Source organism: Xyrauchen texanus, chromosome 11 (assembly GCF_025860055.1).
Source record: "Xyrauchen texanus isolate HMW12.3.18 chromosome 11, RBS_HiC_50CHRs, whole genome shotgun sequence".
NCBI lineage: Eukaryota > Metazoa > Chordata > Actinopteri > Cypriniformes > Catostomidae > Xyrauchen > Xyrauchen texanus.
In genome coordinates, this window is record NC_068286.1 from 1,661,213 (window position 1) to 1,733,301 (window position 72,089).

Consider the following 72,089-nt stretch of genomic DNA (forward strand, 5'->3'; position numbering starts at 1 on the left):
CTTATTACAGAACCAGCTAACTGCCAGTTTGTTTCAGTTCTGGATTTTCTGTAGAAAGAACTGTCAGCGGGCACTTGCCTCGCCACTGCCAGGTTCTATGTGGCCACTGCGGTTTGCCACGGCTTGGTGGGCGGGGTGCCCTCAAAGAGGCATCCTCATTATTGCCCGGGCCTACGAGGCGCGCGGTCAAGCTTCGCCAGTAGGTTTCAGGGCGCACTCTACCAGAGGGCTCTCCTCCTCCAAAACCTTGGCTAGAGGTCTCCCTCTGCAGCAAGTTTGTGATGCGTCAGGTTGTCCTCTCCGCACACATTCATTGGATTTTTATAGTTTGGATGTTTTGCTACTCTGGACTCTTATGTCCTTGAGTCGACATCTCAGCCCATGCCTAAACAAGTTTGTGATGCGGCAGGTTGTCCCCTTCGCACACATTCATCAGTTTTTATGACAAGTTTGTGTTGCGACAGGGTTCTCTTCGCGCACATTCATCGAACTTTATGGGCTAGATGCTTTGCTACTCCGGGCTCTTATGCCCTTGAGTCGGCATCTCAGCCCATGCCTAAACAAGTGTGTGATGCGGCAGGTTGTCCTCTCCGCACACATTCATTGGACTTTTTTAGTTTGGATGTTCTGCACTCCGGGCTCTTATGCCCTTGAGTCGACATCTCAGCTCATACCTGAACAAGTTTGTGATGCGGCAGGCTGGTCCTCTCCGCTCACATTCATCAGTTTTTATGACAAGTTTGTGGTGCGACAGGGTTCTCTTCGCACACATTCATCAAGCTTTATGGGTTAGATGCTTTGCTACTCCGGGCTCCTATGCCCTTGAGTCGACATCTCAGCTCATGCCTGAACAGGTTTGTGATGCGGCAGGCTGGTCCTCTCCGCTCACATTCATCAGTTTTTATGACAAGTTTGTGTTGCGACAGGGTTCTCTTCGCACACATTCATCGAACTTTATGGGTTAGATGCTTTGCTACTCCGGGCTCTTATGCCCTTGAGTCGGCATCTCAGCTCATGCCTGAACAAGTTTGTGATGCGGCAGGCTGGTCCTCTCTGCACACATTAATTAAAATTGAATGGTTTAGATGTTTATGCTACTCCGGGCTCTTATGCCCTTGAGTCGACATCTCAAGCTCATGTCTGAGACCTCTCGCGTTTTTGTGAGTACACTGCACAGCCGTAGGGGTCCGGACAGCCCCAAGTGTGGCGGCGTGGGTATTGCCTTCCCCTAGCGCTTAGCAGCGCAACATCGTAGTGAAGCCTTTTGTAAAGGGAACGTCTCGGGTTACATGTGTAACCCTTGTTCCCTGAAAAAGGCGGAACGAGATGTTGCGCTGCTTTGCCGCACTGGGACGTCCCAGGACTGCTCTTCAAAAAGAAGTATCTGACGACACCTGGTGACGTATCCATTTATAGCCTGGCCTCAGGTGCATCTAATGATTACATCAGCCGAGGCTATAAATTCCGGTCAATGTTCATTGACGTGTTTCACACATTATTTCAGCTTGGCTCACAGCAAGAGCTGTTCCCCTAGCGCTTAGCAGCGCAACATCTCGTTCCGCCTTTTTCAGGGAACAAGGGTTACACATGTAACCCGAGACGTTTCTTGGATTCGTCCGAACTGATCTGAACCATAGGAGATGAAAGATGAGTATTGCCGTTCATTTTGTTCATATTTACAGGGTCGGTCTGTCAGCATTTAATTTAACCCTTTCCTCTCTGGTGTATTGATTGCAAAAACACGTTCAGAACGTGATTTTTGAGTGTTTTAGCTATCAAATGATGCATAGTTTATGATAGTTGATTGAATATTTGTTATAAAACAAAGGTAATAAAATTATAAACACGCCCCCACGGCCCGCCCACGCCCCCCTGCGGGTATAAGGTGTCAAAGATCTAAATCCATTCTGTTCCCAAACCACACATATGCCTTCTCCAACTCATGCAAACATACAAAAGTATAAAATATCACGTATATATAAAAACATTCATCTGTGGTCATATAAACTTTAGTATTAAGTCATGTTAGTGCATTATTGTACTCTTATGCATCAGCATGTATCGTGTGCACCATTTTCAAAACTTCTTGTGAAATGTTTCTTTTTAAACTATTTATATTACAAACATTTTTCTTTAACTGCTTCATTACAGTCTGTTTTTCTCCATTACTGTATTTGACAAGTGATGTTTGTCTGTGCTGTGAGTTTGATTATTAATCTAATTAATAAATCAATAATAGACCTTTTTAAACATGATATGTACCTTATGTGGTAGTTGTGTGAGTCTGACAGGTTTTACTTCCTTTTTTATGGTGTTTTGACACAGACATCATCTTTCAGAGAGGTAAAGTGATGTTTAATGTTCACATGAAAGTTTATTTTCACTTAAACTTGACAACTCTGTGTAAAAGACATCGAGAATGCTTTAGACCCTTCAACCTTCAGTCACAAATATAACTGGATTAAATGCATTTGTATGTGGCATTTATGATTTAAGATGCAAATGTGAAGAACTAACAAAGACACAGATGAAAGAATCACTTTATTATAAATAGATCAAGTGTATTAATGTCGACATGCTGCAACAATTTTACAAACGTGTCAGTTTATGGATACATTGAAAAGCAAAACTTAATATAATTGAATCCCTGTATTCCCAGAAAAGGTTAATGATTATAATGTAGACACATTACTCCATATAACTGTAAATCAATCTCTAATGGACTTTTCACCAAATATATACTGAATATATGATGTTAGGGTCAATCAAAAACAAACCCTTTATAGCATAACACAACCTTCATCATCGAGTACTGATAATCAACCTTTATAGAAACATTTAACTGTAAACATTTAAGAGTTTGCCCAAAAGTGAACTAGGAGAATTGAAGGATGGATTTATTATTGGTCAGAATTTTGTGCTAGTTTGAGAGACCGGACAGTGGGGCAGTCGGCACCCCACTCCTGATGGTTTGGATACTCCCCCTCCTCCAGTTGGTAGTGTTCACCCTCATAGTCTGTTTCCTTATACAGCTTCCAAACACCTCTGAGCACCTTACAGGAGCGGACCTCACTTGTACTGAAACGGTCAGGCAAAGAACGACAGTCCACTGAGGTCACATGCGGCTCACCTGCAAAATTCTCTTGTTTGTAGAGCTCGATCTTATACTTGAAGGAGAGAGAAAGGGGATGATAAAGGAAAGATTGTTTTGAAATATGCAGAATATATGCAGACTGGGGGGGCTGTTCACGGTGAACATGTTATGGTGTTAAAAAAAAGCTAGATGCAGCACAACAGAATGCAGGTGTTTTGATGAGTTTTTAAAAGTTGAAGCCGTTTTAACTTGAAACAGCATCTTAAAAACACAGTGCTCATGGCACAAGATGCAGAAAAACAGATGCTTCACAATGGTCAAAGATGTCTGTCTAACAAATGTTTAAAAAAAAACATGCATCCTGTGTACACACTGGTAAAGGATAGTTCATCCAGAATTTTTAATTCGGTCATCATTTCCTCACCCTCATGCCATCCCAGATGTGTGTGACTTTCTTTCTTCAGAACACAAATGAAGATTTTTAGAAGAATATTTCAGATCTGTAGGTCCATACAATGCAAGTGAATGGTGACCCAAACTTTGAAGCTCCAAAAAGCACATTTAAAAGTTACGTTGGATAAAAGCATCTGCTAAATAAATAAATGTAAATGTAAAGCTCCTAGTCGGAAAAAATACTAATCCATAGGACTCCAGTGGTTTAATCAATGTCTCCTGAAGTGATCCAGTTTTGGGTGAGAACAGAACAAAATATAACTCCTATTTCACTGTACATCATGACAAGCTCAATTACACTTCCTATAGCGTGTTCTGTGCAACTGTGTAATTGAGCTTGAAATCATGATTGTCAAGATGTACAGTGAAATAGGAGTTATATTTTGTTCTGTTCTCACCCAAAACTGGATCACTTCAGAAGACATTGATTAAACCACTGGAGTCTGATAGATTCCTTGTATGCAGTTTTGATCTCCTTTTTGTAGTTCTAGTCACCATTCACTTGCATTGTATGTACCTACAGAGCTGAAATATTCCTCTAAAAAGGAATATTTCCTTTGTATTCTGTTGAAGAAATAAATTCATAAACATCTGGGATGGCATGAGGGTGAAGAAATGATAAGTTTTGGCTGAACTGTCCGTTTAAAGTCATTATACAAAGTTATTTGTGCTTATGTAATGGAGAAAATCAATAAATTGTTACTTCAAAATAGTTCTTATAAGCTATTTGTTTAGTCAATAATTAAATTAGAATTATTATTATTATGAGTAAATCTACATATACATATGGGGATGTGGGGACATTTGCAGGTGAAATTCAGTGCATTAAGCCATTTTCTCGTTAAGGAATATTCTGGGTTCAATACAAGTCATGGTCATTTTTAAGTTGCCTAATTCTGTCAATAGTTTCAGGTTGCTGGTTTTGAATGTGAAGCTTTTTTCCAGCTCTGTCCAAACACATCTAACGCCTGTATCTGAGAATCCCACAATAACAAACTCAAGATTCCCAAGATGCCAGTTTTATATTCCAGAGATGTTTTACAACGAACAGTTGCGTATTCACATGACACCGTATAACGTCATCCTTCAGCAGTCAATTCAGACCAACTTCATTTCAGACCAACCAGAAACAATGACATGCGAGCGACCGCTGTGGCCTAGTATCCATGACACAGATTAATGTTAATATGTTGTTTTCAAACCTTTACTTGAACTCGATGTTCTGATCGTCTCCTCTCATTCTTCACTGAATCAGTCCAGCGATGACAGACATCACAATCTTTTCTTTCTGAGCACGAAAGTACTTTAAAGTGTGTTTTTGGCGGCATTTGAGTCTCTTTCCTCTGAAATTAAATCGTTTATTTCCCCGGAGATTGTGAACGCTAAGAATAAAGTTAAGAAAAAATCAGCCAATCAACACGTAGAGTGACGGAGCACAAGAGTCTCTGATTGGATGATTCATTGCGCTCGTTTTACCAGCGGGTCTGAGTGACGTACAGCGTGAAAAACACTGAGTCAGAACAAGTCAAGAATTACGTGTTTCTACCTGAATGTGTTGCCAAAGCAAGTGAATGAACTTCCTGCTGCACGACATTAAAGATGACGAGTTTGAAGAGAAACGATCGGTTAGGCAGGATACAACGGGCTAAAGACACACCTTTACAAAAATCACTTTTTCTGCTCATAAAGTTTGCATCAAGCAAGTGTCAAGATTGAACAATAGGTGTTTTTTTTTGTGTGACAAGAAATAATAATGGAAAGTTTTTTTGATTTAAAATTAATAATAAAAAAGTTGGCAAGGAAGCCTTTTACAGTCCATTACAGTAATAATGTAGATGCTCAACACACTGTCTGTGTATTCTGTAGGAGATTGGTTGAGGAATAAACAGAGGGGTTATAGACTGTGAAACTTACAAAGAAGATCTTGCAGGAACCAAAGTTCTTGGGGCCCTTCCACGTTGGATACTTTCCTTGAGTCAGAACAAACTTACAGCCCGAGAAGTTTGGATTTTCATACAGCACCCAGGTCCCACCACCCTCCACACGAATGGAATTGCAGCATTGCAGGGAGGTACGCAAATCTGAACAGTCTTTGCCACTCCTGTAAAACTCACCCTGAAAGCTCTCATCCTCATAGAAAATGATCTGAATAAAACAAATATAAAAGATTGTATCTTTTACACACACACACACAATTCAGCCATAAAGCATTGATATCACATCTAAAATGACACTACACACCAGGGGAGGGAGTCCAAATTTGACTTTGCTCCACTGACGAAAGCACTTCTTGGCTTCCTTCAATATCTCCTTTTCCTGTGCCGCATCCACCGCCTGTGCTTCATCCTGTGCCTGTGCTTCAGCCACCGCCTGTGCCGCATCCTGTGCCTGTGCTTCAGCCACCGCCTGTGCCGCATCCTGTGCCTGTGCTTCACCCTGGTTATTAGATTTTTCATAGTAAATTCTGACAAGCACTTGAGAAAACTTGTCTGGAAGTATACTGGATACCTGCGAGAACAACAGAAATCAGACAGACACTTGAGCAAGAGAGCAGCACAGATGCTCATTTCACATGTGAAGGGAGCGTTTCTTTAAAGAATGAGGGGAAAAATAAAAAACATCCTGTTAACTTCTAAGGATCAAAGAGAGGGTGCAAAATAGCCAACTAAGCAAAACAGTTGATTAACATAAGTGGACTTCAAAATAACCCCAAAATATGCATGATGGGACCTCTTTAAGCAGTTTATTTGCCTATTATTTGTAATTCTAAAATATTTGTACAATTCTGAAGTGCTGAATGACAAGAGGTAGGAGAGTACCTGATACGGCTGAATCTTGGTGGCCCTCATGGGGTTCCTCTTGGTGTAAAAATAGACGTTGTCTTTGAAGTTTTTACCCTTCATGCCATAATCCAGGTCAACCACCTGGTGAGAGGAAATGACCAAAACTACATTAACTTTAATTGTAGAGATTAAAAGATGCATATATTTAGTTTTTGATAACGTACATGAACCAAAAAATCCCCGGCATTCAGAGACGAGTCTGAGTTCACTTCTTTCCAGTTGTGTATTGCTGTCATCCAGTTATCCTGAAGTGTTTTCTGGAGGATTTGAGAAAGTTATGAATTCAGCAACAAATAAAGTCCAACAAAACAGGAATGATATTTCTCATTTATGCTTTAAATGATTAAACTATTTTATGTATTGATCTATTTTAAGGCTGCTTAGAGCTGAAGTGTGTAACAAAGTTAAATAAAGTTAAAATACTTTCTCCTATCCCAGCTTCACTTGCAGAGAGAAATATAAAACTGTGTCTGTGGCACTAAAGCAAACAGAGCAATTGGAGTGACCCGTCCAACCTGGCACAACATTGACCAATGACATGAGTTTGGGGTGGGACAATTTGTTTGATTACTTGCAGACGGGGAGTGTTCGAAGAATGAAGCGTTTGAAGAAAGTTATTTTAGCAATATTGTTTGGTGATGCTCGTGATGCAAAATAATAAAAAAGAAACTACAGTTTTTAGCCTGGAGAGAAATATCTCAGTGCAGTGGGGTTTTCACAAGACAGCCTTGTGTCGTCTCCGTGTCTGTGCAGCTTAAAAATGATGGCGAATAGAGGATGAGCACAAGATGCTTTTTGGTAATTCGCTGTCATCAAATTGTGCACTACTGGATTAGCTTAATGTCACAAATTCTTCAATATACAATATGGATTGCCTTGTAATTTGCTTTGGCAAGAAATAAAAGTATGAATTTCATGAATGCCTTTTCATTATTTGTCTGGCCCAAAGTGAGTCTGAATCTATTAATTCATTGTACAGTATTTCTTAAAGCCTATGTCTTTCTCAGTTACCTTCAATGCCTTTTTGTCTTGATTTTCAGTTTCTGGCAGTCTAGCTTCTGCCACAAACTTTGGCAGGCGTCTCTCGACAATGTCCAGAAGTTTCGTTCGGGCCATTTTCAGGTTTTCATCTTTTGAGTACAAGATCTTCTCAAAGATGTGATCTGATGGAAGGAGAACATTTTTATTTGGACTTTATTCTTTAAATGAAACTGGTTTAAATTCTTCTCTGGTCAAGGATTGAGTTAAAATCATGACATTAAACACCATATTTAAGTGCGATGCCTTGAACTACTGTACACGAACAACCAGCATTTCTTAACAATCCTACCCATGTCTTCAACTGACCTGTGAGTTTGGTGTAGTCTTCCATCCTGATTACAGCAGTAGAGATTCTCAGTGCTTCATCAGCTGCTTCTAGGACTTCTGTGATCCTAATGTACAAAGAGAAATAAAAATGAAAACGCAAGTATTGTAAGCATTGCTTAATTCTCATAATAACTGCTGCTTTAGTAAAAATGCTTAAACAGGGGTGTTCAAACAATGACTCAAGGTTTTGGAAATAAATAAAGACAAAAGATAAATGATGTGAAAGTCATCGTTTGAACTGTTTGTCTGTTACTTCACATCTCAAAGGGAATCACCTCTCAACCAGTACATTCACTTTGCTGTCACCACCAGCTTCATCTACAAATATTTATCAGGAGTTCAGAAAGTTTCCACCAATGAAGAGCCACGCACAAATAATGACGTGCTTGTTCTGGTACTGGTATTTGCATCCACACTTGAAGTCTCACAGCACATTTAAATTTGTAGAGTAGATGCAAGCTGGATAAATCATGTTCTCCTTAAATGTCCTCCAGCGAGTATTTATGGGAAGTGTGATTAGTTGTAGTGAATGTACAATACCTGTATTGTATTACTGTAGAAGTTATCTTGGTGAGTGAAATATCCTTTATTATCATCTTTTCGACCGTATCTCTGGTAGTGTTTACCTTTTATTTGAATTATTTCATTCATGTGACTCCTTATTTTTATATTTTATTTTAATAACAAAAACACCATGTTTGGACACCCCCGCTAGTATAAATCTCTCTGGCAGACTGAACACACTTCTCTTCAATGATGTAGCAGATCTTGTGTTTGTAGGCCTGGCGATACAGAGTGTATCGGGTGAGAAACATGTTGTGAATATCATCTGCCACCTGTGAGAGATCGACAGAGGGATTGAAATCATTATTTACATCACCCTTCACATTTACATAATTCATCATGGGTAGATCTAACGATCAGAAACGATCTTCAATCATAAATTGGGGGATATTTATTGTTTGAAAGAGAATTTCTGCATCATTTGAAAATGTTCACCGTTATTGAACACATTTGGACCTTTTGTGCCAACACCTGGGCATGGTGCCACACTATTATAGTCAATCTAACCATTATAGTCCATCTAACCATTTTAAATTGGTGTGCTTTTTGCGATTTCTGTTCTCAAACTATCGTTCCTGTAAATATTTTTATACAAATGATGTTATTTATAAGGCATAATCCACAGTCTGGTGTATGTTAAATCATTTTAAGGCAAAGAACCACTGACATGAAGCAGAAGGTGATTGTCTAATGCCTTAAAATCATTGAACACACTCCTAGCCTTGAATTATCCCGATTGTAGTGGTCACTTGCCAGTATTTAAAATTTAAAGCAATCATTGATTTTTCCAGCACATTGGAAGAATGCACTTAATGGCTAACTTTATTTCCATCTGTTATTTTATCTGCTAGTCATGAGATCAAGAGTTCTGCCTTACTGAAACCCAGAGATAAAGGAGTGAGATATGATTACATTTGTTTGAATGAATGAATTAAAAAGTTGTAGAAATAACTGAATAAATGGATGCAAGTTTTTCGAAGACCAAAGACTTTGTAAAATCTCTAAGACATAATTCAGAAATAATAATAGCCACAAAATGTTGAAGAGACACAGAAATTATAGTTTGAGAAAACTATAAATGAAAAAAGTATTCCAGCTTGAAATGGTTTTGAAACAAAATAGAAAATCCACATTGAACTTGTGGCTCAAAATGTTTCAACAACCAGCTCCAGTCTCTATAATTCACATTATTCACGTATTTAAACATGGAAATTCAGAATTGGGTGAGAATTTATTGTAAATGTAAAATATGAATATTTAACCTTCATTTTCCCTTTCGTCTGCAACATTAATGCAACATTACAGGATGAGCATTAGTTTAGAAAACATTTCAAATATTGCACAGGTGTCAGATTCACACGTGTGTTTTCTTGGTTTATAAAGTGATTTCGTGTATGAGGTACCTTGTCCCTGAAGCAGATGTGCATTTTGCCATCATCACACTCACACAGTCGTGCAGACGTTAGCAGACGTTGATGGTCAAAGCTGTTTGAAATGCCGAGGTAATGACAGTCTCTGTAAAATAACACAAATGAAACCAAATTAATAGTTGATAGACAAAACAAATCCATTTCAGAGATAGACTGATTTTCCTATCTTCAGTTAGTGTTTAAAAGAATATTCCAGGTTCAATACAAGTATATATCAGCACAATGTCAATATTATATGTGTAAACATGATTTTAACATGATAAAATATTGCTTATAGTCTTTACATCATGGCAGTTGTAATGTTGGATATAACTTTATCCTGTAATTATTGATATAATCAACATAATTCAACACATGCTGATGATTGTGCTGAACTTGTACTGAACCAGGAATATTCCATGTTAATAGCAGTATTAGAAACCTTTTGAAATATACATTCACCGTGCAAAATAGTCCCATCTGCGCACATCAATGCCATTCTTTTTATTTACCACAATTTCGGACAGGAAAGGCTTGTCTTGAAGTCTCTGTGAACGCTGAAATAATCTCAACATAATCACTGCATGACCTGATGGACATCTTACACTTTACAGCAGTTTTTATTTATTTATTATTTTACCTCCTCCACTGAAGCATCATTCCCCTTAATTAAGTTTTTAATAAAGGAAAAGTGTTCATCTGGATTCAATCTGTATTTTGCCATCTCTGCTTTAAGATTATTGCTCTCATCATCGATCATGTGCTGAAGCATCTTAACTGCGAGCTCTTCATGCTACAAGAATAACAAACACACATTACACATATTATAAATCATAAAAATAAACAAATCAGCTAAATGTACACCATGCAAACAGCCGTTATTAAATTATAAACTATAATACATTTTATGTTTCCTCATTAAAGGGACATCTTAAAGACAAAGTGCTTTATGTTTAGATCATTAATAAGCATATAAAGATCTCAAACCCAAAACTAATGGGGATTTACACGTCTACAATTCTCACGATTGATAAAGTCAGTATTACAAATGTTACTGTTGTATGAAAAGAACAATTCAAATCACCTGTCAGTAAATATAGTGTCCGTGTGAAACAGTGAATGTGTTTATGTGCACAATCCTACACTGATTATGGTTAAACAGCATGTACAGGTATGGACATGTAAACCTCTTAACGCTTTTCTTCAGTTGTGGACCGCTCAAATAACACTCATGGCAATAAATGAATCTAATCCAACAATCATTTTGGGGTCAAAAATGACAGCATACAATCAGTATCTGAAGCCAGATATGTTCATCTACCCACTATCTCACCCAGAAATTAAAATACATTTGTATTAGAAACATGTTTATTAAATCAGGAAAGTTTTGATGCTTACCTTAAACATTTCATCATCGTTTTCTAACAAAGAGAAAAGATTTGAGAGATTATGCAACACATTTATAAATGATTATTAAAGAACTGACTGATATCTGAATTCTAAACTTAAAGATGGTCTGTCTTTCTCAGACATTATTGTCAATTAAATTGGACCCACAGCAAATAAACATCATGGGATTAAATATCTAATCAAAAATAAATCTGGACCCAAATTTTGATTGAGTGTGCCACAAATGGTCTTAAACTTTAAAGTACACCTGTTAAATACAACAGTGGACTTATTTTAATGTTATTATCATTCCACAGAATAATAGTCAAGATGTATATGATGTTTTTCAGGCTTTATTTGTTGCTCAAGTAAGAAGTAAATGGAGCTTCATAAAGTATCTTTGTTTATTACACTCTTGATTCTGATTGTCTGTTGTGCAATCCTTGCTTCCATAAAATATTCTTCCACACTAAAATCTTTCTATATCTTGGGTTACCACATACACAAAAAAGTTTACTGATGTATCACATTGTCTTTTTGCATTGCAACTCTTTTCATGTTATTGCCAACTTTGAATGAAGGATTATTTCATATGTAACAAGTATCAGTAAATACAGTGATTGGATTGATCAGTGAAGTGAGAAACTACTTACTGACTTTACCGATGAATCTCTCAAACAAATAAGAGAATGGACCATGACCTTAAAGACAAAAACATAATAATAAAATACACTGTCAGATCACATTTCATACTTTAATAATGTATTCATCAGATTACAAACATCTTTAATACCGGACAGATAATGAATGAAAAGGCTTGTTCACTAAACCTCACCCTAACTGCAATAATCAATCACAGTATTGTTCAGTATTAAACTGTAGCTTTGCTTTATTATAACGGACATATTTAGGTTATATAATGTAGACATTTACATATAGAAAGCTATTACATTAAATTTCAAAGAATTTGTTTCTAATAATTATTTTATTAAAAATCTTTAAAGAAAACAACTGAAACAAATCTGTGGAGGATTTTATTGCGGAGTAAAGGAAAGAGTTTAAATGTGCGAGTGAAGATGGATTTTCTCCACTCACCTAAATTATAGCACAGAGCAGCAATTTGGACACACAGGCTCTCTTCAGGTGTAATGAGTTCCTCTTGCTCTGTACTGAGTTCTTCTTGTTCTGTACTGAGTTCTTCTTGTTCTGTACTGAGTTCTTCTTGTTCTGTACTGAGTTCCTCTCGTTCTGTACTGAGTTCTTCTTGTTCTGTACTGAGTTCTTCTTGTTCTGTACTGAGTTCTTCTTGTTCTGTACTGAGTTCTTCTTGTTCTGTACTGAGTTCTTCTTGTTCTGTACTGAGTTCCTTTTGTTCTGTACTGAGTTCATTTCGGTTCTCTTGTAGAACCTCGACGAGACAGCGTGCCAAGTGTGCCATCCTTTCACACACAAACAATATTTCAGGTTACTTAAAGAAGAAATGGGATAAATCTAATACGGTTATAGGTAAGGTACAACTTTCAACATGAATAAAAAAGGACAAAAAGAATATTTAAATAAATTATTAAGTGTAATAAATGTATATATACATAAACACTTTTGATATAGTAGCACAATTTTAATTATTAAGTTCAACCTGGAGAATATTTTGTTAAAATATCTTGTGTCATTATTGTGAACACAATTTGATGATATTATATAAATTGATAGAATTAAAAATGTTTGACTGATTTATAAAATGATGAAAAGTGAACTGTACACTCTCGCATACTATATCGTGTGATGTGATACACTATATGAACACTATACTGTAGATATGTGAAGATCATTTGCTTAATTTCTTTTTCAGTTGCATTATTACGTGTTGTAAAAACAAGTTTACTCGCCAATCCTATATCATCTCCTTTTGTGTTTGTAGAACTGAGCACTGAAACACTTGTATTGATTTAAGCAGATCTTAAAAATGATCCTTGCATGTTTAAAACATCAAGATGTTACTTAAGTATCACAAAACAAACTTACCCAAGTGAGTGTTCAAAGCGAGTGTGAGTGGCACCAGGGTACACCAAATAGTTCCCTCCCAGTTGTTTAATATGACGGAGTCTCTGAAACTGACGAGTATCGATGATCTTCACCAGAAGAGGATGCAGCTTAATATGACCATGAATGGGGTCATTGAAAATCTACAGGACACAAAAGACAATCATTTGTCAAGAAAATTTGTATTGAGTTTATTGTTCTACATTTGAACTTTGGAAAACTGAAACATATGACCGTGTGTTCCAGCCTGTAGGTAGTAATCATGGTTATTTTTCAGAAGGTTCAAATACTCATGAAAAACATGTTCTGCTGATGTTTATTGACAGTGGAGGATGATTTATTTATTTCCACTTTTTCAGCCATCTTGTTTTCTCTCATTCATTTCTTCCATAGTGATTTACGAAAAGTAGTTTCCAAAAACTAGTTCTGAGGTGAATCACAACATTACGAAAATAAATTTGATTTGAAGCTAAAAAGTATTTGAAAATCAGACAACAAGACAAATATGTAGAAGACTGTGTACTTCAATGAGGGAATGAACTACAATCCCATGATGCATTGTGAATGATGTAATTGAATTAAATATTATGGAAATATATCATTTAAAGTCAAGAAAATGTATTTATATTTTATTGCTATATATTCAGATATGTGGCGGTGGTGCAGCGGTTAGCACTGTCGCCTCACAGCAAGAAGGTCGTGGGTTCAAACCCTGGTTGCCCCGGCCTTTCTGTGTGGAGTTTGCATGTTCTCCCCTTGTCTGCGTGGGTTCTCTCCGGGTACTCCGGCTTCCTCCCACCATCCAAAAGACATGCAGGCTAGGTTAATTGGTGTCTCCAAAAAAAATTGCCCTAGGTGTGGATGTGGAGGTGAGTGTGAGTGTGAGTGTATGTCTGTCTATATGTGGCCCTGCGATGGACTGGCGACCTGTCCAGGGTGTCCCCCGCCTTTCGCCCAATGTTAGCTGGGATAGGCTCCAGCCCCCCGCGACCCTGTACACAGGATAAGCGGTTGACGATGGATGGATGGATGGATGGATGGATGGATTCAGATATGTGTAAATATACACTCACGGGCACTTTATTAGGTACAACTGTTCACCAATTTATAATGCAATTATCTAATCAGCCAATCATGAGGCTGCAGTGCATAAAATCATGCAGATACAGGTCAGGAGCTTCAGTTAATGTTGAAGAATATCATCTTTGAATGCACAACACATCGTTCCTTGAGTCGAATGGGCTACAACAGCTGAAGACCACGTCAGGTTCCACTTCTGTTAGCCAAGAACGGAAAGCTGAGGCTGCATTGAGCACAGGATTACAAAAACTAGACAGTTGAAGACTGGAAAAACATAACCTGATCTGATGAGTCTCTGTTTCTGCTGAGGCACACGGATGGTAGCTGATAGATTTGAAGCTGCTGTTAAACCCACATAAAACTAAAGTTATGGTTTTTAATACGGGGCGATTAAAGTTGCCACCTCTCTCCATCGCTTCACAGGATGGAGTCTGTATCCAGTCTGTAGATAATTATAAATATCTGGGAATCTGGTTGGACAAAAAACTTAATTTTAAATACCATGTTGATTATCTTGCAAAGAAATTAAAATTCACATTGGGTTTTCTGTATAGGCTAAAGTCCTGTTTCTCCTTGGCTACACGAAAACGCCTAGTTGCTGGCCTATTTCTGTCACAGATAGATTATGGGGATACAATCTATAGGTTTGCCTCTCTGTCCACTTTGTCCAAACTGGACCACCTTTATCATTCAGCTCTTAGATATGTCACTAACTCTAGTTTTAGGACACATCATTGTATATTGTATAGTTTGGTAGGATGGTCATCTCTTCATCTGCGAAGGCTTGAACACTGGTATATTTTAATTTATAAGGTCATTTTAGGAAAACTTCCAAATTATTTAAATAGGAAATTTTTATTATATTGAAGTTGTCATAATCTCAGGTCACAGAACTGGCTACAGTACAAAGTGCCTGCTATCAGAACAGAGGCTGGAAAGCTAAGCTTGTTCCATTACGGCCCTTGGTCTTGGAATGATGTACAGACTAAACTCAAACTACAATCCCTCATTTCTCTAAATGATTTTAAACATAGAATAAAGGAGGTGGTTACTGCTAATTGCAGCTGCTTTGCTAATTCTATCACCACTTAACTCCTTACTAAACCTATGATCAAATGTAGTTATTTATGCGAACAGTACCATGTAGGGTATTATGAAATACCTTTATGTTTGTGTTGTTATGCTGTGTTTCGTTGTTGTATAACATCGTGTCGTGGTTACTTGTTTTTTCTGTGTTTGCTGTTGTCTAATGATGATGTTGCGTTTGGTTCCTTGTTGCTTGTTATCTGTTTAATCCTGCTATCTGACCCTGTCTTGACTAGGTCCCACTTGTAAAAGAGGTTTTAACCTCAATGTGATTTTCCTAGTTAAATAAAGGTTATTAAGACGAAGAAGATGGTAGGGTCAGAATATGACACAAACAGTATTGATCCATGGACTGAATCTGCCTTGTGTCAACAGTCCAGGCTGGTGGCGGTGATATAATGATGTGGGGAATGTTTTCTTGGCACACTTTTGGCCCGTTAATACCAATCCATCATCGCTTGAATGCCACCTCCTATTTGAGTATTGTTGCTGACCATGTGCATCCCTTCATGGCCCCAATTTACAAATCTTCCTTTTGCTACTTCCAGCACGTTAATGCACCATGTCACAAAACTAAAGTCATCTCAAACTGATTTCATGAATATGACAATAAGTTCACTGTTCTTCAGTGGCTTTCCCAGTCACTGGAACCAGTAGAACACCTTTGGGATGCGGCAGAACTGGAAATTTGCAGCATGAATGTGCAGCTGACAAATGTGAAAAATTGTGTGATACAATCATGTCAACATGGACCAGATTCTCAAAGGAATGGTTCTTCTACATCTTGTGGTTTCCACACCACAATGAATTAAGGCTGTTTTGAGAGAAAGGGAGGCTGTAGTCTGTGTTACTATAGTAACTCAGTGACTGAATGAAGTTTAAGAGTGTAGGGAGAGCAACTTCATTGCAACTTTGACAGTGCATCATGGGAATGGGCGGGCACACACCCCTACAATAAATACTGTAGTATAACGTAAGTGATTGACATGGTATGGGTTGTGTGCTTGCTATGATCTTTGACAGTATGTAGAAATCATCTTTTAACTTGATTTTAATAGTTTGCATACTATCATTTAAACGTTTACCTTGATTTTTCCTTGTAGAGTTTCCGATGGCTCAGGGTCTGTGGAAAAGGCATGCCTTTTTAGATTATTATAGAAATATTTGTATTTATTTTGTTTTAGGTTTAGCTTAGAGAACATCACAAAAATATGCTGTAAAAAATGACCATATTTATGTCAGTAAGATTTCTCACTGATTCTTATTGTGTTGCTGAGCCCTTCATTAGTGCTGAAGCTGATGCTTTAGATTTTTTGTAAAGGCAATTCGATGCGATTTTGTAGTTTAAGTAGTGCGAGTAGTATGTGTACACTGAAAATGCAGCAATGAGAAGTGTATTACGAGTACCCGGATGATGCATTTCTTCAACCATCAAAACGGAGCATGGAAACTTCTCATTGCATTGAAACAGTCTCAAGCATCAGTGCATGTGCACACACACAACGTGTCTGTGTAAGTGAGAGCCAAAGTAATGTCGAACTGTGAGGATTATTTCAACATCACAGCACCTCTTTACTAGTGATGGGAAGATTGGATCATTTTACTGACTTCATTCAGCAAAATTACCCAACACAACGCCTAAACCCAACACAACCCCTAAAACCCAACACAACCCCTTAACACAACATCCCCTTAACACAACACAACCCCTTAACACAACATCCCCTTAACACAACATCCCCTAAACCCAACACATCCCCTAAACCCAACACAACCCCTTAACCCAACACAACCCCTAAACCCAACACATCCCCTAAACCCAACACATCCCCTAAACCCAACACATCCCCCTAAACCCAACCCATCCACTAAACCCAACACAACCCCTAAACCCAACACATCCCCTAAACCCAACACAACCCCTTAACCCAACAAAACCCCTAAACCCAACACATCCCCTAAACCCAACCCATCCCCCTAAACCCAACCCATCCCCTAAACCCAACCCATCCACTAAACCCAACACAACCACTTAACACAACACATCCCTAAACCCAACCCATCCCCCTAAACCCAACCCATCCACTAAACCCAACCCATCCCCTAAACCAACCCCTTAACACAACACAACCCCTAAACCCAACACAACCCCTACACAACCCCTTAACACAACATCCTCTAAACCCAACACATCCCCTAAACCCAACACAACCCCTAAACCCAACACAACCCCTACACAACCCCTTAACACAACATCCCCTAAACCCAACACAACTCCTTAACACAACATCCCCTTAACCCAACACAACCCCTAAACCCAACACAACCCCTACACAACCCCTTAACACAACACATCCCCTAAACCCAACACAACCCCTTAACACAACACAAACCCTTAACACAACACATCCCTAAACCCAACACATCCCTAAACCCAACACATCCCCTAAACCCAACACAACCCCTTAACACAATACAACACATCCCCTAAACCCAAAACATCCCCTAAACCCAACACATCACCTTAACACAACATCAACTTAACACAACTCAACCCCTAAACCCAACACAACCCCTAAACCCAACACATCCCGTAAACCCAACACATCCCCTAAACCCAACACAACCCCTTAACACAACTCAACCCCTAAACCCAACACAATCCCTAAACCCAACACAATCCCTAAAGCCAACACAACCCCTTAACACAACACAACCCCTTAACCCAACACATCCCCTAAACCCAACACAACCCCTAAACCCAACTCAACCCCTTAACCCAACACAACCCCTAAACCCAACACATCCGCTAAACCCAACACAACCCCTAAACACTACACATCTGCTAAACCCAACACAACCCCTAAACACTACACACCCGCTAAACCCAACACATCCGCTAAACCCAACACAACCCCTAAACCTAACACAACCCCTAAACCCAACACAACCCCTACACAACCCCTTAACACAACATCCCCTAAACCCAACACAACCCCTACTCAACGCCTTAACACAACATCCCCTAAACCCAACACATCCCCTAAACCCAACTCAACCCCTACACAACCCCTTAACACAACATCCCCTTAACCCAACACAACCCCTAAACCCAACACAACCCCTACACAACCCCTTAACACAACACATCCCCTAAACCCAACACAACCCCTTAACACAACACAAACTCTTAACACAACACATCCCTAAACCCAACACATCCCTAAACCCAACACAACCCCTTAACACAATACAAAACATCCCCTAAACCCAACACATCACCTTAACACAACATCCCCTTAACACAACTCAACCCCTAAACCCAACACAACCCCTAAACCCAACACATCCCGTAAACCCAACACAACCCCTAAACCCAACACATACCCTAAACCCAACACATCCCCTAAACACAACCCATCCCCTAAACCCAACCCAACCCATCCCCTAAACCCAACACAACCCCTAAACCCAACACATCCCCTAAACCCAACACAACCCCTTAACACAACTCAACCCCTAAACACAACACAACCCCTTAACACAACTCAACCCCTAAACCCAACACAATCCCTAAACCCAACTCAATCCCTAAACCCAACACAACCCCTTAACCCAACACAACACCTAAACCCAACACAACCCCTAAACCCAACTCAACCCCTTAACCCAACACAACCCCTAAACACAACACATCCGCTAAACCCAACACAACCCCTAAACACTACACATCTGCTAAACCCAACACAACCCCTAAACACTACACATCCGCTAAACCCAACACAACCCCTAAACCCAACACAACCCCTAAACCCAACACAACCCCTAAACCCAACTCAACCCCTTAACCCAACACAACCCCTAAACACAACACATCCGCTAAACCCAACACAACCCCTAAACACTACACATCTGCTAAACCCAACACAACCCCTAAACACTACACATCCGCTAAACCCAACACATCCGCTAAACCCAACACAACCCCTAAACCCAACCAAACCCCTAAACCCAACACAACCCCTTAACACAACACAACCCCTAAACCCAACACATCCCCTAAACCCAACACAACCCCTAAACCCAACACATCCCCTAAACCCAACACAACCCCTAAACCCAACCCCTAAACCCAACACATCCCCTAAACCCAACACAACCTCTAAACCCAACACAACCCCTAAACCCAACCCCTAAACCCAACACATCCCCTAAACCCAACACATCCCCTAAACCCAACACAACCCCTAAACCCAACCCCTAAACCCAACACATCCCCTAAACCCAACACAACCCCTAAACCCAACACAACCCCTAAACCCAACTCAACCCCTTAACCCAACACAACCCCTAAACACAACACATCCGCTAAACCCAACACAACCCCTAAACACTACACATCTGCTAAACCCAACACAACCCCTAAACACTACACATCTGCTAAACCCAACACAACCCCTAAACACTACACATCTGCTAAACCCAACACAACCCCTAAACACTACACATCCGCTAAACCCAACACATCCGCTAAACCCAACACAACCCCTAAACCCAACCCAACCCCTAAACCCAACACAACCCCTTAACACAACACAACCCCTAAACCCAACACATCCCCTAAACCCAACACAACCCCTAAACCCAACACAACCCCTAAACCCAACCCCTAAACCCAACACATCCCCTAAACCCAACACAACCTCTAAACCCAACACAACCCCTAAACCCAACACATCCCCTAAACCCAACACAACCTCTAAACCCAACACAACCCCTAAACCCAACACATCCCCTAAACCCAACACAACCTCTAAACCCAACACATGCCCTAAACCCAACACAACCCCTAAACCCAACCCAACCCCTAAACCCAACACATCCCCTAAACCCAACACAACCCCTTAACCCAACACATCCTCTAAACCCAACACATCCTCTAAACCCAACACATCCTCTAAACCCAACACAACCCCTAAACCTAACACATCCCCTAAACCCAACACAACCCCTAAACCCAACACATCCCCTAAACCCAACACAACCCCTAAACCCAACCCAACCCCTAAACCCAACACATCCTCTAAACCCAACACAACCCCTAAACCCAACACATCCTCTAAACCCAACACATCCTCTAAACCCAACACATCCTCTAAACCCAACACAACCCCTAAACCTAACACATCCCCTAAACCCAACACAACCCCTAAACCCAACACATCCCCTAAACCCAACACAACCCCTAAACCCAACACAACCCCTAAACCCAACCCAACCCCTAAACCCAACACATCCTCTAAACCCAACACAACCCCTAAACCCAACACATCCTCTAAACCCAACACATCCTCTAAACCCAACACATCCTCTAAACCCAACACAACCCCTAAACCTAACACATCCCCTAAACCCAACACAACCCCTAAACCCAACACATCCCCTAAACCAAACACATCCCCTAAACCCAACACAACCTCTAAACCCAACACAACCCCTAAACCTAACACATCCCCTAAACCCAACACAACCCCTAAACCCAACACATCCCCTAAACCAAACACATCCCCTAAACCAAACACATCCCCTAAACCCAACACAACCTCTAAACCCAACACAACCCCTAAACCTAACACATCCCCTAAACCCAACACAACCCCTAAACCCAACACATCCCCTAAACCCAACACATCCCCTAAACCCAACACAACCTCTAAACCCAACACATCCCCTAAACCCAACACAACCCCTAAACCCAACACATCCCCTAAACCCAACCCTCACAGAAAACTTTCTGCATTTTTACATTTTCAATAAAACATTGTTTAGTATGATTTGTTTTTAACACTAGAAATAAATCATAAATCAAATTTATAGCATAATAACCTTGTAATTACCAGTTTATAACCTAAAAAATTGTCCTCATAAAACACACACACACACACACAAAACTAGTAAGTGAATCCTTTTGACCAAAATTTGTTAATTCTTTACACATTCTTAGTGGCCACTCTTTGAGGATTTTCCACATTCATTTACATTCAATTCTGTTTTAGAGATTACAGATTTACAGATGATTTCTGGGTGTATTTTTGTGAAAATCTAAAATAATAAATATAAGTTGCGCAGTGCTGTTGATTGTCACGGCTCAGATTAACATTACAGATTGAAGGTTTCTCACGTTATTGTGCTATTCTTTGTTAGGACACATTGTAAGTCTCTTTAGATAAACGCATCTGCTGAGTGAATAACGGTTTATGATCATATGTTTCATGTAGCCTCGTTGGAAAGTATATTATCATTTCTAATTCAAATATTTAAGTTGGCAAGTGTAATTGTTTCTTTTACCACAGTTGTGTCTCACTACTGTATGTGGTACATTATGTGCAACATGAGGCTCTTTATTATATGGTGTTTTATATCAGTGTTGGCTGGCACTGTGTGAGTTGCCGTTTCCAGCACATTCTTTCTCAAAGATCAAACACAGATACAGAAACAAATCTGCACATTTATGGGACAGTAAGTGTTACCTGAGTGTTCACTTTTGGAACAGTCAATGTATCGATTGTTTTTGCACCAGTCATGAAAACATTTCTCTGCTTCCTGCTGGACTGTCTGGTCAGTATTTTTGCAGTAAACTCTGACAAGCCATTCATGAATCTTCTCTGGTATGAGAGTGGACATCTGAAGAAAAACAGGACAAACCCCAAAACAATGACCCCGATTTACTAAAGATTGTGTGTATAAAAACGTGCAAACTTGACAGCAAGTAAAAAAAAAAAAGGTCTGAGTTAATCTAATAACGTAATCTTCTAAAGATTGTCTTCCAGATGCACTAAATAGCACGTCTTCACCATTTCTGTGTGTTTCCCCGAGATGAATCTGCAATTTAGAGGTGTTGTTCACTCAACATATCGATTCACATCAGAAGACATCATTTTACTTTGATGCTCTCTAAATATACTGTCAAAAAATTGGTGTCCTTTCACTTGCATTGGATGAAGCTGAAAACCTGAGATACATTCCTAAAAATCTTAAATCCTGTTCTGATGAAGAACGTCAGATACATTTTGGACGGCCTGAGCGTGAGCACATTATCAGCAAATGTTCATTTTTGGGTGAACTATTCCTTTAAGTTAATACTCATAAAAACTACTAATTCTGTAATTTATGCCCAAATCAAGTTGTAATGTAATGCTTTAAACATTGTTTTTAACTACCGAAATATCACCAAATATAAATTCTCGTGTCTGTCTCGTGCTCAGATAACTTTGCCATGGTCAATACATCAATGTTACGATGGCTTAACGTCCACATAATGATGTATTTTCAAGTGAAATGTGCATTCTCAACAACTACTCAATAAATAACAGCGATACTATGATGATATCATTATATTTTCACAATTATATTAAAATGTATATATTTTCAAAAGGTAATTGCATTTTGTGTAAGTACCACCAATGTGTTTCTTCTTTGTAGAGTTTCAATTGAACTGTACAGAACAGAAATGAATGGATTCAGATTGATAAACATATAAAATAAGTGAGAGTACCTTCTCAATTTTGAAGGATTTGTTGAGGTCACTCTTGTTATAGAAATACACATGATCAATGGGGCTTTTGCCCACTGCAGCGAATCCCATTTCAACCACCTGTGAGAGGAAATATGTCAAATAATAAAGTTAAACTGTGAAGATGAAGGAAAAGATGTGTATTTTCTTATTTATACTTTTAAGACATACATAAACACCAAAGTCCTCAGCAGTCAGTCCGTTTCCTCCGCACTTGATTTCCTTTAACCTTTTCTCTAAATCTTCCTAAAGGGTTTTGGGAGGTAAGTGTTCAATCAGTAAATTATAAAGTCATAAAATAGACACAAAGGGAATATTAAATTGAATTAAATACTAAAATGAATACACACATTCATTATACAAAACATGAATTTACACTTATACATTGAAGCTAAATAAAAAAAAAAAAATTTTAATCCAAAATCTGACGTATGCACGGGTTAATGTACAATCAATGCTTCATATCTATGTATTAATTAAAAGGAGCTGTATAATTAACAGGAAAATTATCACACACACTCACACACTCTCTCACAAACACACTCTCACACACACACACTCTCACAAACACACTCTCTCACAAACACACTCTCACACACACACACTCTCACACACACACTCTCTCACAAACACACTCTCACACACACACACACTCTCACACACACACACACACACACACACACACAGTCTCACAAACACACACGCTCACTCACACACACAAACACGCACACACCACACACTCACACACCACACACTCACACACACACACACCACACACTCACACACCACACACTCACACACACACCCTTCAGGATGATACAAGAAGCGGTTTTGAACACATTGTCAGGGTTTGTTTTGCAATAATGGAAATATTTTTCCACTGAATGTCACGATAAACCAATCAGAATCAAGTATTCCAGAGAGTCGTGTAATACTGTCTACACAAGACACATCTTCTTAGGAAAGAACATTTCTGCAGAGATTAACACAGCAAAAAGGTAAATATCTTGCTATTATACATATGAACAAATCTTTGTACCGTTGGGCGGTTATCTTGTACCTTTAATTGTTCTGTTAATTCTCGCTTCAGACGGGCATCTCCCACAAACTTTGGCAGTTCTCTGCAGACAATTTTCTTTAGGATGCGTTGAGCCTGTTCCATGTTCTTTTGTCTGACAGGGTCAGAGTAGTTCAGGATCTCTTCAAAGATGCCATCTGTAAGAATGGTTGGGGTGGAGAACAGGTTACTCATAATTTGGACTAAAATATTCTTCCTTTGTTGTCTTGATTATAAAAGTGGTCATACTGTAAGTACACAATAGCACATGTGTAGAGTAGAGCCAATAAAACGAGTAGATATCCTCTGACTCCTGATATTCCAAAGTTTTCCTTCCCTTTCTCTTATTTCTTCTTTTCTTTCTGTGCTACTTTTCTGTCAACTGTCATTTCTATCCAGTCATCGTACCTGTGAATTCAGTGTAGTGTGCCATATCATCTATGGATTCTGAGATTGTGCATTCGGGTCTCAGCTTGCCATCAGCCTCTATGAGGGCTTCAGTGATCCTAATGTACAAAGAGAAACAAACATGAACCTATAAATAACTCCATTAAACCAAGAGAAATATCAGGACCCATATTCACAAAGATTTTTATCTTACCACTAGAAGTTCTCCAAAGAGTTTCTAGCTAAGAGAAGGTGGATTTGATCATAGATGACGTCACATTTTATAAGCGCGCTCTTTTAAATTGCCCAAAGTAATATGTGTACAGAAAAGAGTTATTGAGAGATTGACAGATAGTGGAATATATTTAACAAATGTAAAATGTTTGTGAATGCCGCCTTTATTTCCCTGCAGTGATCAATAACAGTTGCATGTGGCCAGAGAACACGCGTGTTGTTAAAACCTTAATCTCCGTGTAATTGGGTTGTTTTGATTCGTGGAGTTGCATCTCTAACTAACTTTGCAATAATAAAAACACCGTCACGATTCAGACAATAACTTTTTTTAAAGTCTATTTAAATATTAATATTTTTAAAATTAAAATGTTATATTATTAAAATGCATAGACTGAAAGGGGCCTGGGTAGCGAGTGTTGACGCTGACTATCACCGCTGGATTCACAAATTTGACTTCAGGGCGTGCTGAGTGACTCCAGTCAGGTCTCCTAAGCAACCAAATTGGCCTGGTTGCTAGGGAGGGTAGAGTCACATGGGGTATCCTCCTCGTGGTCACTATAATGTGGTTCTCGCGCTCGGTGGGGCGTGTGGTGAGTTGTGCGTGGATGCCGTGGAGAATAGCGTGAAGCCTCCACATGAGCGGCTGTGGCTCAGTTGGTAGAGCGGGTCGGCTGCTAATCTCAGGGTTGGTGGTTCGAATCCCGGCCTACATGACTCCACATGCCAAAGTGTCCTTGGGCAAGGCACTGAACCCCAAGTTGCTCGCAATGGCAGGCTAGCACCTTACATAGCAGCTCTGCCGCCATTGGTGTGTGTGTGTGAGAATGTGTCACAGTGTAAAGCACTTTGAATACCGTTAAGGCTTAAAAAGGCGCTATATAAGTGCAGACCATTTCCCATGAGCTAGGTCTCCGCGGTAACACACTCAAGTCACGTGATATGATGCGCAGATTGACGGTCTCAGACACGGAGGCACAGAGATTCTTCCTCCACCACCTGGATTGAGGCGAGTCACTACGCCACCACGAGGACTTGGAGCACATTGGGAATTCCAAACTGGGGAAAACTTTTTAAAATAATAATGTCACAATAATATTCTAAAACATTGTTTTTAAAGTATCTTGAAGACAGAAGATGCTTCGGATCATTTGTGAGTGAATAGATGATTTCTAAGCTGTCGTGGGTTTAGGAGCTACTACTGAATTACTCTTAGATACTTTTTAGAAGTTGCTCCTTATTATAGTAGCCTTAATATTTGATTTTGAATACAGGCCTAGATCTATACAAACACACATAAATAAATGTTTTGACCCATTTCAGTGACGTCATATTTGTGACCATCATCGGGAATAAACAATGGCAGTGAATGGAAAAACACCTGAGAAATGATATTAAGAAAAATGGCTTTTGATCCATGCCAAATTCTAGGAAAGGTGTATACTGATCTTAAATCAGAACCAAATTTGACTTTCACTGCATTAAAATCAATTTAATCCACGATATATCACCGTACGCCGCCAAGTATGACGAGTGACCGGCGTAACCATAAACATCTTTCAGAAAGAAGTTACAAATGTTTCTGATCTGATTTGGGCAAAATATTACAAAGTGTCTGTATGAAATTGCTGCTTTTAACTCATAAAGAATGCACAGAAAGCATCTGAGGCACGTCAGTGTCCATGAATAACATGATTACATTCTAGTCTTGTGGTGTGAATAAAGTCTGTCCTTCATAATCTTACAATGTGCTTTTTATTGACATTAGTATATGTACATTAAACATATATTATAGTGCTTTTTAATTATTACAATGTGTAACAATTCTGACATATATAGAGTCTGGGTGTTATTAATTTTATGTCCTTTGTGCATTTCCAGTTTAACTGTGTCAGACTCGATGATGCTTTTCATACGTATAATTGACACGTGTACAGATAACTGACATGTCTGAATATATGAGCAATTATTATTGTGTTGTGTAAGTATGTGTACATTTGATATGTAATTTGTGTTGTGTAAATATGTTGTCTATTGTAATTGGTATAAGTCTCGTCACTGTCATGCACACAAGACTTTCACCCACTGTTGCACTTTTGTATACAGTCATGTGACAATAAAGTGATTTGATTTTGATTTGAGCGTGTTTTATCCCTGTTCCCTTCATCGCTGCTTCAATTTAGCTAAATTAAGCCACGTCACTTGAAAGATAAAACTTAATTGAAAGAAAAATAACATTTTCATCCGCGACGAAATAGTGACGTCACATGATACAGGTCAATAGATCTGCTCTTTCGGACACAAAACCCACATGACATCAATGATGTAGCCGGTCTTGTGCTGGAGGGCCCGGCGGTGCAGAGTGTATCGGGTGTAAAACATGTCGTAAATTGTATCTGCCACCTGTGAGAGAAACAAACGATGAACTAGAGCACAGACCGAGACATAAAGGCATGTAATATATTAATTACAGAATGTACATTTAAAAGTGTCAATAAAAATAACAACAAAAACACTTTATTCAAGATAGTAAGTTTATATAAAACAGGCATGTTTTTTTATCCATGATATCTGTAAGAGAAATTCTATTATTTTGAAAGGACATTTACGGTAATCAAGGCACCAAGTGGATTACGAGGAAGCAAGTAATCTGTTCACCTGTTCTGGTTTGGGTACTGAGAGGGGGTGAAAGGGGGAAGTCTCATTTTTTGCTGAATGCTGTTTTCACGTTTGGTTTACTCATTTCTAATTGCTGTTTATGCCTTTTGACACAACTTCTTATGCCAGTAACGCAATTATGGGATGTATTGGATCTTGTTTGTGTTAAGTGCAAATAAATCTGGAATCCGTGATCATTAATCGTGTCTGGCAAGTTATTCCCCTACTCAGCCTCTCGGCGGCAAAAATTGAGCTTCAGATTGCCGCCTACAATATCAATTCAAAATGAAATGTTTTCGCATGCGGAATATGGCAACGAAATAATGTAATTTTGTGTTGCATATCCCCGTGACCAAAATACAAAGCTTTGTGGCCACTGCAGGACAACCCAGACAAGCTGAAGCGCTCCTGATTTTTATATAAGTAAAAATGAAAATGTGATTCATGTACCTTGTCCCTGAAGCAGATAGATTGTTCTTTCTTCCCTCCTATTTCCACCTCACACACTCGTGCAGATTTCAGCAGACGCTGAAGATCAAAATTGTTTGGAATGCCGAGGTAGTGACAGTCTCTGTAAAATAATAAAACAACGTAGAGCAATACATCAAAAGTTGTGCCACATTTACAGAGTAACAACAATTTCATTATCTTCAACTATTCAATCTTAGCCTGCTCTCATGCTGGGGAAAATATTTCTGCTCAAATCTAAGATTCAGATACCAACATAGCAGAACGTTTAAGTGCATTGAATTCACATTAATAATTAATTAGCAGTAGACAAATTAATTAATAAAAAAAAGCAAAGTTATTTTGCTAATAAATTTGAGAGGCATGCTCCAAAATTAGTCAAAGGACATTTCAAGCAAGACTCATTGTGCCAATCGTCATTTTTAAATGTGTTTTTTTTTATTTTATTTTTTTACCTCCATCTCTAGGGCTGCATACACTGGAAATCCCACTATAATAATAATAACTAGACAGGTACATTTCCAGAAGAAAATGTGAGTGGTGCTTGCAATGGCAAAATGTATCACTAAGGGCATCAGTACACTGCCCCAAGTGAAACGAGCCTACACGCACTTCTGTAAGATGTTCAAGTGCTGAGATACTACGGTTGCTAGGGAGTTACATGTAGCTGCCAGACTGTTTCCAGGGTAATAATTAAAAAGGCTGATATCTATTCCATGTCAAATGAGCCCATCCTGTGTCTTAATGATGATCTAGTGCATAGATGGGTAATAAAATCTGGTTGCTAGGGTGTTCCATATGGTTGCTAGGATGTTACCAAGGTGATAATATAAAGACTGCTTGACAGCCGAAGTCAAAATAACAAATCCCTATGTGTGTATGATGTTCTTAGGTAGAGAGATGAATGAAGCATGTTGCTATATGGTTGCTAGGGTGCACTAAATGGTTGCTAGGGCATGGATAGGCAGTTGGAAATGTGATACTTCAGGAAAGCTTGCCAACCTGAGTCCAATGAGCCAACCCAAAAGTAAAAAAAAAAAAAAAAAAATTCCTTTAAAATACTAATTACCTCACAAAATAGTCCCATTTGTCCACATCAATGCCATTCCGTTTATTTGCCACAATCTCATACAGGAAAGATTTCTCATGCAAGACAAAAAAATGTCATACTTTTGTGGAAAGACGAACTGTTCCTTAACTTAAACACTATATCCTGATTGGCACTGGTTGCAATAGCACCCTAAATACATTTTTACCTGATCTAGAGTTTTGACTCCCTGAATTAATTTCTCAATAAAGGGAAGATCCTCCTCTGGATTCAATCCATAGTTTCCCATCACTTCTCTCAGTCCATTCTGATCAACCATGTGCTGAAACATCTGAATCGACGCCTCCTCATGCTTGAGAAGATGGACATTAACATCAGTATAATAATACTGTACACACAGCCACAAATGATTATAAACTACAACATTGCTTAGTTCTAATTTTCTATTCCATTTTTCACTTTGATTCTAATTTGATCCGGAAGTGATTTGGAAGATGGTGTTTAAATCATGGATAGTTTGAAGTCAAGGTACTATTGATTTAAAATATTCCAACATGGATTTTGGTCCTGCCTAAAATCGGGGGCACCTGTCTCTTTGGTGGTCCCATCATGTCATTTCATCTCATTTCATCCCATCAGTCTCTAAACTTTGAAATATATTCAAAAGATTTGGTTGAGGCAGTAGATAGCAGGTACATGTCTGTACGTGACGCAAGTTATTTTGAATGGATTTAAATTGTGCACAATGTACATTCACTTCCTGTATATTCTCTACTCTTATATTTATGAAGGCCTGGGGAAAGTGTCTTCTGTTATTTTGATCGAACCGGTAACCTTTTGGAAAGGAGGCTGTGGAACTTTTGAACAAAAAAATACTATTTTTGCTCAAAACATTTATTTATACTGCCTTAGAATGATCAAATAGTAACTGCACTAAATGTTAAAAGAGGTGTAAAACAATCATCAATCAGTGTATGTAGTGGTGGTGTTAAATTCTTTGGGCTCCAGAAATTAGGGGGACATAATCAAAATGTTGATCAAAATAATTCTTGTCAGTTTAATATTTACCAGAAAGAAAAAGGGAGAAACAAAAACTTTTGGAATTGGTTGGTTTATTCAGTTAGTTACATGGTGATTTTGAGTTTTGTTTCTGTCACATGTTTTTTAAAAGACAAAAAAACTCTTTATGCAGTGAGTGAGAATAAAGCTGAATTAAGAGTGTGTCTTGTTTCATTTAGTTTCAAATGCTGTTTCATTCAATGCAGAACTGATTATTGTGAGTTACTTTTGTGAAAAATCTTTTCATCTACACACTGTTGCACACTGACAATAAATACAAGTGTATTTGTATATGTATCTGTACTAGAGAGTTATGATGCTTACCTTCCACTCGTAACCTGTCAGACAAAAACAGATTTTAGAGATTATTTAAGACATGTTGAATGTATTATCCTACAACCAAGGATTCTTTAACTATTTGGGACTGAAGCCACAATCATTCAGAAGGACTCCCTCATTCACATTTTTTTCAATTTTCTTAGCATGATTGTTAGAAATATATTGCCAAAGCTGCATAATAGTAATTAAACAAACTGATTTCAATGATTTCCTCCCTAAGGGAAAGAAAATAGTTTACTAATAGGTCTGAGGATCTGAAGTGGGACACCCACATAGACTCCGTGGACATTGTGAAGAAGACTCCGCAGAGATTCAAGTTCAAGTTCTTTTATTTATATAGCACATTTAAAAACAACATCAAGGCTGACCAAAGTGCTGTACAACACAAGATTAAAAAGCACACAACGATTTAAGACCAGGACATTACATACTATTAAAACCAGTGAAAAGAGACGAGTCTTAAGAGATTTAAAAACAGATAATGAAGGTGACAATCTGATACTGATCCTGGCAAACTATTCCTTAAAATAGCACCAACAACGAAAAGGCTCTCCCTCCTCTACGCTTCAGCCTCGAATGTGGGACATCCAGGATTAAGAACAGTTTTTACCCTCAGGACATTTTCCTCATGAACAATTAAACTGCCTTCAGGACTCCCATAGTGCAATAATGTAAATAAATATCTCATGTGCATATGTAAATTCACTCATATTTAATCCAATAATCCAATCCCTACCTTACACAGATATTACCTCTTGTACATGTACATGTGCCATTCTATGTTATATGTCCTATTTTTATTTTTTTGTATGTTTATTTATACTCTTGTTTTTATTCTGTCTCACTGTGAAGTTCTGTGTGCACTTGCCTGCTTATGTGCAAGAGCACAATTGCCAATAAATCTAATTCCTATTCTGATTCTAATAATTATTGCTTGCGTGTACATCCAGCTGACCACGAACACTGACATCAGTTAAGTAAGAAAGGCACTTACCAGGACGGGCTTGAGGGATGAACATGCCATCAAACAAATGAGAGAACGGACCGTGACCTTAAAGGAGAGTAAGTTGATATGTTAATTTGCATGTTAAAAGATTTTTATTTTTATAAATACAATAAAAAAATAAAATGATAGAAATTTGTTTTTTGGGGGAAAGGCTAAAGATATCTTGTGCAGCTGGTGAACTTCATTCTAAAATCAGGGATGTTTAAGTTGAACTTTGTTCTGACATTTAATGCATAACATGTAAAACTAATAGAAAATAATCTAAAGTACTTCTGAATACAAAGAAATACACACTTGTGTGATGTGTCAGACTGTGCTCAATTATATATTGTTGATCTTGCAATGTGGTCATTTCTACATATAAAATCTGTTTAATTAAAAATATGAATCCCTTCCTTCCCTACAATAACCACTTATCTTCACTTGATGTTACTGAAGCTACAAACACACCTTTCTATACCTTGATAGTGTCTGATCTCTGAACTCCAGGCCAGCACATGTCACACCCTCTAGCCCCAAGCTGTCATAGACACTCTATGACCATTGCACTGAGCTCAGGGTTGCGGAGAGGAAGTGGCACAAGTCAAAAGACCCTGCTGACCTGAGAAAGTATCAATCTCCCCCACTTTTCTCTTTCTCTTCTAGTGTTCCTGCTGCCAAGGTTGCCTATTACCAGAAGAAGATCAGTAATTCAGCAGATTCAAGGAACTGTTTTCAACTTTATCTTGATCCAGTCCTGCCCACCATTTCTCTGTCAGCTAATGACTTTGACATTTTTTTTCACTGACAAGATGGTGACCATCACCAGCCAGTTCTCTACACCACATACCCACAACTGCTCTCTTCCCACATCCCATCCTCTGTTCTCCTCTTTCTGAGACTGAGATCTCCAAAGTTCTTCTTTCCAACCGTTCTACCACATATCAGTGGCTCGGCTCAGCGACGTGGCTGGGAGGACCAATTTAAATCACGCCATGCGCTGAGCCGTGTACGTGTTCCACTGACACAGGAGCAGGCAGGTATTTTACATGCAAAGGCGACCAGCTGTGTCAGACTGCATGTACCCTTCCCCAATGCCCCATAAAAGTCTTCAAAATCCTTCTGGTTACTCTAAACAGGGGAACAAGCCAATGCTTGCCGATCCGGGAACTCTTTTCTCTCTATGTTTCTCCACATAGAGTAACGAATGGCTGGGGCCCTTACACGCACCGAGGGAAGGGGGTCGTACCCAGTTTCCTTTTCTTTCAGGGAGAAAAGACCTTGTGGAGGCCACACCTGCCCAAAAGGGGGAGGTAAGGGTGGCAAATACATCACATGGGTTTTTAGGCAACATGTGGAAAGTGGCGCGGTGGTAGATCCAGCCTCAAGGAGGGGGGAGTTGCTACATTACGGTGACCGGAGGGCTGCTGGGACTGCCTAAGGGAGATGCAGATCCACTTGTAAGGGGACCGTACCGCAGAAAATACACACGGGATGGGGTCTACGCAGAAGTCCTGGCCTATGGAGCACCTATTCCAGTGCAGAGTAGATTAAGTACCCACAGTGGATTTGGTCGGCGTGTTCCTCCACTGAACTGCAGACCCAAAGGGCTAGGGAGGAGTCATCCAGGGATCTGAATGAGTAGGATCTCCTGGGAGAGAAAGCGCACAATTTTACCTCGGCCGAGGGAAAGGGCGCCAGGTGCAAGCGATCCACCCGGTCAGTCCGTCAGCATGTTACCGAGTTCTACCAGCTCGGACCTGAGAAAACACAGGACGATACTGACTCAACCCGGAGATTGTAGAATCTCGCAAAGGTATTAAGTGTTGCCCAACCCGCTGCTCTACATTCTGCCAGGGAGGTGCCTCTGGCCAGTGCCCACGAGGACACCACACTCCTTGTTGAGTGTGCTCGGACCCGCAAGGGGGAGGACACGGCCTGGGTGTGATAGGCCAATGAAATGGCATCCACGATCAAGTGGGAAAGCCTCTGTTTGGAAAAAGCGTTCCCTTTCCGCTGTCCGCCAAAGCAGGCAAAGAGCTGCTCAGAACATCTAAAGCTCTGTGTGCGGTCCAAGTAGGTATGCAAAGCACGTATTGGACACAGCAACAAAGGGGCTGGGTCTGCCTCCTCCCGTGGCCGCGCTTGCAGGTTCACTACCTGATCTCTAAAGGGCGTGGTAGGAACCTTGGGCACGTAGCCCGGCCGCGGTCTTAGGATCACATGTGTGTCTGCCGGACCAAACTCCAGGCAAGTGTCGCTAACAGAGCGACAGGGTGCATCCCGAGGCTCTAGTGCTGAGAAAATACTCGAAGCACTTACCTTGCTCCTCACACCCGGTAGGGAGCAGGTTAGTGACTGAGGAGGAGGTGTCCTCTAGACTCCTGGAGGCTGGGGAACAGTCGAGGTGCTGAAGGCAGGGGGTCCACGTCCAGCATGCCGGGACTGTTGAGATCTGAGTGCCGTGAGAACGTGGGTACCGCAGCCCTGTCTGGGGGGGGCGGCAAATGAAATAACTTCAACAAAAGATTCTTCTCCCGGCCCTCCTCCGGGGGACAGAGTGGTCTTCTTACCAGCTCCAGATCTAACGTCTCAGTTTCTGGGTTGGACGTCTCAGGAGTGCCTGGACCCTTCCGGGTCCTCGAGGGGGTCCGTGAGACTGGGGCGTCTGCTTCCTGCGGGGTGCTCGACGCGGGAGCTGAGAGCTGGGCAGAGCAGGGTGTTTCTTAGCCACAGGAGGACGCCCTCGGCGAGCAGACGGGGCATGGCCCATGGCAGCATGCTTTGGGCAGGGCAGGATGTGAGAGATGGTCTGTGAGAGATGGTCTCCGTCTGTTTCTTCACCACAGAGAACAGCTGGGCGAAGTCCTCTGGTGTCGCCGAAGAGGCCGAACTGGGAGACAGCGGCGTTGAGAAAGCGAGCTTTGTCGGTCTCACGCATCTCGACAAAGTTCAGCCACAGATAACATTCCTGGACCACGAGCTTGGCCATCGCCTGCCCAAGTGACTACGCTGTGATATTCGTGGCTCTGAGGGTGAGGTCGGTCGCTGAGCGCAGTTCCTGCAACACATTGGGATCAGGGCTACCCCCGTGCAGATCTTTCAGTGCCATGGCGTGCAGGGCAGAAGCAGCATGTCCGGCGGCGCTTGTAGGCTTTGGCGGTCAATGAAGACGTCGTCCTACAGGCCTTGAAGGGGAGCACAGGGCGACCCCGCCAGGTGTTAGGGTTTCTGGGGCTGTGAGCGGTGTCCAGACCCCAGGAACCAGTCATCCAACCGCGATGGCTGTGGGGAGGACGGAGGGTTCCAGTCCAACCCCACACTGGTGGCCCGGGAAAGCATGTCGGTCATCTGAGCATCAGCCTCATTCATGGGCGTGCTGGCCCGAAGGATTGCCCCTGGTTCGACTTGGTCCTCTGGTAAGATTATAGTGGTATCACCTCTGCTTTTAAATTACAATCCTGAGCAGCTTCCTGCCTGTGACTTGTTGATATGACACCAACTGAGCTTTAAAGAGCAACATGCAGGTTGGACACCCCTATATAGCATAGTGTATGTTGATGATAAAACAACTAGATTTTCTGAACTGGAGTAATATATATTTAGCCATTAACGATATTTTGAGATAAATTGTGATAAAATAACTTCCGCGTCTATAAAGCACTAACCGGAAGTGACGATGGGCGAGGGAGTCTGGTCAAGTTCAAGCTCAGGTTCCAATGGATGCGAATGAAGAAACCGAGTTCTCCGGTGTGGACGAACATGCCTATGATGGCCCACAGGCCTATAATTATGAGCAAATTAAGAGTTAAAATAATGAAAAGTAAGACTTACTCTGCTAAGTCGTCGTTTTCGTTGCACAGAAAGTCTGCTAACGTTAGCACTTGGTCCTCCAGTCCCGCCCGCGCCAAAATCCGGTGTACACTTTGACGGTGGACTTGATTCCATCGAGTGCACCGAGGGAACAGCATCAGTAATCAGCCTCACGTGGTCCTTACTCCGAAATCCCATCCGAGACTCCAACAAATCTCCAGGTCGATAATTCTCCGGAGTGAAATGTGCGCCACAAACGAACGAGTGTGTGGTAACAGACGCGGCAGTGAAGTCTGCTCTCTTCACCTGCACAAAACGCACTCAAGACCGAAAAGCCTTGTTTTTTGTAGAAGGAAAATGATGGACACGATGTCCTGACAGGCTGGAATTCGTGCAACCAGCACAAACACAATAATTTACCATTATGGCTTCTCTAAAACTTTCTGTACTGCTCTAACTACATCAACACCCACAATGAGAGCTGACCGCGAGCTCTTTTGTTTGCCTCGCCCTACGTCATATGACGCGTTGATAGCGGGAAAGGCGTATTCCAGAGCCTAGCACATTTTCATCAAAATCTATACATCAAATGAGATTTCATTAGTAATTTCTACATATGTGTTTTTAAAAGACCTCTGCAGACAATATAAAGTATTAATTCAGTTATAAATTCAACCTGCATGTTGCTCTTTAAAGAACAGAACTATCGAGGACTGTGTTAAAACTCAGTAAATCACATACACGGAAAAAGGAGCCTTGGAAATGTATAGCTCTTTGTTTGAATGGCTCTTTTGGATTTTGATTATTCTCTTTTAAAATAAGTCCCTTCATTTGGGTCCAAAGCCTGTGTTTCAGTCCCTGTTTACACCTGAGATTAAGATGCTTGTCAGGTGATCCAAACACAGGGCTGAAGTGGGATTTATATTCAGCCCTGGAATTTCATGTCCTTCGCTATAATAAGGAACGCAAATCTGATCCATTAAATACCACATGATACGACGGTCGGCACCTGTTATGTGACAGAAGTTTATTCATCAACATGTGAACCTGCCAGCCCATTTTTGACCTGCCCAACGAGAATTCCCACGATCCCCCGATTAGCCACTCTGGCCCTGCGATCACACATGGTCATGCGAGACTAGGGCTGGGAATTAACACAGATTCCCGATTCGATTCCGATTTACAAGCTATCGATTCAGTTTGAATCAATTTGATATTGATTCTTACAGGTATATTTTGCTGACACATTAAATAAATGTGAATACAGTTTGTTTGTGGCACTCACCTAAATCATGGCACAGAGCAGCAATTTGGACACACAGGCTGTCTCGATTGGTGATGTTGAGCTCTGGCTGTTTCTCTTGTAGACTTTTCACCAGACATCCTGCTAAATACGCCACCCTTCAGTACACAAACAACACCTCTGTTTACTTAATTTATTGATTGAGGCTTGTTTGTATCATTACTGAATAAACACTGGGAAACGTTTTACTATGATCTGCTGTTCATTTAGCAAGTAATTCACTGGATAAAATTGGAACGTTTACAAGTAGCATTCTGTGATTAATTCTTGTCTCGAGGAGAGATTGGTTCATTTACAAAGTGTTTATTTATATAACTGCTCTATTTAAAACATGAAGAAGCTTTTGATTTGGGAAAAAAAAAATCACACTAGTCAAAAAATACTTGGGAATATTTACCCAAGTGAGTGTTCGAAGCGAGTGTGAGTGGCACCAGGGAAGACCAGATATTTTGCTCCCAGTTGTTTAATATGACGGAGTCTCTGAAACTGACGAGTATCGATGATCTTCACCAGCAGAGGATGAAGCTCAATTTGACCATGAATGGGGTCATTGAAAATCTGCAGGACACAAAAGGAAAACTTAGTTCATAAATGTGTTGTAAAAGGTTTTGATTGTTGTGTTTGATTTTATGAAATGTAAAGGATATCTATCTACTAGTGAAAATGCAATTACCGATGTCTAGAATTATGTATTTTACTAGTTGAAATGCCATATTTATATCAAGAATTGGCATTGCAAGAGTAATGACGTAATTTTTGATTTCAAGAATTTATGTTTTTACTAAAGTAAAATTCACTAGTAATTATTCCATTCCTGGTGTTATCATTTGAATTAGTTAAAATGTCATTGTTGATATCTTTAATTCACATCCTGCTCATGAAGAAATGTTGTGCAGGCTTGTGTAAATATGCAGTTACAGATATATATATATATAAAAAAAGGTTTTTAAAGATGACATTGAGCAATGACATTTTTTTTTATCAAGAATTAGTGTCATTACCTGTGTATATGTAATTACTGATATCAAAATGAATAAAAATGTTATTATCTCTAATTCACATCCTGCACATGATTTAATGTCCGAAAGACTTGAAATTCATGTCCTTTAAGGCAGGGGTTTCAACTTTTCAGGACATGTGCCCCCTCTTGTCTAAAATGAGCTCATGTTGCTTCTAAACTCTCTTGCTGAATGCTGATAATAAAAAACTGCAACCGCATTACAATTATATTTAAAATACAAACAGTAAATGAACATGCAACATACACACCATTACACAATACTATATGAATAGAAAAATATGCTTTAAATATGGGTTCTTCAGACTTCAGTGGACAAACATAAACTAGAATACAGAGGTTGGATCATCTTAACCTCTGGTTCACTTTACCCCGCTCTCCACTAAAGTTCTTATTATAAGTCCTCTAATAATGAGCTTACCTTCTTTTCTTCTGGAAGATTCAAGACATATTTCTCTTTGAGGTTTAGCAGATCTCCTTTGATCTTCTTTCTTTTCTCTATAATAAAAACATACAATTTTAGATCTTCAAAGTGAGAAATAAGTTGTTTTGGCTTCACAACTAAAGTTAATACAACTTGTATACATACTTGTTTCAGTTGAATTGAATTATATTGCTGGTCTTTATTAGGAGACAAACTCAGAAGAAGCTGTAGCACCTATTGTATTCATTAGTTTTCTTATTATCATTTGTCTAAGAAACACCTTTTTCCATCTGATTACTCTCATCCTGATGATTTAAAACCCCTCCTATTACAGTGGTCGCCATCTTGGATTAAGATGATTATTGTTTTTCCGCAGCAATTCCTTGAAATTTTGTCTGATTTGCCAAAACAGTGGCTCAAAATAATCTCCAGACTGAGCCGCACAGAGTAAACAACACTGAATTTAGTTTTTCGCCTATTTTGAGAAGTTACATAAACACAATGTTGACAAGGTTGGTGTGAAATTTGAGGCTGTATTTTGGAAACGCTTTGTCCTATCGAAACTTAACTTTGTATGCTTCATCAGGATCATGATCTGAGAGTACATGCAAAGTTTGGCAGTTTCAGCAATACCAGTTATTCCCATATCAGCCATAATGTCTCTCTGACATATATTATTTTATTAAAAAGTGATATATCTCTGGAATAAAATGTCTGATTTCAAAGATAATTGGTATGCATCATCAACATCATGTCCCAAGGATACCTGGGAAGTTTGGAGGCATTGCCACCTATAGTTCAAAAGATAAGACATGTGTGCTGACTCTATAAAGTTGGGACATTTTTCAGTTAATATTGGTGAATTGTTCGTCCTCGACTCCTCGTACCTGTGGGATCCATTCTTGGTCCCATCCTGTTTTCATTGTAAATGTTTCTATAGGGCCTATTTTTAAGAAAGCATGGTGTTTCTGTTCATTTTAATGCAGCCTTTGAAAATAGAAATAATACTCTAGAGACACTACTGGCTTGCCTAGAGGATTTAAAACTTGGATGGCCCTAAACTTTTTAAATCTCAATGAAAACAAAACTGAGATTTTTGTGTTTGTTTCCTCTGAGGTTGTTTCTTAATAATGTACATACAATAATACACCTGCGAGCTGCGAGTGTTGCTCAGTGACGCTGCTCGAACTTGAGGCAAAAACAGTGATTGGTGGCCATCGCAAAGACTGTCAAAATAACATTTATTTTGTGAATTTCATGATTTAAATAAAAATGAATATAAAATGATGTCTCATTTTGTTGGAGCAGGTCACAAATGTATCTTGTTTGGCTCAATTTGATTTCATAAACTTTTTAAAATTACTTCCATTCATATATTGAAGATATATTAACTTGATTTCATTTACACAATATAATATAATGTGTTTTCAGCGTAATTTATAAACATTTATAAAAGGTTTTTGTTTAAAACAACGCTCCCGCCTCGTAATATTGTGCATCACAACCTATCCTGACTTGATATAGAGCAGGGGTGCCCAATACGTCGATCGCGATCTACCAGTCCTTCGCAAAGGCAATGCTGGTAGATCGCACAAAATTTAAATGTACTTTCGTTAAATTTGAATAAAAATAAATATAATGTCTTTCCTTCTTTTAGTTTCTGTCTGACTTGTGTTACGTCCAGGGACGTATTCAAATGGTTGGTTTTAACAGTGTTTTCTTTAATGTGTTTTTGTGTGCTTTTTCGTGTGTTTCTTCCTCCGTTTTCCCTTTGGCTCCTCCTACTCCATCTCAGGTAGCTGATTGTCTTCAGCTGTGCCTGCTTACCAGCCCAGACAAAGGGAGCATAAAAGCAGAGAAGAAACGCCAGAGAGGGAGAAATGTTGCCACAAGAGCTTTCTCCAGAGCATTAGCTTTGTCCTGCCCAGCTTGTTGTAGCAGATTATAAATTAGTTGTTGAACACGATAACTGCCTAACGTTCTACTTTGGGTGTTGTATCTTTATCTTTGTTTGACTGTTGTAAGTGTCTAACCTGTGTTATTGGATGTTTATTTGGAAGCTGTAGGGAGGTGGGTGCCATTTTTGTTGTACTCTGTTTTTTTCCCTGTTTTGAGGCCAGGAAGGGAGCTAGAGTGTTATTTATTTTCTTTTCTTTGTAGAGTGATAAGAGGTTTACTACTACAGTTAGGTTTGTTTGTTTGTTATTTTGGCCTTGCCCTCTCCTGAAGCTATTGCTTCCCTTTTCTTGTTTACTCCCAATACCTTGTCCTTATTTTTGTAATAATAAAGACCTTAACAGTAATTTGTTTGATTGTGGTGCTGTGGCAGGGCTCAGACTAATGCTCTTTAAAACTTGTAGTCTTTGTTGCGTCCATTTATACCCCAAGACTTACTTTGGGACGTAACACTTGCACTTGACGAGTAAATATTGACCAGGCGAGGTTTTGTTTATTCAGTTGCCATGACAACTAGGTTTGGGCATAGGCACCTTCAAAGGACTTCTGAGAACAGAGCGCGAAATTTCGATGCTACTGCCCGGATTAGGCAAAACTGAATGATATCAACGTTGAACATTGTTATATATTTTTATTAATTTAGAAGTTGAATTCCATGTAGGGATACATGCAGTAGTCCCAACAAGCATTTTCTTATTTTAAATGAAACTGTTTTTTTTAGTTGGTAGATCTTATTGAGTTGTAGATCATCACACAAAAAAAGTGTGGGCACCCCTGATATATAGCATAAATCTGATTTGACATATATTTTACATTTTTTAGTTAATATTAAAAACCATTAAAAGTTTATTTTTTTTAAAACTTTTTTAAAACTTGTGATAAGATTATTTTATGTTTTTGTCATGAGATTAAGAAAGCATTCTAAAGAAATACAAAATAAAGTTAAATAACTCATAATAACAAAACAAACAAAAAAAAAAACATTTCTGTGTGTTTATCAGATATGTGCCAAACCTAAAATTAAATGTTTATAAAATAAGCTCCGTGATTCCGAGGTATTTTTGTGATGTTTTTCATACCGTGAAAATTTGATATTGTTCCATCCCTACAATTACCTGATTCATACAATACAGTTTTTAAACAATTATATCAGTTTATCCAATAATTTAGTCATTTTAGATTTAAAAGACAAATCTCTATTCTGGATTACATTCTATCATTGTTTAGAAATGTTTTTCTCTGTTAATTATTAGTGAGATATGAATGTTTCTGTTCTATTAATATTCTCACCAGTGATCCCCCATTTCTGTTCTAATGGATCTAGAGACGACTCGTAACAAACCTATTTTAAATAAATGATTTTCTTAAAACAATTTCAGAAGATAGAAAACTTTCTTCCCTTACCATCACTTTGATCAGAAAACCCTCTTAATGTTTGAACAAGTTCATCAAATGTTTCATTTGTTGTCTGGTCATGAGTGCGTTTCTTTCGTGTGGAGACGGCTCTTCTGGTTTCATCTGATTCAGACATCTTCTTTTTCAATGATCTGTAGTTGTCTTTTTGTCTGTAGTAAACTGATGGTGGCAATGAAGATGTGTACAACAGCTGTTGATTTTATAGATCCACAGACTCATCCCACTAGATTACAGTATCAGGAAGTGACACACCTCCCATATTGTGATGCAGCAATCTTTGCTCTGCTGACTACTGCTTCTACTTTTCTTCTCACATATTTCTGTGACACTTCTTATGACAAATGACACAGACTTTATTCTAATAAAATCAAGATTTTCTAAGCTAAAATGTGAAATGTAAAACTGAAAGTAAAAGATGGAATAGAAATGTAAAGACCAGCGTCTCATACGATAAACTCTGTGCGGCCGCTCCACGATCCAAACACAACTCACCACACGCCCCATTGAGAGCGAGAACCACTAATCACGATGTGTGGTATCGGGACATTTTATTGAGAATGAGTACATGAGTATCTAACCCGATACCAGTAATATAACAAAGGCATCATTCTTTTTGTGTGACGCTTTATCCTTGGAAATCTGGAGGATTCCAATCTCCTGAAATTCTTCCAATGGATGAAGCTGGTGGCGACTGCAAAGAGAAAACATGTTTTGTTTTGTACAAAAGCAATGAAAACTTTCTTTGGTTTCATGCAGTGAAACCAGGTCTTCTGATTCATGAAGGGACAGATAGAGCTCATAAATCACATATGAGCTGCTGATCTTTACATTTCCATTCTAAATTTAAATGCATTGAACATCCTGTCATCATTGACTAATTTCTTAATTGCTTCATTTTTATTTTGCTTGATGTGGTACACAAAGGTTTAGTTTTTTTTGTCAGATTACACATTATCTCTTGCATGCATATATATTACTTTAAATCATCATCGAGTGGTGTAAACAGAATTTATTTTCTCATCTCATGTGAATTTTACACATAGAATGAGGCACAAAGTGATTGATAAAACATTTTAATATCATATTAGTTGATATTTTACATGTACTCTTGAGTGTCCTCATATTTAAATGACCAGGACTTAATCTACACTGCAGGTGAGGCTAAGTTCTTCCTGAAGTCCACAACCATATCCACTGTCTTTAGAGTGTTGAGCTCAAGGTTGTTTTGGTTGCACCAGGTCACCAGGTGGTCAACCTCCCACCTGTACGCGGACTCGTCACCATCAGAGATGAGTCCGATGAGGGAGGTGTTGTCCGCAAACTTCAGAAGCTTGACGGACTGGTGACTGGAGGTGCAACTGTTAGTGTACAGGGAGAAGAGCAGAGGAGAAAGAACGCAGCCCTGGGGGGATCCAGTGCTAATGGTCTGAGTCAGAGACGTGTTTTCCCAGCCTCACATGCTGCTTCCTGTCAGACAGGAAGTCAGTGATCCACCTGCAGGTGGAGTCAGGCACAGTTAGCTGGGAGAGCTTCTCCTGGAGCACAGCCGGTATGATGGTGTTAAAGGCAGAGCTGAAATCCACAAACAGGATCCTGGCGTAGGTTCCTGCGGAGTCCAAGTGCTGGAGGATGTAGTGGAGGGCCAAGTTGACTGCATTGTCTACAGACCTGTCCAGGAGGGGGTTGTGATGTCATTGAGGTGAGAAAGCACAAGGCGCTCAAAGGACTTCATCACCACAGAGGTCAGGGCGACGGGTCTGAAGTCGTTAAGTCCTGTGGTCCTTGACTACTTGGGAACAGGGATGATAGTTGAAGTCTTGAAGCAGGCTGGCACGTGACATGTCTGCAGTGAGGTTGAAAACGTCTGTGAACACTGGAGACAGCTGATCAGCGCAGTGCCTTAAGCTGGATGGAGAGACAGCATCCGGTCCAGCAGCTTTCCGGGGGTTCTGTCTCCTGAAGAGATTGTTGACGTCGCTCTCATGGATGGAAAGAGTAGTCACTGAGGTGGAGGGGGGGGTACCTTTAAGGTGGGCATTGGTGGGGGTGCCCAGGCCCCTGCTGAGGTGGGGGAGGTGGAGGTGATGCACTGTGGCTGGAGCTGTTGGGAGGTGTCATGGGGGATGGTTTCAGGACTGACCCTTTGTCTTTCAAAGCCTCTGTGTACTCATCTAGACTATTTGTAGCAGTCCTGAACACATACCAGTCAGTAGTGTCAAAACATGTCTGGAGATCCTCCACAACCTCACTGGTCCACTTCCTTGATATCCTCACTACAGGTTTGCAGAGCTTTAGTTTCTGCCTGTACGCAGGAATCAGGTGGACCATGACGTGGACAGAGTTTCCCAGTGCATCACTGGGGACGGCATGATAAGCATTCCTGACTGTGGTGTAACAGTGATCCAGAATGTTCTCCTCTCTGGTCGGGCATTTAATGAATTTAGGGAGTTCATGAGTGAGGTTTCCTTTGTTAAAGTCACCAAGGACAATAACTAAAGACTCCGGGTTGGTCCGCAGCACACACTGTATATGGTCAGCGAGCATGTGCTGTGCAACCTGCACGTTGGCCTGCGGCGGGATGTAAACACCGACCAGAATGAATGAAGAAAACTCACGGGGTGAATAAAAAGGCTTTCAGTTTATGATGAAAGATTCCAAGTCAGGAGAACAGTGCTGCTGGATCACTGTCACATCGTTGCACCAACCTTTAGTTTTGCCGGAAAGTTCCGTGTCTCTGTAAATTTGGAAGGCTGCCAGCTGCAGCGCAGAGTCCGGTATTAATCCAAAGAGCCACGTCTCCGTGAAGCACAAAACAGTAGATGAAGAAAAGTCCCTGTTTTTCCCCAACAGCAGTTGTAATTCCTCCAGTTTGTTGGGCAGTGACTGCACGTTAGAGAGAAATATTCCCGGTAACGGTGTGCGTAATCCTCGCTGGCGAAGACGTGCAAGCGCACCAGCCCATTTCCCTCTCCTTCGGCGTTTCACTGCATGAGCAAAGGTGAGCGCACCTTTGACCAGAATGTCCAAAATTTCCAGTGTAGGGAGAAGAAAAGTAGGAAATAAGTCCTCTGGAGTTGTACCCCTTATGTTCATGAGCTCATCTCTGGTGAAAGAGCTCCCAGTACCGAAGCAAAGAACAGAGTTAAAACACAAAACAAAACAACGTGCACACACACACCGAGGCGGCCGTCTCATCTACACTATGGAATAATCTCCCTAACACTGTTTGGGACAGCCAGAACCGGAAGCATTTATCATGATCTAGAACCCTGTAAAACAATTGAATGGCATCTACGTGTATATTATTCTATTTGTTAACCTGTCTCAACCTTGGGATTCATGTTCTGAGGTTACCAGAACCGGACCTGCTTGGTGTCGGACTCCACTGCTACATGTCTAGCGGTGTTTAAGTGATGACGACTAAATGCAGCCGGTGCCAGACAGACATCACTTCAGTCTATTACGATGAACTTCAGAGGATGAACTGATGCTCAACCACAAGACATGTTTCTCTGATACCTTCATATCAACAACATTAAACCAAAATCATGATGTGACAAAAGAAGTTCATGTTCATTTATTTGTGAACTCTCCATTTACACATTTAACAGATGCTTCTTACACATGAAGAAAACCTCCAGCAGTGTCACAATCTCAAGAATAAACCAGAATATCACAAATCTGAAGTGTACGTGTGAAACAATGAAGAAAAAGATGCTTTTTAATGACAATAGGAAGTGCCTTCATGGACATGATATCAGTTCGTTCTGTTGAGTTTGAGGAACTCTCCTTTAGCATTGAAACACATTAATACAAGCACAGTTGAATTATTATTGATTTATATATTATCAGACAGAAACATTGATGCAGTTTGATATTTAATAAATGTGATAATATACAGGAAACAATGACACATATATTTAATATGATTTCAATAACACCAGTATAAAATCTGTATGACTGTGTTCACATTAAATGACTAAAGTGACTGGTCTGACTGGAGTTAATAAGGACACATACATTACTGATTTAATGTTCATCCTTTTCACATCTCTCTTTTATTTGACTAATAATTGTTTAGATCAAATGTTATTATGACAAATGACACAGAATATCATTCTTGATTTTTTGATCTAAAGTGTGAAATGTAAAAGTTGAATGGAAATATAAAGACCAGCGGCTCACACGATCTGTGTGTTCTTTAAACTAAAGAACTGGTGTCACTGGATTCACATGAACACACTGAATCTTTTAATTGTTCTTACACAAAACAAAAAACTGGTTCATTTATCCTGTTCAGGAGGATATTTTACTGGGTGTAGATGGTTTGATGTTTTGTTCTGATTGTGTATTGAAGTTATATTTACAATACTAAACTTCATTTCTAAAGTAACATTTGACAATGGAAATATGTATTTAAGATCCATGTGTTGATGCAGGTGATCGTTCAATGTAAATACACCATCAATTCTGATTATATAACCAGAGAACAATGTAGATTTTGTGCTTTTGTATGAAGTTTATTTACATAACATTTATAATAAGTCTAATAACAATGTAATAATGTGATGATCTTTCTGCATTAGATGATCATGAGGAAAAGATCCAGTTCAGGACTAACACACAAAACTGCAAACCTTAAATATTCACCAGAAACCCTTTAAAAATGAAATACATAGTTCATGTTGTGTGAATGCACAAAAGAAGAATGACAAACATTCACTGGTTTATGTGTATCAGGTCTCATTAAAAACTGATTTGACTTCCTGCAGAACACTGAGAGTTCAGACTTCATTCAGTTGTTCTGAACATTTATTTCAGAAATTAAATGGGAATAAAAGAGAAGTGTAGAAATAAAATAAGATTTGCATTAAATACAAACACAGTTAATAAATCAGCATTTTTTATTCATTTATTGTGTCATTTGCTGCTTCATCGTTGTTTTATCTGAAACTTTTTAAGCCCTTTTTTGTCTCCTTCACTGGTGTTTGCATTTGGATTAAATCATCTACAACACAATTCAATATGAATGTAAATGTGTGCATTTGTGAAGCTGCTGTTTGACTTGTTTCAGCTAATCTAACCTTAAAGTCTCTGACAATATCTGGAGAATTCAGTGAAGAAATATTGTCCAGTCGAACACCGTTACCAATCGTTGAGCCCGACAATAAATTCACTCTTTAATATTTATTATTTTTTATTATACAGACACAAAGGCCAAAGCATTAAAAGAGCTGCATGTGGGTAGTCCTGACCCCGATGTGATGCAGGAGCTGCACTTGGCGATCGATGAAAGTCACAGAATTAGATGAGATCATGAGGAAAAGATCCAGTTCAGGACTAACACACAAAACAGCAAACCTTAAATATTCACCAGAAACCCTTTAAAAATGAAATACATAGTTCATGTTGTGTGAATGCACAAAAGTAGAATGACAAACATTCACTGGTTTATGTGTATCAGGTCTCATTAAAAACTGATTTGACTTCCTGCAGAACACTGAGAGTTCAGACTTTTGACAAGATTAAGTTGAGGCTCAGCAGCAGCTACTTTGCTTGCCGCAATCTTTTGCTTGTTGTGAGCATTCGAAAGTTCCCGACTCTGCAAACCCGGTTCTCGGTACCTTCAGAAATTCTGGTATCGTAAAAAAAAAAAATTTGAGTACCGACTTGGTACCGGAGTACCGGTATTTTTGACAACACTAATGTGACTATTTATTTTCAAATTTAAATTTCAAACATTACAAGTAAACACGCTATTAAGATATTCGATGGCTACTAACATGGACAAGTTCTTGAAAAGGAAAAATATTGACGATGGTTAGCTTATTTATTTAGTTGTAAAAAGTTAGCCGTGTCAGAAAATTTTTTGGGAAACAACTGCGTTACGCGAAAGGATGTTGAATATTTGAAGGGGTACGTCGCTGTAAAAAGTTTGGGAACCAGTGATCTAAAGCATTCTCGATGTCTTTTACACAGAGTTGTCAAGTATAAGTGAAATTAAAAACTCTATTGATTTCATGTGAACATTAAACATCACTTCACCTCTCTGAAAGATGATGTCTGTGTCAAAACACCATAAAAAAGGAAGTAAAACCTGTCAGACTCACACAACTACCACATAAGGTACATATCATGTTTAAAAAGGTCTATTATTGATTTATTAATTAGATTAATAATCAAACTCACAGCACAGACAAACATCACTTGTCAAATACAGTAATGGAGAAAAACAGACTGTAATGAAGCAGTTAAAGAAAAATGTTTGTAATATAAATAGTTTAAAAGAAACATTTCACAAGAAGTTTTGAAAATGGTGCACACGATACATGCTGATGCATAAGAGTACAATAATGCACTAACATGACTTAATACTAAAGTTTATATGACCACAGATGAATGTTTTTATATATACGTGATATTTGATACTTTTGTATGTTTGCAGAAGAGTTGGAGAAGGCATATGTGTGGTTTGGGAACAGAATGGATTTAGATCTTAAGAGGGTTTTCATTTACTTTTAACCCAATTACAGTTCCACTACAAAACACGTTAATGTGTGATTCCAACAAATGCACGTACAAGTACACATGCTACATCCCTATAGCGAATGAACGGTAATATCACCTGATTGAGTGACTGGTAAAACTGAATAAATTGGCGACACCTTTGTGTGCAAGATCATTTTATATTTGCAGATTGTGCCAATAAATCCAGTGGGCTTGGTCAAAGCTTGCAGTCAGAATAACACATTTAAAGTTACAATGACACGTTTGGCACAACTTTTAAAAAGCTAGCTCAATCCTGACGTGCCATCTGTTAGGAGTGGGCATGTCTGATTTGATGGCACAAACTGTAAAAGACACTCACCCCAGTACACAAACAAACAGACAAACAGTAACAATGATGACATAACACCGGTCTTTAATTCTGTAGACTAATAGGATCTTCACCTACAGGTATCTAAATAAAAATAATTGTAATGTACATATATTTGCCTGTCGTGTGCTCCCCTCTAATAAAGGCAGTTTTGCAAAGCGGTGTTTAGTGTTGTTTTGGCAGCATATGCTGCATAATATATTTAGTCTGAAGTTCTCCATCACTCATTTCTACTCCTCAGTTTCAGTCCCTCTGACAGCAACATTTATTCAAACCTCTAATGTCAGCGATTATGCCCATCAGTCTTGTCTTCGTGACACACCCTCATATTTGAATTACACTTCCTGGTAATCTGATCCAGTCGGTCCAGTCTCTAGATCTATAAAAGCAGTTCAACAGATTCATTGTTATCATTATTGTTGGCAACCTCACTTGAAAAAGATGACTGAAGATCCTGAAATCCTACAGGAAATACTTGTTTGAAAAAGTGAAGGTAAGAGAATAATGTATTTAAACAGGCCTTAAACAAATCTTGTGCTTGTGAGAATTACTTGCTGTTGTGACTTGAGAATATAGTACTTCTGTCAACTACACCTATCGGTTCAGCTAATAATATAATTCATGTGTACATGCCAAATATCTAGTTGAATCAAACATGTCTCGTTAGTTCTTGGTGACAGGCTACAAGATTTATAAAACAAGGGACGGATCAAAGTCGACCAGTTCAACCGATGTTAGAACTGTGGCACTAAAAGAAGAAAAGAAGAAGTGTCTTTCCTAATGTAATGAATTAAGCTTTGAATATGACATCATGTCACTGTTAGAGAGCTCAAGAACTGAGATTTGCATCTCAATATGAATTGAACACCGGGGATGTGCCGTGAGCTTTGAGACTGGACAAGCATCAAAGGTTTGTAATACACATTATTACAATGCTCCCTGTAATATGCCTCCTCCTCGTCACACTCCTCCCTCCTTTGCCTCAGGCCGGGGACCCCCAGCATGAGGTACCCCCCCTTTCAGAGGCTACCCATTTGGCACTTTTCCCCACCTCTCTAGGGCTGGGGAGGGGGAAGAGGGGAGGGGAAAGAGGAGAGAGAAAGGGAAAAGCGGAAATGAAATAATCACCATCAACCTTGACAGACAAGGTTTAAGTAATTTATATTAAGAGTTTATGTTGACTCAATATTTGAAAATACGTATTTACAGAAAGTCACACAGTTTGACTGACTGTATCAAATCCTTTCTAAAGGTCCAGAAGAACCACCTGATGTCCAATCATCAGTCATTAACATCCTTATCTAGTCTGGTGAATAAAGTAAACAAGAGTTTGTGGAGTAATGCATGAACTTTACAAATGGAAACATGAAGGTAAGATCAACCCTTAACATCTGATTTCCATTCGGAGCAAAAGCTCAATATTCACATGCACACGTGTTGTAATAATGTGAAAAACATAAACAAATACTGCAGCTATTGCAATTTAAATGCAGTTCATTATTCAAATGATCTAATGAAGATCAAGATTAAGTAGTTAAAACACTACTATTAAACAACTGTTCCTATGAAAGATATTTATAATAAGGAATTGTAAAAACACAGAAATTATTTACAGTACATAAGAGGTTATTTGTAGTTGTTTGCAAAGTACTAAATATGTGCATAAATCTGGGTTTTGTTTCATGTTTAAATTCACTTTTAACCTCTGACAAAAATTTAAATGTCATGAATATTGAGCAAAAACAGAACAATACAAATTAATAAATAACTCTTATACACCCATTGACTGTACAGTTTATGTATTTGTTCAATGCAGCACATCTTAATTTTATATTTATACTCATAAATCATCAATCTACATAATTCATATAATTTGTCTAGTTGTAAATTAAACTCAATTATGATTTTAAAATCAAAGAATTGTCTTTTATATCCTGCAGATTTTCAATGATCCCATTCATGGTACAATTGAGCTTCATCCTCTGCTGGTGAAGATTATTGATACTCCTCAATTTCAGAGACTCCGTCATATTAAACAACTGGGAGCAGAATACTGGGTCTATCCTGGAGCATCACATAATCGCTTTGAACACTCCATTGGGTAAGTGGTGGACCGATATTTCGAAGAGGCTGATACATTTTCCCATTTGGCCGATTTGTTTCTTGATGGCTCTGAGAATCGGCTGTTTGCATGTGAAGTGACTGAGACATGTAAACGACCAGTCACGGTTTGTTTTATTGTTACGTGTCATCGTGTTACTACAATAATAGACCGGTGTGCAACACAGTCTCATTTTAATAGTCTGCATATCAGACAGACGCGTTTGAGCTCATAATGTTAACGTGCTCGTCTGTTTCATCCTCCCACTCTCTCCTCAACAGTTCCCTGTAACTTTAACAATAATCGTTTAACTCCAGTTTAATTACCACTGATCAATCAATTAAATCATTTCAAGTCGAGCCCTAAATGTGATTTAAAGAGGTGTTGTTTGTGTGTTTGAAAGGGTGGCATATTTAGCAGGATGTCTGTTAAGAAGTCTACAAGAGAAGCAGCCAGACCTCAATATTACTCCTCAAGACAATCTGTGTGTCCAAATTGCTGGTTTGTGCCATGATTTAGGTGTGTTCATTGATCATATATGTGCATTATATTGTATGATGTCTATTTGAGTCCTTCTGTCTGAATTAAAATATCTTTTAAAAAGAAGATTTTTTTTCTTCAATAAATAAATGGGTGTAATTGAGTGTGTACTCAAGCAAACATTGAGGTTGTTTCATAGTTTACAAAGTTATCAGTTGTTTCTGTGTTTTTTCTCTTGAAGGTCATGGTCCATTCTCTCATTTGTTTGATATCCTGTTTATCCCTGAAGTCCGGATGTCAGGTGAGTCACATTGCTCATTACATTTGTTTAAATAAAAAACCCAAGAACAAAGATTCAGCACGCCATGCAAATATCGCCCTCTTGAGGTCATTTTAGAAGTTACATTTCTATTTATTTTCTATTAACTGACCGATGTATCTGGTTTAAAGTACAATAATATACAGAATTACACTTGATTATTATTATTTTTAATAACATTATTAATTGCTTGAGATTAAGTCCAGTGAAGCGGTCAGTAATGTGTGTTTGTGACTTCAGTTCAAATGTATAATTGAGTCAGTAGTTTTACAATCATTTATAAATCTGGTCTTATTCACTAATTCAGGTTTCTCTTTGTTAGGTACCCAGTGGAAGGTAAGCATGAACCCTCTCCAGTACAAACATACTTGATTAAAATATTACTTTTGAAGGGTTTCCTGTCAAAGTCCTCGAGACACAACAATGTGACATACAAACAACAGTCAAATTTAAAGCAGAAAAATACTAAAATACCTAAATATTAAATGTAACCAATGTTAAAAGATAAGCCAGCAAAAAGTTAGTGTTGAAGTAACTTAAGTAAAGCAGCTGCACTCATAAAATCTTTTTTTTTATATATTAATTGTGTAGAATTGTGGTCATTTTTAAGATGCCTAATTCAGACCAACTTCATTTCAGACCACCCAGAAACAATGACATGCGAGCGACTGCTGTGGCCTAGTATCCATGACACAGATTAATGTTAATATGTTGTTTTCAAACCTTTACTTGAACTCGATGTTCTGATCGTCTCCTCTCATTCTTCACTGAATCAGTCCAGCGATGACAGACATCACAATCTTTTCTTTCTGAGCACGAAAGTATTTTAAAGAGTGTTTTTGGCGGCATTTGAACAAGAAGTCTCTTTTTCCTCTGAAATTAAATCTGCGATTTCCCCGGAGATTGTGAACTTTTTTTTTTTTTTTATTGAAGTTTAACAAAACAAATAATAAGAACATACAAAAACGTCATTAATACAGAATACAGCATATTAAACAAACAAAGAGCCAGGGGGAGAATCAAATAAATACATTAAAGATAGAACATAACATGATGGTTTTAGCAGCCTTCTTATTTTTAGAGTCATAAATGGATTTAAGGTACTGTTGTGTCTCCTTACCAAAAGCAACAAAGGAAGGTTTAGAATGACTAAATTTGGCTTTATGAATATGATATTTCCCCAAAATGATCAATAAGTTAATTAGGTATACTTCTTCCTGAGTTTTACCTTTGTTAGCATGGAGACCAAACAGCACATCCCTCCATAACAGAGAGAAATTAGCAAAAAGCAATGTATCGGGACAAATCTTTCCAAAAAGTGCTGGTGTAGGGACATTGCCAGAACAGGTGTACCATTGTTTCTGGGCACACACCACATAAAGAGCAGTTAACACATATGTCAAGTTTAAACCTAAGGAGATATTGCTTAGCAGGATAATATCTATGTAACATTTTAAAGGAGATTTCTCTTACTTTATTCGTAAGCAGGTATTTGTACGGTAAATTCCATATATATCCCCAATTCAAGTTGTCAAAAAAATTAGACCAATAGGGAACAACATTGGGGGAGCAGATGACATCACTCTGGAATAAAGAACGAATATTACGATTATTATTCCTTGAAGTAGTTCCGAAACAAATATCACCAACCGAGGTCAATCTAGGATCCAAAATAGGCAGGCAATCTGGTTTTCCAGACCCTTTTAAGAGAGTTAAAATACCAGATGGGATGGCATCCATGACAATTGCAAATTCTCTTGGGGTGATTGGAATGCCAAAAGTGTGAAGGAATTCAGAATAATTCAATAATGAACCGTTATCGTTCAACAGATGAGATACAAGGAGTATGTTATTAAACCAATTGTTATAAAATAATGATTTATTTTTGAATTTAATAAGTCGATTATTCCAGATGAAGCACCTATGTGGGGAGAAATTATGTTTGTAGATTAAAGACCATGCTAAGAGCATTTGTTTATGGAATTCAGATAAAATTAACGGAATCTTTTCTATTTTATAATCACATAAAAGTAAAAATTCTAGACCACCAACCTTAGAGAAAATATACTTGAGTATAAAATTCCAAGTAGATGAGGGTTTTTTTTAGAAAATGTTTAATCCAGTTTATCTTAAAAGTATTATTGAGGGTTGTAAAATCCAGAAAGTTTAGACCACCACGTTCAAATATGTTCATAATAACAGATTTTTTCACATAATGCGTCTTGTTTTTCCAAATAAAATTGAATAGCAAGTTATCAATAGATTTACACAGCTTTTTGTTGACAAACAAATGGATAGCTGCATAAGTAAGACGGGATAAACCTTCTGCCTTTGTCAACAGCACTCGTCCTTTCAAAGATAAATCCCTCTGCAGCCATTGATTTAGCTTCTTCTTTGTCTTATCACTAATTCAATTAAAATTTTCAGAACATCTTTCCTCCTCATTTTTCATAATAATAATCCCAAGATAAGTGACCTTATCTTTGATAGGTATGTTACAGACCTGGGAGGTATCGCTTTCTTTTATGGAAAAAAGTTCACACTTATTCAGATTTAAGCATAGTCCAGAAGCTGCGGAAAATAATTCAATTGTTTTGATAGCAATTGGCACTTGACTGGCATTTTTTAAAAATAAAGTAGTATGCATTTGGCAGACGCTTTTATCCAAAGCGACTTACAGTGCAATTATTACAGGGACAATCCCCCCCGAGCAACCTGGAGTTAAGTGCCTTGCTCAAGGACACAATGGTGGTGACTGTGGGGTTAGAACCTGTGACCTTCTGATTAACAGCCATGTGCTTTAGCCACTACGCCACCACCTAATTTCTCTGTCTGCAATGGAAATTCCTTTTAAAGCTCTATTTTTAATATGGGTAGAAAGAAGTTGATTACATAAAATGAATAGGTAAGGGGAGGCAGGGCAGCCTTGTCGGATGCCTCTTTGCAGCTCAAATCTTGGCGAGGTACCATTTTTTATTCTGATGGAGCTATTGCCTTTACAGTACATTGTTCTGACAGCTTTACAAAAAAAATCACCAAACCCAAATTTCTCAATAGTTTGAAATATAAAGTTATGTTCTACTGTGTCAAAGGCTTTATAGAAGTCCAAAAAAAAAAAGATAAAACTATTATCAGGACATAAAAAAGAATAATCAATTATATCTAAGACAAGTCTAATATTGTTTGATATGTGCCTTTTTCTCATGAATCCTGATTGGAATTCATCAATGATAGGGTCTAAAACCTTTTTTAAGCGTTTTGCAATTATTGAGGCAAAGATTTTGTAATCAGTGTTAAGTAATGAAATAGGTCGCCAATTATCTATAAACAGTGGATCCTTTTTAGGTTTGGGGATTAGCGTAATTAAGCCTTGGGTCAGCGAAGGGGGTAGAGAACATTTATCAACACCTTCTAATATTACTTCAAGCAGAAAGGGAGCCAGATCTTGTGTAAAAGCCTGATAAAACTCTGCAGAGAGGCCATCCACTCCAGGAGATTTGTTAGTTTTACAATGTTCAATCGTGAAAGTAATTTCCTGCAATGTTATAAGGTCATCGCATAGTTTCCTATCATCTTGAGAGATTGGAGTGACTCTAAGAGAGATCAAGAATGTAGTGGAAGATTGATGGCAAAATTTGGATTTGTATAAATTTCTAAAAAAGTCCGCACAGAAAACCGCTATACTCCTCGGATTATCAGTAACAGTATCGTTAATATTAAGTTGCTGGATTAAATTACATTTCCCATGATATTTTTCTAATGCGAAAAAATAGGCAGAGTTCTGCTCGCCTTCTTCAATCCATCTTTTTCTTGATCTTATAAAGGCACCTTTTGCTTTGTTGGAGTAAATTTCATTTAATTTAATTTGTTCCGAAATTAAAGATAGACGTTCCTCTTCTGATATTTCTGCAGGGTCCTTCTGATATAAGGAAATTATTTTAGAGACCACTCTTTCTTCTTCCAATTTACGATTTTTGGATAAGATACTACCATAATTCCTCAAATATTGGCCAGTTTTAAATTTCATAAGTTCCCAATTGGTACCAAAATCATCCTCGGACTTCGCTTTATTCCAAAATTTTAATATAATATTTTTAATGTCTGATTTTACCTCATCGCTTTGAAGAAGCGAGCTGTTTAGTTTCCAGTAAGCATTCCTACATCTTGTGGAGGGGCAGAGTGCAAGGGATAAAAATGGAGACTGCATTATGATCTGTTAATGGGGTTGTGATAATATTAACAGAAATATTAGCAATATTCAAGTGATCAGAAACTAACCAATAGTCCAAACGAGAACGCCTGTTGGCACTACTATTACTCCAAGTAAATGCATTTATGTTAGGATTGTTAAATCTCCATACATCTACCAAGTTAAACTTTTGCATAAATAACGTTAAATTACAATTTACTGCAGTGGGAGCACGAGGAGGCCAGCAGTCATTACGATGATCCAGAATCATGTTAAAATCTCCCCCTATTACTATACCTGAATTTGGAAATTTACTAAGGGTATTTAGTATAAGCTTCTCTAAATTTTCAAGCAATATGTCGTTCTCATGGTTAGAGTTATAGCCATATATGTTAATAACTATAAGTCAAGTTTTCAATGGTTAAAACCTGAAAAATAAAATGACCTGAAGTATCACTGATAGATGGGTGAATAGTCCCAGGAAAATTATATTTTAAGGTCGCAACACCTGCAGAATGTTCAGACCCATGAGCCTGCCACAGGTCATTCCCCCATTGGGATCTCCATAATCTTCCATCATTCGGAATTTAGTGCGACTCTTGAATGAAACAGAAATCAGATTTGTGCTGCTTAACAAACAAAAATAACGCCTTACGCTTAACAATATTCCTTAACCCCCTGGCATTGAGAGTAGTGATAGACAAAGACGTATTAACAACAACAGAAAGAACAATGTAAAAAATAAAATACGGATGAAATTAAACTTGAACCTTACTATGAATGTATGGAGCTGCACCAATTCACATAAATAGAAGGTGCATAGCGAAACTTAGTGAAACATTGAAAATAAAGGAAATACCTAGATTTTCAAACGACAACTTAGCACAAAACAGTTATCAACAATAAAAAGACATAAAATTATAGCATATAAAACATTAAAAATAATTGAACAAAATGTACTAGAATCTATCATGTAAACATATTCAGAAAAGTGTAAATAAAGTGCACAATAATCCTTATAAACAAGAACAAAGAGTATAAATAAGTAAAAGGATTAAAGAAAATAGTGTTTCTCAGAGCAAATAAAAGGACAAATCCAAAGCGAAGGATAAGCTAGTTTGACTCGACTTAAGGCACATATTGACAGGAATGATGTTTACCACTTTCAGGTATCTGGAAACAGTTCAACCCCGTTGGCAAAGGCTCGACCACCCACGAAGTAAGCAGCTTTCCCTTGTTCTCGCGCTTTAGACACAAGTGACCACAACTGCAGTCTTCGCTCTCTGATTTGTGGGGATAGATCTTCAGCAAAACGTAGCTTGTTGTTTTGAAGGAAAGAGGACTTCTTTGCAGCCTTCCAGACAGCGTCGCAGTAAATACGAGCACCAAACTGTAGAATTATCCCTCGAGGCTTGGTGGCATCTTTCTTTAATTGGCCAAGACGGTGCACTGAATCTATAACATCAGGGAGTTTGGCTTTGTGCTCCGGCAAAGTGGCCTGACAGATACGAATAACCTTCGAACATTCTGATCTTTGTTTTCCGCCAAACCATAGAGACGCAGGTTCCACCGTCGCAAATAGTTTTCCAGCTCAGTAATTCGATGTTCCAAAAGGTTCGTCTTTTTCTCCGCCACGTTGACTCGGTCATCAATTTGGGTCACTTTACCTTTCACTTCACGGATCTCGGCGTAGGCAAAATCAACAGTCTTCTTTAACCCCTCAATCTTCAGTGTATTGTTGGAAATCATTTCCTCCACACTCTTTTCCAGAAAGTCAATTCTTGTGTTGAAGATGACTGAGAAAATATTAAAAACTGCTAAATATTAGATCATCAAATTACTAAAATAATAGAAACTTTAGACATTGATCTCACGGCAAACAGGTGTATAGAATAGTGGCAGTTTTTGTTGATATTTGGTGTTTTGGGAGAAAATCACATCAAAAGTGTTTTTTACCCCAAAGAACATTTTCCCTTCTGTCAGTCACTCGATGTTGTGTCGATGTAGTGACACTAGGGGTCGCTCTTGCAGCCCAAACAAAAGGCCAATGAGAATTATATATATATAATATAATATAATATAGGCAGCTTTATTGAAATAGTCCATGTCTTTATCCCTTCTGTTAGTTGAGATGAACTCTGAACATGCATCTTTCATCTGAAGTTGTACAGCGGCTCTTGTAACACACCAGAAGGAATATGGGGCTGTGCAGACGAGCACAAGGGAAGAAAATCAGCAGACAAAAAACATGTAGTGCACAATAGGTGCAAATGTTTTGCTCTGAAGGTCACATTATAGCAAGAGTGGGATTTCATAAAGACCTTTTTCATAAACTTGCATTTGTGATTGCATCAAAAATCGAACCATTAATTATTTCCAAAGTTATCCCACATGAAACGTCAAAATTCCTGTTTGCTTTTGGATACAAAACTCCTTAGTCTATACATTATCTTTAAATTGATGGCTGTATAAACCGTTATACAGTACATGATTTATAATGTGTGTGATCTGTAAAGCATCTGTGAACATATCATATGTGTGTTACTTTAAGCACGAGATGGCGTCGATTCAGATGTTTCAGCACATGGTTGATCAGAATGGACTGAAAGAGGTGATGGGAAACTATGGATTGAATCCAGATGAGGATCTTCCCTTTATTGAGGAATTAATTCAGGGTGTGGATAGTTCAGCTGGAGAGGTACACAGTTCTGGGACCGTCCATTGCAACCAATTTCCACCAGATTGTGCAGTTTAAAATGAGTTGTTGAAAGTTGTTTCTACATTATTTTCCAGTGGTCAGCGAGAGGCAGACCTGAACATAAATCCTTCTTGTATGAGATTGTGGCAAATAAACGGAACGGCATTGATGTTGACAAATGGGACTATTTTGCCCGGTAATCGTGATATTTGATAGATTTTATAATAATTATGAATTATTATAGACTGTATACATACAACTTGTGTGACACTTGCCAGAATACGAGGATTGAAGATAAATGAGTAAATTAGTTGTTTTTCCATCTCCTTATTTTATAGAGACTGTCATCACCTTGGCATCGGCAACAGCTTTGACCATCAACGCCTGTTGAAATTTGCACGAGTGTGTGAAGTGGAAACAGGAGAGAAGAAATCTCATTCTATCTGCTTCAGGGACAAGGTACTTTACATGAAACATTTCATCTTTTTTGCTCATTACAGGACTCAGAGGGAATCTGCAGACATGATTTTCATTGAAATCTGTAGAATTATGTGGAATGGATTTAAACATGAGAAAATGTCTTAAAATGTGCCGTACTAGACTCTTATTGGAAGCTGAAAGCAAAATAGATTTAGCTAAAATATTTTAGAAGGTTTACAGTTTCTTAAACATTAGCTGTAGATCATTAATATTAAACCTCATTTCAGTTTGTTCTGTCTTTCTCTAACAGGAGGCAGATAATGTTTACGACATGTTTCGCACTAGATACACTTTGCATCGCCAGGCGTACCAGCACAAGACTATCAGCATTATTGAAATCATGTGAGTTATGTTTACAGTATGTGTGATGTGTCATTGTTCTGACGAGACTGTTCCTGGAGATATAGTGAAGCACTTTTCATTTGTCACAATACTGTTATACTGTAAGTCATGAAATAAATATTTGTATATAATTCTGCTTTAAAAGTTAACATGTGCTGGTTCCTCTTTGCATTTTAGGATCAAAGAATCTTTTCTACAAGCCAATGAACACCTCCACATCTCAGCAGCCATAGAAAACATGGTGGAATACACTAAACTCACAGGTCAGCGGAAATATTTACATTTAACTCTTAATAATGCTCGAGAACACAAATGCAAGGTCATCATGGTTCATTAGAGGACTTTTATCAGGTTTTAATTAAAAAGAAAATACATGTAAATCTAATTAGACTCTCATATTTCTATTAGATCACTTATTTGAGAAGATCTTGTACTCCACTGACGACAACCTGAAAGATGCTCGAATGATTCTTGAGGACATTGTCAATAGACGCCTGCCAAAGATTGTTGGAGAAGCCAGACTGACAGAAGCTGAACATAAAGACATCTCAAAGGTTGGACTGAGACATTCTGACATTGTATCATTAAAACAGATATCTGTCTTTCAGATGGATCAATGAACACATTTATAGTTGTATTGAAATGTTGTTTGGCAGATACTTTCTTATTAAAGCAAAGTGATATTGTGGCAACCCCACCAGTAATGTTCAATAGTTTGTACAAAAAGACACATTTGAAAAATAAGATATCTTTCAGCCTCACATCATCAGTTTTTACTTGTATCTAAAACTGATTATAGACTGACTTCTGACTCTCAAATCCTCCAGAAAACACTGAAGGATAATTGGATGACAGCTGTGGAGAAATGGTCTAAAAATACACTGGATTTCGTGGTTGCTGTATGTTATTTAAAACATTTGTTTCCAGTTGATCTTAACATTTTAGCTTTGCTGGTTGAGTTGCGATAGCATTTGAAATCTCTGCTTATCCAGGTCGTCAATATGGATCATGGCATGAAGGGTAAAAATCCCATTGACAACGTCTATTTCTACAGCAAGAGGGATCCGACCAAAGCCTTCAAGATTAGGAAATATCAGGTATCCATGGCAAACAATTCAGATTAAATAAATTATAAGTACTGTACACATAAATATGTCTCTAGAAAAGGACGCCTCTTGTCCATATAAACATGCAAATAGTCCATATCGGGCCATATTGTCAGACACCTCTTGTACTGACAGGTGTCCAGTTTCCTGCCGGTGAAGTTTTATGAAAAGCTTGTGAGAGTGTACTATCGAGGTACAGAGAAACGGGAACTAGAAGAAGCTCAGCAGTGCTTTGAGAATTGGTGCAAAGACAATTTTGGAGTTCTGCCTGAAGAGGGAAAATGTTCTCAGGCTACATACCAAAGCAAGGATTAACAACTGCGGTATCACCTACTCTTCAAATAAAGAAAAATGCAGTTACATATAGTATGTTTAAGTGTATTTAGCGAAGTGTACAAATTCAGTTTTTAATCATCTTCCAGACAATAACCCCGTAAGAGCATTCCAGATCCAGATCAGCAACATTTTGACAGAGATGCTGAAGACATGAAAGAGGTCATGGAAGAACAATCAAAGGACTTCTTCAGCTGCAGGGCATTTGAATCTCATGTGGACTAAAACAAAAGAAGTTATGCAAGTTTACACTGTAACTGTATTTATTCTGTGATGGATTTCAGCTGTAGTCACTGCAGTGATAAATATGCCAATGAAGTCTTTTATTCTTGCATTTTAGTCTTCTTATAATAATAATACATACAGCAAAAATCAACAGAAACAAATTGTTATTCTATGCAGGAATGTCCTGAGACTCCTGACTTGGAGAAAATTGTATTTGCAATGTACGTTTATACAATTTGCAATCGCAGCTTTTCTCAGTTGCTAACACACTAAAATGTAAATCTAATGGCCCAAATTCCCAAACCATTACGTCCATTCTCAAAAGACTAAAGCAGAGATGGCAGTTCAAAAGGATTTATTTACAAAAAATGAGAGTCAAGGAAAAGCGCTTCCAGTGCCGGCTGTAGATGGCAGATCAAACGAGCCTCTAAGGGCTATTGAAGAGTGTGTTAGTAAGAAGAGTGTGTGCATTGATGTAGTCTGCAGCAATCTGAAGAGAGTCTGTTAAAGCTGGTGTGGTACAAAGCAAAGCCCAGACGATTCTCCCAAGACACTGGGAAATACAGAGGAATCCTCCTCTTCATGAAATGGGCACCAAACTAGTGAGAGCAACAGCAAGCGGGCAGGTAACCGCACCTCTACAACCAGGCACAGTTAACGTTAACGTGAACAATACACTGGCACAGAAAGAGGGAAACACAAGGAATAAGTAGGGAGTGCAATCAGAGTGAAGCAGGTGGAACCGGGCGAGTAATTCATGGCTGTTAAATGTTGATCACATGTGCCGGCTTCACCTGTGAGACACAAGGGAGAGAAAAACAAACAATGGCATGAGCCGGCACAAATGCTGGAACCGTGACAGCATTTGATTCTGTTAAAAATATGGAAAACTGAATAAAATTGGAGGGAGGTGACCAGAAACAGGGTTGAAACCCAATAGACTAAAACTAACTTCATAAGAACATAACTGTATTTACAGTATTAGGCTTATTCGTTCTCTGCATTGTACTCTGCACAAAGACAATAAAGTTTAAGCTACTGTAATCGAATTGTGAGAACACATCTTTAAACGCATACCTCAGGTCTTTAGTGACCCAGGAACACATTCTACCCCCATACCTCATGCATTTGAAGTTGTTCCCACACCTCTTTAGGATTCCTCAATCTCTCTCTTATATACAGTGTAAAAAATAAAATGAATAAAAAATGATAGTGGTTAAGAACCAAATGTGTATAGGGTCATTAGAGACCCAAGGTAAGGAGGAGTGCATGTTGTTTCACAGTGCTTCACTTTTTCCACATTTTGTGATGTTACAGCCTCATTCCTTATTCGATTAAATTCATTATTTTCCTCAAAGTTCTACAAACAATACCCCATAATGACAACGTGAAAGAAGTTTGTTTGAAATCTTTGCAATTGTATTAAAAATAAAAAATGAAACGAAGAAGATTCTCTCATCATTTTCTCATCCTCATGACATCCCAGATGTGTGTGATTTTCTTTCTTCAGCAGAACTCAAATGAAGATTTTTAGAGGAGTATTTCAGCTGTGTTGGTTCATACAATGCAAGTGAATGGTGATCTAAAACTTTTAAGCACATAAAGGCAGCATAAAGTAATTCATAAGACTCCAGTGGTTTAATCCAAGTCTTCAGAAAGGATATGATAGTTGAGGTTGAGAAACAGATCAATATTTAAGCCTTTTATTTTTTATTTTTTTACTATAAATTCTTCTCATTAGGTGGCAAAATGCACAAATAATGTGAATCACCAAAAACAAAAGAAATAATATGTGAAAGTGGAGATTTATAGTAAAAAAGGACTTAAATATTGATCTGTTTCTCACCCACACCTATTATATCACTTCTGAAGACATGGATTAAACCACTGGAGTTTTATGGATTACTTTTATGCTGCCTTTATGTGCTTTTTGGAGCTTCAAATTGATAGCACCCCATCACTTGTATTTTATGAACCAACAGAGCTGAGGTATTCTTCTATTCTTTTGTGCTCAGTAGATGAAAAAAAGTAATAAACATCTGAGATGACAGGTGAGTAAATGATGAGAGAATCTTCATTTTTGGGTGAACTGTCCCTTTAAATTAGAATAATTTTGTGAATTTTATCCTTCTAAAATTGAAATTTTAGCATGTTTTTTATGTGTTATTTTAACCAAAAGTTCGAACTATGCTCTCAGGACAGAGATATTTTTCATAATATTAAGTTGTCATGTAGATTTCACACATTTTGGGATTTTCTAATTAAAATACTTTTTAGCCAAAATAACGTTTGCTGTTACTTGAACAAAATTTTGTTTTTAAATTTAGCAGAAAATCCTTTACAATCCAAATGATTATTATTAAGCAAACAATAGGTAAAATACCAGCAAACACAGTATGTTCTGATGACATCACCAGTATACAACGTTATCATGATGTTTTGGTAAAGTTCTATTTTTTAGAATCTACAAATTTAATTTGTTTCAAATTGCATTTTTTTAATTAATGCCATGTTTGGTATATTTGTGTATGACCAGTCTTCTGTGTGAGGTAAAATCTGTTAAATATACTGTATATACTTCCCTTGTAGCTATTTTAATTTGGCCACTTAATATGATCAACTTCACAATAATCACTTTCAAATGTAATAAACTTAAACTACTCAAAGCTTGATCCATGATGCATGCACCGCAGAGAGATGAATAGACTTTAAAACTTTCTGGATGTCAATCATGCACTCCACCTCATAACATGTACAACCCGTTACTGATTCACATTTACTGAGAAACAGCTTAAGATTTAATTGGTTTATTTACTATTAGAATCAACTTTAGTTATCCTGTTCACTTTTATGTTCTTTCACACTTCTATAACTATATTTCCTCCCAGGTTTATTGGTCCTTTTGTTATTATAGTCTGATGTGACCCCTGACCACATTGTGCTCCCAGTTGGATCTGGGAGTCTTAAAGAGTCTTACTGAAACCAGAGTTTGGTATTATGTGTGTGAAGTGAGGGATTTGTTTCATTGTAATTCTTTTATTTATTTTACAACAAAAGCACACTAACACAGCTGTAAATTAATTCACATACTGTATTTACTAACCCTCCCTTATAGTGCAAAGGTTTCAGGATGTTGAGGATGTAGTGTTATACTGAAGAAGAATGAATATATATTTTCTGTTATTTTATCAAGTTCTATTTTTATATGAGATACATCTGGAAGATTATTAGTGAAGCTATCTTTAGTACTCAAAAGAATAGTTCTACCTGAATGATAGCGTGGTGTAGATTGAGATGAGGTAATGATCCGAGATGTCATCACTTTGTGGTAGAATTTCTATATAATCAACATCAACTCCATATGACAGAATTAAATCTAGCGTATGATTATGGCTGATGAGTTGGTCCTGTTACAGTTTGTCTGACTCCAAGAGAGTTGAGAATATCGAGAAATGCTAATCCCAATGTGTTATTTTCATTATCTATGTGAATGTTGAAGTCACCAACAATTAAAGCTCTGTCTACAGTAACTACAAGATCTGATAAAAAATGTGCAAATTCACCAAGGAAGTCAGAATACGGCCCAGGTGATCTATACACAATAGCAAGGGCAAAAGACGACAGAGTTTATTTATTTATATCTGACGTCACATTAAGCATTATTAGTTCAAAAGTCTTACATTTATATCCTGTCCTCTGAATAACACCAAAAACTTCACTGTAAATTGTAGCAACACCTCCTCCTCGACCCTTCAGATGAGGCTCATGTTTATAACAATAACCTGGGGGAGTAGAAGCCAGGTTTCAGTCAAACAGAGCGCATCCAAACCATGATCTGTAATATTTTAATTTACAATTAGTGCTTTGGTAGAAAGAGATCTAATGTTTAGTAGCCCGATCTTTATATGAAGTTTATCTTTAATTTACATTTATGCATTTGGCAGACGCTTTTATCCACAGCGACTTACAGAGCCCTTATTACAGGGACAATCCCCCCCGGAGCAACCTGGAGTTAAGTGACTTGCTCAAGGACACAATGGTGGTGGCTGTGGGAATCAAACCAGCGTTCTTCTGATTACCAGATTACCAGATATGTGCTTTAGACCACTACACCACCACCACTCCAATTTGTTTGTTTTGTTCAAGTTTGACCTTAATCAAATTATTTCTAAATTACTTAGTGAGAGTTTTGTGTTTGGTAATTCGGGGAACAGACACATTCAGTGACACTAATCTACTATAAACCTCATCACCACGATGAGCATATTACAGTGTCTGGCATAATTTTTGCAAGTTCACACACCTCTTTAACGTTATCTCTAGTGATCTCCGACTGGCGAAGCAGGACATCGTTAGTGCCGACATGAATAACAATTTTAGAAAATCTACGTAAATTTGATCTGATGTCAGACTCTCTGGCACCCGAAATACATTTAAAAATGGTGGCTTAAGTCTCTATTTCCAAATTACTTACAACAGAATCGCCAATAACAAGGGCTTTTTCAAAATTATTCTCAGTGGGTGCAACACTGAGTGGGGAGAATTGAGTGGAAACCCTAACAGGAACGGGAGAGTGGTGTTGCTTTGCTGAGCAAGTATTCTGCCACTAGTTCTGCATTTTCAAAGTTAGGGCCAGATAAGCTTAATAAAAGTCCCAAAATCATAACCTGGGAATTGCACAGAAACCTATTGAGTTCAGGAAAAAAAATCACCATTGGAAGTTATGTCCAGTCAAGCAGCCAGAAAAGTGAGTCTGTGCAACTTTTCCTTTGTGGACTGAAGAGCATCTAAACTTTGAATAGATTCCTATAGAATATAGGCAGCTTTGCAATATCCAGTAAAAAAATTTATACATTTTTAACTCCGGCATATGCTTTAAAATGGTGCAGGTTAGCGCTCTCCAATTGAAGTCCATTGGCACTTTTAAAAATCTCTGTATGAACTTCAACCGAAACGTTGCCGTTCTACTTGCCGTTCAATCCATGACCACCTTCATCTTTTGGCAGATATTACACACTCTGAGGTATCCAATGCAGATGATCCCAAAACAAAATCTACAAAGATAGCTTGGATTTCAGCCAGCAACTTTACAGGAGGGTCCATGTATGCCAACTTGTGCCACAGAGATGATGCTACTAAATTATTCACAATCAAAGTATGCCTCTTATATGACATACTTGGAACTAACCACTTCCATTTACTTAAGTGTCCTTTAACTTTTTTTATTTAACCATTATTTAACCAAGAATCCCTCGAGATTAAATCTCTTTTTCGAGGGAGACCTGGCCAAGAAAGCACACTGAACATGGTACAAAAGTTAAAAGATCAATACAACAAAAAAACAGACATAAGACAAAAATAGGACACAATAATGAAAACAATGGACTACAATTACAGAATCCAACTTATACATAGCAATTGCACTCTTTAGTCATACACTTTTTTATCAAAGATTTGAATTCACCCAAGGTAACAAGGTGATTTATATGTAATGTGTTCTGGAGGGAATTCCATGACCAAGGTGCAAAATAAGAAAACGCTGTTTTACCCAAATTAGAGCAAATCCTGGGTACCCTGTAGAGTGGCCATCTAGAGGAGCGAGAATCATAACAGCTTTTGATAAGTGACAAAAGATTTCACAAATAAGGAGGGAGTTTTCCCTGTATGGCTTCATAAATAAAAAAAAATACCAGTGATGCTGTCTCCTTAAGCTTAATGAAGGCCACGAGACCAAATGTCGACCTTGTCAACTAGACCTTCCCTGTTTTTCTGTACAGTAACCTCATCTCCTAATAACACGTCTAAATATTTAAAACCACCAACATTCCATTTTAAACCACTTGGAAGATTAGGTTTAACTTTTTCCCATTTTCCAAAACACAGAGTTTCACTTTTCGCCCAGTTTATGTTAGCAGATGATAAAAAATTTAACTATTTTATAAGTCTTATTAAATTGTCAATATCACCCTGACTATTAACTAAAACTACTATATCATCAGCATATGCTGATAGATAAAAAAAAACATTTTCACAATTCAGTATTTTCAGTCCAGTTAACTTTTCTCTGATCTGTAAAAAGGCTCAATGGCCAATGAGTACAACATACCTGATAGTGCACACCCTTGTCTGACACCCCTACCTTAAAGGGAGCGCATAAGCCACTGTTTATTTTCAGCATACTCTGTACATCACTATAGAGAACATTTATCTTTTTAATAAAATCTTTACAAAAACCAAATTCTTCTAAAACATTCCATAAAATATGATGTTAAATTCGGCCGAAAGCTTTTTCTTGATCTAAAGAGATCAAAATATAATTAATATTAAACATTTTGGAGACACCTATGATATCACGAATTAGACAGATGTTATCAAAAATGTACCTCCCATGTACATAATAGCTTTCATCTGGCTTAATGACATCTTCCATCACTACTGCCAATCTATTTGCTAACACTTTGGAAAGCATTTTGTAATCAGTACATAAGAGTGATACTGGACGGCAATTTTTTATTTCCGTAAGGTCTTTTTTTGGTAATAGTGAAAGGACCACTCTTCTGCAGCTCGATGGCAGTCGCCCTCCAGGCAAACTTTCATTAAACACCATGAGCAAGTCTTCACCTACTACTTCCTGTAAAGACTTATAAAAGTCTACAGAAAGACCATCCGCACCTGGCGCTTTCCCTGATTCCATGCCTTGAAGTGCTATGGACAGCTCAGTTAAGCTTAAAGCTCCACTGATCTTTGCATTGGCTCCTTTCGATACCTTAGGCAGGTTTCCAAAGAAACCTCCGTCAGTATCATCCTCCAGTTTGAGTTCGCTCTTATACAAATGTTCATAAAAACATTAAATGTTCATGTTCAATCTTTCTAATTTCTTTAGGGTCTGATAATAACATCCCCGTCTCAAATTTCAAAGTATTGATAATTCTTTTCTGACCATTTTTCTTTTCCAAATTAAAGAAAAATTTAGTTGCCGCATCCAATTGATCTATATTTTGAAAACGTGACCTGACCAATGCTCCTTGTGTTTTAACACATAGTAGGTCAGTTATCTGATATTTTCTTTTTCCTAATTCTTGAAGTTACACTATTTCAGCCTCTAAATTTTCTAAAGATTTGTTTATCTTCACAGTTACATTTTGAGTAAACTGTTGACAGATCATTTTTATCTGTACCTTCCTGAAATCCCACCACTGTTGTATTGAATCAAATACATTTTTTATTTCTCGAAATGTTTCCCAAAAGCACTTAAAAACAACTTTAAAATGTTTATCTTCCAACAGTGAATTATTAAAGTGCACTTTTTACTTTTACAGAAATCATTAGAAAAGAACATAGAACCATACTATGATCAGAAAAAGTAAAAGGCCCAATTGTGCAAATACTGAAATTATCAAGTTGATGTTTTAGTACAATCTGTCCAATCTAGCTAATGAAATGACATTATAACGGGTATGAACCCAAGTATACTCTCTCTGCTCCTCATAAAAATTCCTCCAAATGTAGCCCTCCCGCCGGGTAGAGTGTTGTGGCTCACAAAGTATGAGTCTGTCTAGGGGATCTTAAATTTACCCACTACCCCGGTAAAGGCACATTAACCCAGATCTCAGATCTTCACCTGATAGTGTCAGATTTGTGTTTCGATTTATTTATAAGAAATACACTTCTGTGTTTACCTTTAAATTTGAAAATACAAATCCCTCAAAGAAAAAACAAATTAACAAAACAGTTCTTTCCACAGGAAATCACACAAAATTATGACAGGTTAATAAACATGTATTTATTCTTCTCAATACTCTTTGGTTTTTGAAGAACCAAATAATTAAATTCACAAAGTCACAGCAATGAAACCTAAAAATCACTCAAATTTTACCCAGCTGGGATTTTCAGTACACAGAGGGCTCAGCTAGTTGGAGCTCTTTGAGGCAAAACCAGTGTACTCACGAATCAGGAAAAATAAGAATTCTAATTGCAGAACAAGATGATAAACAGCATCCGTGAATCAACCCACAACGACATTGAGTAGATCTTGATGAACTCCTCCCTCATCGAACTGGGTAGATGCATCCACAAAAATCCACACAGATCTCCTGATCTCGATGATCTCTCAGTGTTAAAGATAGTAAACACGCACTTGACATGACCTCCCAGCTACATACACCACTGCGATACTTTTACCCAAAATGAATAACCAAAAATAAAACACGGGTGTATTCTTCCGGATTTCAAATGAATTACACAAATTATTACAGCTTAAACTACAACACTGAACTTTATAAAATAAACACGGGAATATTCTTCCGGATTTCACAATCTAAAACTAATAAAACAAATCAACGTGAGGGGGAAAAAAAACACACAGATTCTCTCACATGAAATTTCCATGCTAGATCTCCTCCATCTATCTGACTGACGCGAAACTGAAGTGCCCAGTCTCTCACCAAACTCTCTCACAATAATACTTTTTTTCCCGTGCTGCACACTACAAACTTATGCATGAACGTTTCCAGTTCACACCATACTTTCGCGCAAACTTTCGTCACCGTGCTGCAGCTAAACAAAATGAATCCGCGAACGATGACTGCGGTCAGCTTTCTCAGCGCCGAACTCTACTCATTCATCACGTTGCCTTCTTCTTCTTCTTCTCGTTTTATGGCCGTTCACTCCTTTCGAGTATTACTGCCACCTACTGTATACTTTGCGCACATGAGTAATGGATCTGATTTATAAAAAAAAACAAAAAAAAAAAAACTTTTACCATCCCAGAGTATCAGAGCCCGAGCTTCAGCTGACGCTGCGTGTTCAGCTCCTCCAGCTTCCACACTGAGCTCCTCAATCTCCAGGATGATCTGAGCTTGCTCTTCCTCCTCAGGCTCTAGATCCTGTGATCTAGACCTGTAAGCTCTAAAAATGTTATCACGTCCTTAAACCTCTGTCTATCACTCAAACCCTTTCCCAATAGGTCCATGATACTCACTGGCCTGTTCTTTATATTACTAAAAAGACCACTACGCTGTTCTTCATATTTACTACAGTTAAAAACACATGTTCTACTGTTTCAATAATACCACATTCATCACACATACCATTTCCATGCTTTCCCATTAATGCCAGTGTTGATTTTAACCCTGTATGACCCATCCTTAGTCTAGAAATCATTACCTCTTCCTTTCTATGTCTTCCATAGCACGATTCTTTTTCCCTACTGATTTTACAATACTATAATACCACCTACCTGTACTGCTACTTTCCCATCTTTGTTGCCATAATCTTATTATTTCTCTATTAATTATTGATCTAACTTCATTTCTTCCTAAAGGTATCTTAATATCTACCAAGTCTTTCCTTAACGCTTCTTTTGCTAATTTATCCGCAATTTCATTTCCTACTATCCCAATATGTGCCGGCACCCAACAAAAGTATACAATTATACCCTCTATGTTCAGCCTATATAATAATGTATAAATTTCTACTATCAGGTCTTCTCTGTCAGTTTTTGTTGACAATATACTTTTAAGTGCTGATGCAGAATCTGAGCAAATTACAGTCGCCATCCTATTTGGCTTAGTCTGCTCTAACCACTGCAGTCCTACTATTACAGCTGTTAGTTCTGCTGAATATACAGACATTTTATCACTCAACCTTAAACTTATTTTTGTCTCAAATTTTGAAATATATACTCCTACTCCAACTTTTTGTTCGACTGGGTCTTTAGATCCATCTGTATAGATCTGTATACAAGAATAAAAATGTTCTCTCATAAAACCATTGATTTCATAACTATTAGTATATCTTCCTTCTGCTTTCTCCCGATCCTCCAGCAATCTCATTTCAACATTAGGTTCAGGAATATTCCACACTGATACCCCTTTTAATGGCATATTGGGACAAATAACTACATTTTCCAGACCACATTCCTTAACCCATTGTTTATACTTCCATCCAAAACTATTCCCATTATTCTTCTTATATTCCCAACAGTCATTTAAAATTGCTCATGTACAATGACTCTTATTACAACCCTGCAAATTAACCCAGTACATCATTGTAAGCTTTTCCCTTCTTAAATCTAGTGGCATCTCCCCATTTCAACCCTGATGGCATCTAGAGGGGTTGATCTTATTGCTCCACAACAGATTCTAAGTGCCCTAGCCTGTACGTTGTCCAACTTCTTTAGCTCTGATTTTGCTGCACCACCATACACTGCACACCCATAATCTAAACTAGACCGTATTAAGGCTTGATATACATGTAGTAGTGCGCTTTTCCTTGCTCCCCACTCATATTTGGCTATTGAAGTCATGCAATTTATTACTCTTTTGCACTTGTTCTCAATTTTCTTAATATGTCTATTCCATGTTAATTTTCCATCAAATATTAGTCCAAGGTATTTAAATTCTGTCACTCTTTCTAATAATTGACCATATAATTCCAAAGTCAATTGTTCCATTTTTCTTTTCTTAGTAAAAACCATATATTGGGTCTTTAATACTGAAAATTTTAGACCCCATTCCACTGACCACCTTTCAACTTCGTTTATTGATTCTTGTATTCCTTTGACTACATTCCCTAAGTTCCTACCTCTTTTCCACACTGCACCATCATCTGCATACAGTGCCTTCCCTATACTTGGTTTAACTCTTTCATAAATATCATTAATCATTATGTTAAATAAAATTGGACTGATTACACTTCCTTGAGGAGTCCCATTTAGAATATCATGCATTGTTGAGATTTCTTCCCCTATCCTAACCTGAAATGTACGTTTAAACAAGAAATCCAATATCCAGTTGTACATTCTCCCCTACTCCGATTTTATCTAGCTTAATTAATAGTCCCTCCCTCCATAAAGTGTCATATGCCTTTTCAATATCGAAGAAAACAGCAACAAGAAATTCTTTCATTGTTAAAGCTTTTTTAACCTCACTTTCGAATAATAACAAAGCATCCATTGTAGATCTTTTTCCTCCTAAACCCACTTTGGGCTGATGACAAAATCTCATTTTTCTCCAAAAAATAATTTAATCTTCTTACTATCATTTTTTCCATCACCTTACATAATGTAGATGTAAGAGCAATTGGCCTATAACTACTAGATTTTGTTGCATCTTTACCTGGTTTTGCTACTGGTATCACTATTGCATTTTTCCACTCTTTGGGTAAGGTGCCTTCACTCCATATCTGGTTATACACATCCAGTATTACTTTAATGGCTACATCCGGTAAGTTTTTTAACATACTATAGCTTATCATGTCTCTCCCTGGTGTTGTATCCTTTGAATTACTAATAGCAATTTTTAGCTCAAAGAGATTAAAATCATCATCCATGTTACTATCAATTTCTTGTTTTTTCTTACAAACATTCTCATACATTTTATTTAACTCTTGTCTTCTTTTTAAAAACGCATCACTCAAGTTTTCAATACTATGGACTTTAGCAAATGTTTTGGCCAATATTTCTATCTTTTCTTTATCCGTTCTGGCCACCTTTCCATCTTCCTCAATTACAGGAACTTGTTTGTGAGTATTAATACCATTCATTTTCCTTATCATTCTCCATACCACATGCATTCCAGTCTCTCTCCCAATTGTGTTACAGAACTCCTGCCATGCTTTCCTCTTTGCGCTTTTAATTACCCTTCTTGCAGCTGCCCTTTTTTTCTGATAATCTATTACTGTATCTTGAGTTATTAACCTTTTTAAAACCCGAATGCCTTATTCCTTTCTTTAATTGCCACGGTGCATTCTTCAGACCACCATGGAACATTTTTCTTTCTTTTTCCATTGCCTCTTATTAATGGAATAGATAGGTTCGCTGCTAAAATAATTTCACTTACTACTTTTTTATATCTCTCCTCAATACTCCCTTCCATCT

The 72,089-nt window shown here is 38.2% G+C and overlaps 2 protein-coding genes across 3 annotated transcripts; one reads left to right on the forward strand and one right to left on the reverse strand.

The window, feature by feature from the left end:
- Window positions 1-2,555: 2,555 nt before the first annotated feature.
- Window positions 2,556-41,216, reverse strand: LOC127651977 (uncharacterized). The gene is made up of 31 exons (XM_052138045.1): window positions 41,050-41,216; window positions 37,687-37,763; window positions 36,645-36,805; window positions 36,230-36,345; window positions 31,102-31,197; window positions 30,132-30,145; window positions 28,957-29,100; window positions 28,770-28,843; window positions 27,683-27,803; window positions 26,886-26,977; window positions 24,365-24,462; window positions 23,960-24,114; window positions 23,071-23,145; window positions 22,882-22,980; window positions 21,857-22,010; window positions 16,412-16,449; window positions 13,143-13,303; window positions 12,216-12,559; window positions 11,774-11,821; window positions 11,130-11,152; window positions 10,372-10,524; window positions 10,194-10,288; window positions 9,726-9,837; window positions 8,503-8,594; window positions 7,738-7,823; window positions 7,402-7,553; window positions 6,555-6,647; window positions 6,367-6,471; window positions 5,789-6,055; window positions 5,462-5,692; window positions 2,556-3,167 (listed from the first exon to the last, which is right to left on the reverse strand). The coding sequence occupies exons 1-31, from the start codon at window positions 41,174-41,176 to the stop codon at window positions 2,901-2,903; spliced, it is 3,870 nt and encodes a 1,289-aa protein (XP_051994005.1). The 5' UTR covers window positions 41,177-41,216; the 3' UTR covers window positions 2,556-2,900.
- A 7,146-nt stretch (window positions 41,217-48,362) lies between these two features.
- Window positions 48,363-61,674, forward strand: LOC127651543 (deoxynucleoside triphosphate triphosphohydrolase SAMHD1-like). Of its 2 annotated transcripts, none has more exons than XM_052137429.1 (17): window positions 48,363-48,431; window positions 48,606-49,086; window positions 49,191-49,309; window positions 49,879-50,039; window positions 50,443-50,558; window positions 50,761-50,820; window positions 51,161-51,174; window positions 57,579-57,725; window positions 57,821-57,921; window positions 58,064-58,184; window positions 58,456-58,547; window positions 58,725-58,810; window positions 58,956-59,101; window positions 59,375-59,446; window positions 59,540-59,644; window positions 59,789-59,976; window positions 60,076-61,674. In XM_052137429.1, exons 3-16 carry the CDS (start codon window positions 49,283-49,285, stop codon window positions 59,966-59,968), a joined length of 1,428 nt encoding a protein of 475 aa, XP_051993389.1. In that variant the 5' UTR covers window positions 48,363-48,431; window positions 48,606-49,086; window positions 49,191-49,282; the 3' UTR covers window positions 59,969-59,976; window positions 60,076-61,674. The 2 variants fall into 2 exon arrangements, with proteins under 2 accessions (XP_051993389.1, XP_051993388.1); XM_052137428.1 differs by having other exon boundaries at window positions 48,371-48,848; window positions 48,925-49,086.
- Window positions 61,675-72,089: the final 10,415 nt, after the last annotated feature.

Excerpts from the sequence above, each read along its gene's own strand:
- LOC127651543 (XM_052137429.1), top strand. The coding sequence starts at position 49,283 with ATGAACTTTACAAATGGAAACATGAAG. Across the intron at positions 57,922-58,063 it reads AAATGGGACTATTTTGCCCG|AGACTGTCATCACCTTGGCA; the intron begins GTAATCGTGATA and ends CTTATTTTATAG. Across the intron at positions 58,185-58,455 it reads CTATCTGCTTCAGGGACAAG|GAGGCAGATAATGTTTACGA; the intron begins GTACTTTACATG and ends TTTCTCTAACAG.
- LOC127651977 (XM_052138045.1), bottom strand. The coding sequence starts at position 41,176 with ATGTCTGAATCAGATGAAACCAGAAGAGCCGTCTCCACACGAAAGAAA. Across the intron at positions 24,115-24,364 it reads ACACTACACTGAATTCACAG|ATGGCATCTTTGAAGAGATC; the intron begins GTACGATGACTG and ends CCATTCTTACAG. Across the intron at positions 8,595-9,725 it reads ACATCTGCTTCAGGGACAAG|GTGGCAGATGATATTCACAA; the intron begins GTACCTCATACA and ends GATCTCTCACAG.